Source organism: Chenopodium quinoa, unplaced genomic scaffold (genome assembly GCF_001683475.1).
Source record: "Chenopodium quinoa cultivar QQ74 unplaced genomic scaffold, ASM168347v1, whole genome shotgun sequence".
Taxonomy (NCBI): Eukaryota; Viridiplantae; Streptophyta; class Magnoliopsida; order Caryophyllales; family Amaranthaceae; genus Chenopodium; species Chenopodium quinoa.
In genome coordinates, this window is record NW_018744895.1 from 1468185 (window position 1) to 1539634 (window position 71450).

Genomic DNA, 71450 nt, shown 5'->3' on the forward strand with positions numbered 1-71450 from the left:
ACTGTTGTGTCTTTTTGTGCGGGAAACAAGGTGATGGAGCTCTACAGAATGCAGTTGAAGAAAATACTCAGGAAGAGCTTTCTTCATGGGATGGCAATTGGTTTTGGTTTTGGCTTTTCTCAGTTTCTTCTATTTGCCTGTAATGCGCTTCTTCTGTGGTACACGGGGATATCTGTCAAGAACAAGTACATGGATCTTTCTACAGCTCTCAAAGAATACATGGTATTCTCCTTCGCCACCTTTGCTCTGGTAGAGCCATTTGGTTTAGCTCCCTACATTCTTAAACGCCGGAAATCTCTCATCTCTGTATTTGAAATAATTGATCGCGTGCCTAAGATTGAACCAGATGATGCCTCTGCCCTCAAACCGCCCAATGTTTATGGAAGCATAGAATTTAAGAATGTTGATTTTTGTTATCCAACACGTCCAGAAGTCCTAGTGCTGAGCAATTTCAATCTCAAAGTTGGGGGTGGTCAAACTGTTGCTGTAGTTGGAGTATCAGGTTCTGGGAAGAGCACTATAATCTCTCTGATAGAGAGATTTTATGATCCTGTTGCTGGTCAGGTTTTCCTAGATGGGAGAGATCTGAAGCAGTTCAACTTGAGATGGTTGAGGAGCCATCTAGGTGTAGTTCAGCAGGAACCAGTAATTTTCTCGACTACAGTAAGGGAAAATATCATCTATGCAAGGCATAATGCTAGTGAAGCTGAAGTAAAAGAAGCAGCAAGGATTGCAAATGCTCATCATTTCATTAGTAGTTTGCCCCATGGCTATGACACCCATGTCGGTATGAGAGGTGTAGATTTAACTCCTGGGCAGAAACAGCGAATAGCTATTGCTAGAGTGGTACTGAAAAATGCACCCATCTTGCTGTTAGACGAGGCAAGTTCTGCTATTGAGTCAGAATCTAGTAGAGTAGTGCAGGAAGCCCTGGATACGCTAATTATGGGAAATAAAACAACCATTCTCATCGCCCACAGGGCTGCAATGATGAGACATGTGGACAATATTGTTGTACTTAATGGTGGTCGGATAGTTGAGGAAGGGGCACATGATGCTTTGGTAGCAAAGAATGGGTTGTATGTTCGTTTGATGCAGCCTCATTTTGTAAAAGGACGTCGCCACAATCGACTAGTTTAGATTGGACTACGGTATTGATCTTTGTTTTTGGATCAGTCGAAGGTGATCTCAGTCAGCCCTAGTATATATTGTTGACTCTTTAAGTAAATGTTAATTATTATTTTAGTCACAATCTCACAAAGATTGGGAGAGGAAAGAGTTGGAGGCTTCATGGTTTGGCCATGGTAACAGTAATAGGTCTTTACACTTGGTGAATATAGGATCTAATTAGGCTGTGTGGAGTTCTATTAGCCTCTGGAACGGGCTGTCGGAGGTCAGTGCATTTTTTGGAGACAGCTTGTAAGTAGCCCTTGGGTTGCTTCGTCCGGATGAATCATTTATTAATATTTATCAATTCTATTGGGGAAAAGTGTATTATTTTTGGGTGATTTTTTTTCTTATTTTTTGTTGCTGTGCTAGGTTTCTTTTCACCTATTGTATTGATTTAAGAATTTATTTACCGGTGTAATATTTTTAACATAGAACCCTTGAGTAGTGAGGAGTGGAGAATTAGTTGTAATTTTCTGTAAATATACGAAGTATATACAGGATACTGCGTTTTGAATCATTTTTGATTGTTGAGCTTTGGAGTGTCAATTCATGTCTCAATTCTACTTTTATCTGCATAGCCTTTCATTCTGACTGCAATTTATCATCCCTGTGTATTGTTTGCGTTGATCGTATCACTTCTGATTGTTTGATGCAGCATTTTCTTTTTGAATCAAAATTTCATGTTCATTTCCAGTACTATATATACCAGTGGTACAGACGTGTACAGCAAATGGCATAGTGTAGCTGTATAGGTAACTGCTTTTGCTGCCAGTTATGCATGTACAACTGATTTAATGTCCATAATCTGTTTTTGATGAGAGTACGAGGAGTTCTGAATCTACGTCTCTACAGAAGTAGTTTTATATGAGTTATACTACTAGATTTCAAACACCTTAAAGGAGTCAGCCACGACTTTAAGCTTGTTTCGTACTCTTCTCCATCTTCGCTCGTTAGCACTAACAGTTAATGTGTAGTACCTCCCTGAGTACAAAGCAAATTCAAGTAAATTACAGTGAAGCAAGGTACATTAGGCTTGTAAAATCATAATGTGGCTCTAGAATGATGCATTGCATGCCATTATATTATTGTCTATATCAAAAGTTTCCCTAGGCCTTTTGACAAAAGTCAGAAGCTGTTAGCTGTTGCTGCTGAACTAATTGTTAGCATGATTAATTTGAGTAATAGTTGAATTGCTGATTATTAACATTGCTTACCATTTGCAATGGCAATAGTTGTGAAATGGGTAACGGAGAAATTTGGAGATGTGAGCTGGTACTCGAAAGTCCAGTAGTTCTTTCCATCCACTGAACGCTGCATTCAGCAATCAAAACCATTCAGCAATTTGAAATTTTACTGATATCTGAGGTTCATATGCTGGTGTTACTTACCTCCTGAATTTCTTTTATGAAAGTCAATTGGTTTGGAGCTGCAAGTATATTTGTCACCAAATTTTGAACAACCTGTTAACCATGGGAACAAGAAGAAAGAATTTACAACTCCTGAAATATCGATTAACTTATAATAGAAGGTGTATATGAATGGTGGAATTTACATCTTGCATAGGACCCAAATCATGGACGTCGTTCTTGTCAGTAGGTATGAAGCTCACCCTCACATTCTGAAGCTGTAAGTATCGGTCCTTGAACGCTGAATCATGCGCCCTGAAGTCAAATTCCTGAAAAAAAAAAAAAAAAAAAAAAAAAAAAAGAGTTCATTAAGAGATCCTGTCTGTTAAAGGAATTCAGCAAAGGACAATATGTCAATAAGTGGTAGATACCCTCCAGTCTGACGGGTAAACATAAGAATAGCCGTCTTCTTTGTCAACGAATGCTGTATAATCTTCTGAGGTTTCTGTGAGACTAAAAAGTTGAATCAGAAGAGTAGTTTATGGACTTCTTATTGATAAATGTTGAAGCAAATGAAACAACTTTCAGCGAAAAGTATAATTCAAAGTGATACCTTTACTCAGAGCAGAACTTGGAGGGATAGAACTTACAGCTAGCATGCCAGTTGCCATCAGTAGTGATCTTCTTTCATAACAACCTGATATGATCGGAACGAAGGGTTATGACTTGTGCTTGATATGAGGATTGCGCTCAATAATGTTGCTTACAATCCCTTACAAAGGAAAACTATTTTCCACCCTTTACAGATTAAACAATTGAAAACGAGAAAATCATTTTCCAGGAAAATGTTTTCCGTCAAAACATTTAGTGTTTGTTGGGTAATGTAATGGTTGAATTTTAGTCTTGTAATGAGTTGGGTAATGAGTAGAGAAATTTACAGGAAAAATTATACACTATGAAATTCTTTTTGTCAAGAATGTTTAAATTATGTTGATAGTGTAATTGGAATTAGAAACATGACAAATAATTCCGGACATGATAACTATATATACGTAGATAAATGAACATCCAAAGCAATTCATCACAAAATCAAATTGTGAAAGAAAATTGAATGGGTTACTTACTTTTGTCTAGAGAAGATGAATCCTGTAAACTTGATCTTATGTTACAGTGTGATGGTAATGATATAGTGGAATTTGTTGAATAAGTGCTCATAATCTGTTGCACATCAAAAAAAAAAAAAAAAAAAAAAAAAACAATGATTAATATTATTATTGTCTGTTTAAATTAATAAAAAGAGGGTAGCTACTAATAATAATACGAATAATATATCGAATACCTGTTTAGGGCGAATAGAAGGAGCCAAGCTCATTGAGATCGATGATGCTGCCATAGCTTTTGCCTAATCTTTAAGGTATTGGAGCAGTATTTGTTCTCATGTAAGAGTGTTCATATTTTTGCAATAATTACAAATTTTCTTGTGAGGGGCATTTTTCCTTCTCATATTTTTCTTTTGTTTTTGTGTTAAAATTTGGATAATATGTCCTGGTTTAAGACTGAAGAGTGTCCAACAACAAAAGATAAGGTGGATAAACAAGAGTCTGTAATAACATGTGAGATTCACGTGCCCAAGGAATTTGTTGAGTCAAAGGTCAATTTTTCACATTTATAAAAAAAAAAAAAAAAAAAAAAGAAGAAATATTGCTTGGTAATAAATTCTTCCATTAGTCTTGAAATCCTTGCTTTATTTGTTAGTCAAAACGCTTTATATACATATTTTTTTTTTTTTTTTTTTTTTTTGACTGGGTAAGAAGTAGAACAAAGACAGTCTACCCATACTTCCTACAATTTATTGCTAGAGTATGGGCCTTGTGAACTATGCTTCGCTGAACTTTAATGCAGGCTATGAAATCTCTGGTGGTTGCTGCATCTTTTATGTCTGTGATAATCTGCCTTAATTCATCTTCCGCTTGTGCTGGTTGTCTCAGTGCTTGTACCACTTTATCGGAGTCCGATTTGATAACCAGATTTCTGAACTCTTCAGGGACTTCTCTTGATGCTCTCAATATTGCCACCCCTTCTGCTTGATTCGACGTTAAAGCAAAAATTCTGGAGGCTCCTTGAAACTGTCTGGTTTGGCCATGTTCTGCTAAGGCTGCAGTTGCTTTCCATATCTTCTTCCCGTTATTCTCCTTCTGCTTCCAGGCTGCATCCACACATATTGAAAGAAAAGGTTTTTCCAGTTATTTTCCCTGTTTTCCAAATTGAAGGTGTTGCCTGAGGTCTTTGCTTTTGGCCATCTAATTTCTCTTGTGGATTACAGGTGTTATTTGCTGCTTCCCATCTGAAGACGTGTGACTGTACTAACTCCAATATGGTACTTGGGTTAACACTCACGCCCTTGAAAATGATGTCATTTCTATGGATCCAGATGGCCCACAATACAGCCAAAAACCATACCATGGGTGAATGCTGACGGTCTTTCTTCTTCATTAGATAGGTAATCCAATCAATTACCCATTCCCTGTAAGATAAAAATTGATGATTAGCAGAATTAATTCCAAGAGGGGGTGCTATCCATACTCTCCTCGTTATTTCACAGAATCTGAACAAATGGTTCATGTCTTCTTGCTCTTTTTCACAGAGAGGACACTGGTTAGAAGTGTAGATGCCTCTTTTCTCAAGGTTACTTTTCCACAGATCCTTCCAGAAATTCGATACTCTAGGTGACCACATTTGAGGCTTGTTCTTGTGCACTTGAAACCAGTAACTTGTCTTAAAGCAGTAAGTTCCTTTCTTAACTTTGATCCAGTTGAACACATCATTCTATTTCTTCACTGTGATATGTGTTTCGGGTGTTTTTGGTCCCTCAAGAGAGTTACAATACGGAGTATGCACGCCTGACTTCTGTACCTGCAAAACCACGAAACTCCGGTTGGGTGGAGTTCCGCCTCCGAAGATCAAGTTAGTATGATTCCGGATGAGAAAGCGTGCGAAAAGTAGAGTGGATGTTTCTCTCTGATTCAGGGAGATTCCGCAATTAAGATTGCTCGGGTTTTGTGTATGTATTTATGAATGGGTCATAAATGAGGATTTTTCCCCTATTTATAGTGGGGGAGGCATGTTCCCTGATTAGGGTTTTGATGCCACGTGTCAGCATCTGATTGGATCCCGTTGGGCCTCTGGTGGGCTGCCACGTGTCATCATACTACTGGCCACGTGGCATAGGGTAATTTTTACCCTAAACATTTGCCCCTCACAGGTGTGACGTAGCGTAGCCACGTGTCACCTGTGACAGGTGTCAAGCACAGGGGGGGCGACAATTGGGTTGCTTCTCGCCTCTCTCTCTTGGATTCAAATTTTGAAAATTTGAGGCAGAAGGTGGCGATCCGTCTTCTGGGCTTGTCTATAAATAGAGACATCGCCCCCTTCTCTCCTCACTTTATAAATTTTGCAAAAATTTCTTGAGAGCTCTGACACCGGCTTCTAATTTGTGCAACCAGCTTCTTCATTCGAACGCATACGGACACCGGTTGAGGGCTTCTTCAATTAACTCACTCAGGTACCGTCTGACTTGATTTTCTTCTTAGCTTGAGTAGAACCATAGACGGTCTTACACCGTCTGGGACTCCATAAGGACTTCATGTTTTGCATTTGGTAGACCCACAGACGGTAATAGACCGCCTGAGATGTCTTCATTCAATGGACTTCTGATAATATATTCCATAGGCCCACAAACCCTCAGACGGTAATAGACCGCCTGTGACATTTGTGAACAATTGTCTTCTAGGGATTGCATTCAAAAGACCCACAGACGGTAACATGTCGTCTGAGGCTTCTTCAAACCAGTATCATTTTGCATCCAATAAACCCTCACCCGGAGATATTCCGCCAGGGTCATCTTCCAACAATTGCCCATCATAACTTGCATCTCATAGACCCGCAGCCGGTGAGTGACCGTCTGGGGTACCTTGAAACAAGGATCACCAATTCTAGACCCTCAGACGGTTTTGGACCGTCTGGAGCATCTTCAGATAATTGCTTTTCAAAACTAAACCCACAGACGGTTATGTACTGTCTAGGTTATCTTCAAACTAATATTCAAGACTTGGATCCTTCGCACCCTCAGGCGGGCTCATACCGTCTGGGGGTTGGTCAAGGAATTGTCTTCATAGCTTGCTCATGACCTGTTTTTGTAACACCCTCAGCCGACTATCATCTCGGCTGGGGGGGTCTTTGAGCAACCCTCCTCAATTACCGCTTGAGGTATCCTTGGAGATTTTCAATAATCATTCCATGGACCCACATCCGGAAATGTTCCATCTGGGGCATTTTTGGATGATCTTCATTGATCCCACATGGACATCTTTGAATGAAACTTTGTGATACCGTTTGGGGTATCTTCGAGCAAGCTTCCTGGATACCGCCTGGAGCATCTTTGGTCAAGCCTTTAAGATACCGTCTGGGGTATCTTTGGGCAAGCCTTTAAGATACCGTCTGGGGTATCTTTGGGTGATTTTCTTCCAAAATGCCTGACTGTTTGTATTTTTGCTTTAGGTTTTTAAAACGCAAACGGACTTCACCACCTGTGGCATCTTCAAGCCACACCTTGGAATCTCAGCACTCAAGTCTTCTTCAATCGTTCTCACAAAATCAAGGTATCACCTTTGCCCCCTTGTAACCTCTTGAGTTTACCGGTTGTATAGGTTAGAGAATAATGGACTCTCCCAATACATACACGACACGGCCTAGGGCAGTTGTCAACCGGTCACCGGATACGGCTGAGTCTAAGACTGGGGATGCCGTCTGGGGGTGTATGGAACACCCTTACTTTTCTGCGAATCCGACCGTCTCTGTTCATGTGCAGGACAGAATGGCTCGGACAAGGAAAACGACTTTTGATCCCGAGTACAAGTCGGATGATTCAGCCGGAACTCCGGTTGAAGACGCTCCCTTTGATCAACCAGGCGTTCCAAGTACGCCTGATGATGAGATTCTGGAAGATTCTGGGAGCTCAGGCGGTATGGGAACCGATCAAGAATCCGGATCTACTGAATCAACTATGACGCCGGATGCCCCTCAAGATGATGAGGAGGCATATAGTTGGCCTGCAATAAATAATCCAATGGAGGCGCATATGAGCGCCCGGGATGTTGTGATGTTAAACGCAACACTCTCGGTATTTTTAGAAAAATGCCCGGTTGGGGAAGACTGGGAAGTTGGCGTTCCGCTGGCTGATGCATCAATCGTCTGGGAAGACGACCTTAAACATGGCGATAACTACTTCGGCTGCTATGAGGCGGCGTTCAAAGCCGGCCTCCGGTTCCCCCTTCACAGATGTATCAAAGCCATATTAAGAGGCTATGACTTGGGGATCTGGCAACTTACACCCAACTCATGGGTCAACATTTTGGGGTATATTGCCGCCTGCGAAATGCAGGAGGTGACGCCTAGCTGGGAGGCGTTTGCCCACATGCACTACTTAAGCAGGGCACCGGGTGGCTGGAATGCGCAGTACACACTAACAACGCACCCAGAGTATATGATGACCTTGGAGAAACCCTCCAATTGGACCAGTTGGAAGAGCAAGTTCTACTACGTCTCTTCCCCATCTACGACTGCTAATCACCGGATGCGCCGTTACAACAAGAACCCGGCTCTTCTGGGAAAAAAGTGTGCCCTTCCAAGGGTACCGGGTGAGGCTTGGGATGCCATAATGGAGCCGGGACTATTTAAGAAAACGACTGAGCCATTGGATGATGAGACACAAATCATTGTCCCTAAATTCTGGGTCCCTCATCCGGACTGGTTCAGAAACGAGGCGTTCCTCTCCGCCTGTGGTCTTAGCACCCTTTGGGAAAAACTTAGGTTTACTGCTTAACCGGCATGCTGTGCCGCTTGTATGATGTTTGAATGCTTCTCACATTTTCCTTTGTTATCTTGCAGAAAAAGGACTAGAAATGACTCCTCCTGAAATGACACCGGCTAAGTCTGCAGCCGAAGTAAGGAAGGAACAGTTGGAGGCTAAATGGCCCAACTAGCGGCCAGGGCTGGCGGGGTAATTACCGGCTGACTTCTATACCGCCTGCATATCTTGTTAATTATTTTAATATTAACTTTTGACTTCTTATCTTTTGCAGACGAGGAGCCAGAACGTGCCCCGCTCAATAAGACAAATGGTCAGGAGACCAGGAGAGGAACTCCCATAACCGGCCTCTCAAAGGCGAAGGACCTCAACCGGCCCCGCCCCAACCTTCTACGACTGCAGGCAAAAGTCAGCAAACCCCGGGTGGAAGCTCGGGGCCGGCTGGGGCAAGATCTAGGGAGCCTGCGGTTCCTTCAGGCCGGGTGCCTGCTATAGCATCCGGCTCCACTGCAGCTAGGGGTGGTGGCACCCTGCGGCCTGAAAATTAATGTATGGATTTCACTTTTGACCCCGCCTGTCCACTTGGGCCAGTTCGAGTCAAGTCTCATACTTCTCAATCAGGAGAGCCCTCCGGCGACCGGCTGAAAATAGGGGCCGCCTATGCCCAACACTTAACCAATGTCCCTCATGATGCGGATACTGCTTCCCGTTTTCCGGATATGCAGAATTATGCCCGGCGCATGCTGAGGACCCTTACCCGGTCTGAGAGGGAAGAAGTGTCAGGTATCAACCAGGTCAATCTTGACCGGATTAACCCTCTGCTTGCTGAGGTAAAAATACCGGTTGGGGTAGTTTCTGGTTATTTTGCCAAAAACCGGATGGGGTACTTTTGTGCAAAATTACTCTTTGCTTATGACTGACACTAACTCATTTTCCGGATGATCCTGCAGGCGTTGCTGAGGGTTGACGCCTTGAAAACCCCCTTGCGAAAGAAGCAAGAGGAGGTAAGGGATGCCCAGAAACGGGCAGCCGAATTACTTGATGTATGTCAATACAACTCCATAATGCTTGAAGTCAAAACTAAAGCAAGAGAGATGAAACAGGAGGAACTCATCCGGGAGCTTACGGATGCTGCTGACAATGCCAACAAAGCTGCCGAGGACCGCAAGGTCGAAATAGATCAGCTCAAAGCAGACATCAACACTTTGAAGGAGGCTGACAAGGAGAGGGCTGGTCTAAAGGACGATGTCACCCGGCTGGGAAATGTGTTGGAACAGGCGAAGGGAGAGCTGGTAAGAACCAAAAAACAGTACCTAGACCAGCTGTCGGCTGAGCAAAACCGGCTGGTGGCCGAGGATGAGCGTGAATGTGAAGCGCGCATGAAGATGGCATGGTCCATGATCCACCCGGATACCGACTTTGCTTACTTCAACTTGAGGTACAAATATTCTACAGAAGTATATGATGCTCAAGTTCTCGAGCAACCGCAGCCGGCTCCTTTCGATGAGTGGGCCAGCTTGGAGGAGGAGCAGGCGGCAGAGAATGTACCGGGTGAGACAGGAGAGGCCCAAACCTTGGAAACTCAAGGTGCCCCTGCAGCCGGCCAAGACCAGCCGTCCGAGTAACAGCAACCAGAACAGCAACAACAACAGCAGCAGCAACCATAGCTTTTTAGCTTCTTTTTTTTTTTTTTTTTTTTTTATAAAGAATTTCATCCGGCTTGTGAGCCGTGTATAACTTTTTCTCCGGACAGGGGTCCGGCTAACATTGAGATTTTAATATATATATGTATGAGTATGCCGACTGTGTCGGCTTTTTATCACTTTCAATTTTTCTTCTATTTTTGCAACTTTATTATCGCAATTTTGTTTTGCATGCACTCGTGATATGCCGGATGTATCAACTATGTATGCCCCTGGACGGTTGGTTGCTTAGCTGATAGGTCTAAGTAGGCAGCCGTTCATAGTAATCCGGATAAATGAACAACAAGTTTGCCCCGCTGCCATATGCTCTATAGACCCTTGTGAAGTATGAAGCAAAGTCTGGACTTTCTGACATCGTAGCCGGCTGTAATGCGTTCTTGCAAAAGTCGACTGCGCACTGAGGTACAATTTGCCGCATGGATCGTTAGGCCGGCTGGGGTGCTCTTGGGCAAAAGCCGGCAACTGAGCAAGGTCGATACTACCGTCTGTATTGCATTGGGGCAATAACCGGTTGCGACCTATGAAACCATTTTCCGGCTGTATTGCCTTGGGGCAATAGCCGGTTGTAGCGATGACAATATTTGCCGGTTGTATTGCTTTGAGGCAATTGCCGGTTAAGATTTATAAGATGATTTTGAAGTTAATTAGGATTGAACTTCAGGATAGAAGCGGGATCCGGCTATAGTGCTTTTGAGCAAAGCCGGCTGCTTAACAAGATTTAATAAACCGTCTGTATTGCCTTGGGGTAATAGCCGGTTGTATCTTGATGCCGTAATGGTTTTGACCTTGTTTTACAAAAATTGTGATCGGCTGTAGTGCTTTTTGGCAAGCGTCGGTTACAGTTCAAGATTTAATTCACCGTCTGTCCTACTTTTGGGCAGGAACCGGACATATCTTGAATTCAATAGGTTATTCGAACGACCATGAGTTAACCTAGATGGTTAAAGCCGTTTGAGTATATGACGTGCAGAACAATGTACCACCCGAAAGGGAGATGCTCTCTTCGACGAATTCACCCGGATGGGCGTCACCGGATGCCTGTTTACGGTTAATGCAGGCGGTTTAGATTATGTCGGCTTTGTGCCTCTAAATGGCTAAGTTAGTTACTTGGCCTTTTCCCGGCGAGTGATTGATATTTTGTTTTTCTGACGGGGGCCAATTGGTCCGCCTTTTGCTTTTTGCCGGCTGCGCCTTGGGGGCAGGCGCGACTTCTAAGTCCTCAAGGTCAACAGGCTCCTCATTATTACCGGCTGAAGAAACAGTCGGCCTGACATCTGAGAGATAGCACTCCTTAGCCGTCTTCTAGTCCCCGCTCAAGGCACCCACTGATCCGTCATCCCTCTCAAATTTGATCAGCATAAGGGAGGGGATGATGACTGCCTTGGACTCGTTGAGGGTAGGACGGCCCAAAATTAGGTTGTAGGCGGTCAATTCCTCGACTACCAAAAACTTGACGACCATGTGCCGTCCCTCCCCCTTGTCCCCTAGCTGGATAGGTAGGTCAATCCTTCCCACCGGATGCACTACTCCTCTCCCAAAGCCGACTAGGGGGTGAGGCGCCTTGTGCATACTTCTAGGCTTGTACTTGAGCTTTGTCAAGCACTGGTAGCTGATCAGGTCACACGAGCTCCTGGTATCGATTAAGATCCGGCCAACTCGTTGATTGGCAACTTTGCATTCGATGACTATGGGGTCATCGTGAGGCCGCCTGACCATGCCCCTATCTTTCTCAGAGATGAAGACCTCAGGGAAGGTATCTTGCAACGCCTGACCCTCATCTTCTGGGTTGGATAATTTCCGGATGTTATCCTTGGCACCCCGGATGGTGGGACCTCCGCTTGCGAAGCCGCCTGCTATGGTGAAGATGTGCTCTTCATCCGTTTCAGAGCTAGCAGCCGGTTTCTTGGATGGCTGTCCCCCACTTGGTTTGGGGTTGCCCTTGGACTTCACCAGATAGGACTCTAGAGCCCCCTCATCAGCCAGAAGGTCCAATAGCCGCCTGAGGCTATAGCAGCCATTGGTGTCATGGCCAACGTCCTCATGGAACTGGCAATACTTGCTTTTGTCTCTGTTCTTGACAGAGCTTTTCATTGCAGCCGGTTTTTCAATTGTCAACCGGTCCTTTATCTCCATGAGAATGGAGGAGCAGTCTTTTTTGAACTCGTACTTGGGGACGTACGGTTCGAACTTCCTCTGCTTCTTCTGGGACTGCTGACCTGGGCGGTCAGCTGCCCAGACCTCCTTTCTTTTCTTTTCTTCTTTTTTGGCCGGCTGTCTCTCCTGTCGGACCGTTTAGGCTCCGACGGATGCTTGATGGCGCAGAGCTCGGTTGCCTGTATGTAGGCCTCCACCTCCATCAGCGACTCTTGGAGGGTAGCTACCCTCTTGCGGACAAGGTCAAATTTGAAAGTTGACCCGTCCTTCAGACCCTTGAAGAAGTCTGTATATGCAACTTCATTAGACAACCCCTGAATCTGAATTCTCATCAGATTAAACCATCTGACATAGGACCAAAGGCCCTCCTTGTCACCCTACTGTATAGCCCCTAGGTCGAGACTTGTCTTTTTGGCAAGGATGTTCATGGAGAAGTTGGACGCAAACAGGTATGCAAGCGTTTTGAAATTATTGATGCACCCAGCAGGCAGGTTGCCAAACCATCGTTGGGGAATGCCCTTCAACGTAGCTTGGAAGCATCTGCACCAAGCGGCGTCATCTAACCCTTGTAGGTACATAAGGTTGGTATATGCCATTAGGTGGTCTTCCGGGTTGGTGGTACCGTCGTAGGCGCCAACCAACACATTTTTAACCTTGGCCGGCTGTGCCGCCTCGGTTATCTCCCGGGAGAAAGCCGAAGGCTGTTCCCCAAGGTTTAGCAGCCGGAGCTGCCAGTCCATAGGCTGGACCTGGTATGCCGCCTGACCCCCGAAAGGAGCCGAATGCATGAATGGAGATCCATACGGGGCGTATTGCTGTTGGGGCACATACGGAGCCTGCTGGATCACGTGAGGGCCAGTATGTGCGAACACGCCGCGTGACTGACTCCCTTGCTGTGTCTCCGAGTGCTTCATTGAAGCATTTCGGACACTGTTCGGGTAGGTCGACGTTGAAGCCGACTGAGACATACTCTGACTTCTCTTTTCCTGGATGAACAACCGGGCATCTGAGAAGGTCTTCTTTGACCGATCCGGCTGGGTATGCCGGATGGCCTTCCGTTGCCCTGATTCAGGGAAACGAAGTTTTGAGAGATCGATCAGGGGTCCATCTGTCCCCTTGGGTTTGGGGTGCGGAGCAGGCACCCGGTCTTTGATTTGCTTCTTCCTGGAGGGAGAAGGATTTTTTGCCGGCTGACCCTTACTGGAGCCAGCTGACTTCTTGATTATGTCCTTGCTTTCGCCTCGGTAGGTGTATTATTATACATTTTCAAAAAAGAACATTCATTAATATTTCCCCCCTGAAACTAGTCACGAGGTTCATGAGTTCGTCTCTGGTGACGGGAGCAGCGCCTTCCGCCGCCTGGGGTTTTCCAGGATGCTTGCCGCCTGGGTTGTTGGGGCAAGCTTTGTCTTGATCCTGTTCCTTCTTTTCTTTGGAACGGGTGCATCTAGAGCGGAATGACCCGTCTGGGGCCATATAGGTTTCGACATTGTAGTCGTCATCGCTTCCACTTTCATGGTCCGTATGAACCTTAGGGTCAGCCGTAGGCCGGCTGCCCTCTGCATTCGGTATAGCATCGGATGCCATCTCAGTAGTACTCTCCCCAGAGACGGCGCCAAATGTTTCGGGTGTTTTTGTTCTCTCGGGAGAGTTACAATACGGAGTATGCGCGCCTGACTTCTGTACCTGCAAAACCACGAAACTCCGTTTGGGTGGAGTTCCGCCTCCGAAGATCAAGTTAGTATGATTCCGGATGAGAAAGCATGCAGAAAGTAGAGTGGATGTTTCTCTCTAATTCAGGGAGATTCCGCAATTAAGATTGCTCGGGTTTTGTGTATGTATATATGAATGAGTCATAAATGAGGATTTTTCCCCTATTTATAGTGGGGGAGGCATGTTCCCTGATTAGGGTTTTGATGCCACGTGTCAGCATCTGATTGGATCCCGTTGGGCCTTTGGTGGGCTGCCACGTGTCATCATACTACTGGGCCACGTGGCATAGGGTAATTTTTACCCTGAACAATATGAGTTGCCAAGATATCCTTTGTTGTCTCTGCATTAATTATCTTCCATACTAGGCCTGTATTCCACTACCTAAAGTTTGTGATAAGGTATGAAACTCTGATGATATTCTGGAAGTCTGTTGCATTCTTTCTTTGTACCCTTGCCCTGTTCACCCAGATGTCTTGATCTATCATAGTGGATAGACCATTTCCTATTCGTCTTCCAATTCCTTCCTTATGTGCATTAATTGCTCTAATCAAGCTTCTGGCTGCCCATGAACAGTCCTAGGGTGACAAGGTCCTGTCCATATTTTGCCTTGAAGACTTTACTAGCAAGCAGGTTTGGATTTGAGTATAGTCTCCAATTTTGTTTGATAAGGAGGCTTTTATTTACGGCTGAAATTTCTTTCAGCCCTATGCCACCTTCATTTTTGTGAAGATACAGGACTTCCTTCCTTCTCAACAAATGGGCTTTGCCTCTGAAGATGAGCTCCACCAGAATCTGACAATGGTGGATTTTATCTTGTTTGCAACCACCTTGGGACACCAATAAAGTGAGAGAATGTGGTGAGCAAGCATTACTAGCACTCCACTTATGAATATGATCTTTCCAGGCTGAGAAAGAGTTGAGAATTTCCATGAGGAGATTTTTTGCTTGACTTTATCGATGAGGCTATTAAACTTCAAGCTTGTTCTACCATCCACGTCCATGGGGCAGCCTAGATGCGTGCCTAACTCCTTGCAACTCTTGACTTTGAGAGGTTGTCTGAGTAATCTTACAAATCTTGGAGGTGTGTTTGGACTGAACAAGGTTGAAGATTTATTCTCATTCACCACCTCTCCCGAAAATAGGCAGAATTCATCCAGTCTTTTTTTTGACTTGTCTGCATGAAGAGGGAGTGGCTTTGAAACAAAGTAGCGCATCGTCTGCAAAAAAAAAGTGGTTTATTTGCGGGGCTGTTCTAGCTAGCTTAATGCCTTTCAAATCCCCTGATTGCTGAAGGGCGTTCAATCTTCTTGACAGTACTTCCATCACAAATATGAACAAATATGGTGAAAGCGGATTACCTTGTCTTAGCCCTGTTTTTGGTGAGAAAGGCTCACTTGGTTCCCGATTCACCAGAATAGCATATGAAACTGTAGAAATGCATTGCATGACCCAGTTTATCATGTTGTTGGAAAATCCATTTTAACCAAAATTCTTCTGATTAATTCCCAGTTTACCCTGTCATATGCCTTACTAAGGTCAATTTTCAGAATACCCTCAAATCTCCCACCTTTCCTTTTGCCCTTAACCCTTGAGAGGATCTCATGAGCTACATAACAACTATCCACCATAAGCCTCCTTGGAACAAATGCATTCTGGAATTCTCCAATTAAGTCTGGAAGAATTGATTTAAGCCTATTCACCATGCATTTAGATATGACATTATACAATGAGTTGCATAGACTTATTGGCCTAAATTCATCCACCCTCTTTAGTTGCTTGGTTTTCGGAATGAAAGTGATATAAGTCATATTCGTTTCCTTCATCATTCTTCCAATTCTAAAGAAATGCTAGGCTCCCTTTATCACATCATTCTTGATGGTAGTCCAATTCTCTTGAAAAAACAAAGGGGGGATTCCATTTGGGCCGGGTGATTTTAACGGGTGTGGGGCAAATAGTGCTTGCTTGATTTCATCTTCTGAAAAAGGCCGATCCAACTAGCTCTTATGGGCCTCTTTTAGTTGCGACAAGCCCATTATCCAATCTTCCATCAAGAGTTCAGCTTCGTGGGCTTGGGCCTGATTTTGCTGCCCACCTTGATATAGATTTTTGAAGAAAGAGTGAAATTGGGCTTTTAGGACTTGATTATCTGTGATTTAAGACCCATTTTCTTCTTGTAACGCTCTTATTTCAGCTTTCAAATTTCTCTCTTTGACATTCTTATAAAAGAAAGCTATAGACTTATCTCCAAAAGCATCCCATCTTGATTTTGCTCTTTGTCTCCAATACCACCATCTTAAAGAGGCTTCCTTCTCTAGCTTTTTTCTTTTTTCAATTTCCATCCCCGAGTCTATATTATTGAGCAAGTTGTCACAGAACTGGTTTTCTTCTAGAGAATGTTTTAGATCTTGCTAATCAATACTAAACTGTAACTGATTTTTGCTTAGGCACCAATTTCTCACCTCTTTAAGACAATTCTTTAATTTCCTTTGGACTTTAAAAAGAGGGGATCCTTTTAGAGGGTTTGTCCAAGTTGAAACAATAAGATCATGAACTTCTCTCAATTTTAGACACCATGCTTCCATTTTATATGGACTCTTCTTTGGGCTTTTGGGAGGTGATGGCTCCAAGATCACTGGGGCATGATCCGAAAACATAATTGGGAGATTCCACACCCTTGCATTCGGGAAAGCTAACCGCCATGAATTATTTGCATATGCTCGATCAAGTTGTTCATAGATGGGGGATTCCACCCTATTATTACACCATGTAAATTTCGGGCCTATGACATGTATATTAGACAAATCATTATTAACTTTTCATTCAAAAAAATTATCAATCCCTGGAATGTGAGATCTCCCTCCCAACTTTAGATCAACAGATTCAAGTTGGTTAAAGTCTCCAATAAGGACATAGTGCCCTTTGTGTCTGTTCATTAGATCTTGCAACATTGACCATATCTCATCTCTATGTAACAAGTAAGGGGAGCCATAAACACAAGCAAGATAATAGTCAACATCTCTTACTATTGATATATTACACAAGATAACGTTCAATGAGACTGCTACAACTTCAACTCCCACCTTATCTGACCAACAAAGGAACATGCCTCCTTTGCTAGCTAAAGAATTAATACCCGTACTTCCTCTAAATTCCATCTTGCTAAAAATTGGGATTAGAGAGTTCACATTACACTTAGTTTCACTTAGGAAAATACAATCTACATTAAACCTAGCTGAAATAATTTTAATAATTGGGAAAATTGGGGAGCTATGATCACTCACTCCCCGACAGTTCCAGCTTAGACAGTTCATTTTCCGATCCTTCGGAAGGCTGTAGGCCAGCCGTGCCATCATTCACAAACATACTAGGCTCCCTGCTAGAAACTTCATCATCCGATCCTATCACATCCTCTCGAACAGAAATTCTTAGAACTTGAATGCTTACGAGCAGCTGTTCATCTACCCTCCACCTCTTCAAACTTTTCCCACAATTCATCATCTTTGCTCAACCCAAACTTAATTCTCTTGCTTCCCTCCTGATCCTCACCAAGCTTAGTCTCAGATTTTTTACAGCTATCCTCCAAGACTTCTGCAGTACTAGTTCTTTTTAGAGTTAGACCCTGCTTTTCCTTCCTTACACAGATCTTTCATCACTCCCGAGCTCCACTTTTTCTTTCTTGGGCCTTCTTCAGAAAACCTCCTTCCCTTCCTCCTTTTGTAAAGCATCTTTCTCTGCTCATAATAGTATTCAAGCTCAAAATCAGAAGATTCTTGGCTAGAATCTATGTCTATTTTTCCCAGCTTAAGAACTGGTTTCAAGGAGTCCGAGGAAATGGAAGAAGGCGCAATATTAAAGGACTTAACGGATGCAAGTGAGTTTGGTGGGCTTCTTGAAGGGGATACAGGCGAGATAGAGAATTTCGAAGAGCTAGATGATGAGCCTTCCATCGACCCTTTTAGTTTTTAGGGGAGATTTAGCTGAATATTTTGCACATTTGGCATATGAGTCAGCCATGATGGAGCTTAATGAAACATATGAGTGGGAAGCTTGCGACTTACGGTAGGTTTCCAGTTTTGAAGGGTTTGCCATTATTTTAGGGAAAGAGAATTCTATCTCCCTAATTATGGGGTCAACCAGGATGCTTTTTGGGCGAAAAGGGTCAAGGAGAGGATTGGGTGTGTAGACTCTATCTGTAGGGCATAAAGTAACTTGATAATCTTCTTCAATTTCCATACTTGTAGTTGACATTGCAAAAGGGAAAGAGACAGTTGGTGGTTGGACTTGAAAAAGAAATAGACAATGATGGGTGAGAGTGGTGGGGCTTTTAAGCGAATATGCCGGGGGATAAGCATTATAACTCAGGGAATAAAGGGTATAACAGAGGAGTTCAACAAATAGAAGTCATCAATACAGGTAGTTAGGTTTCTATAAATAGAAGAAGTCGAAAAGTTTAAACCCAACTGAAGTAAGTTAATGTTGGATGAAAGAGGTGAGCAGGAAATAACTTGTTTCCATTTTGAGGCTCGAGGAGTCTGACGTGGACTCTCCCCACCCACACTTTCAAAACACTTAGCTGACTTTCTACTAGAGTGGTCAAATATAAAAGAGAAGTTAGGCGTTGACAATAAATTCACATCTTGAGTAGAAGTAGGAAGTTGGGTACCTGGAGCTGTTGTAGAAGACTTAAACAGTACCTGCTGTTGACCCCGTTCTCCGTTACAATTTGAAACCACGTTCCCCACCGAGCGTGTAACCGAATATGCTTTTGGTGAAAGCGACGTCGCCTCTGTTCTGACTCTTTTTTGCTGATTCTCCGAACTGGTACCTGAATCCGATCTTCCACACCAAGTGGTAGCATACTTCCTTTTGATGCCTTGACTCCGTTGAGTGGGCTGCATAATTGATCGCCATAGCTGCATTCTATTCTCTTGGCTTTGTAAGCTTGGGATTATTACTGGTTATATGTCATTCAGACCCCTTCTCAATCGAATTGATAACTTCTGGGGAGTAAAAACATGAATAGGCTTTGTTTGAGTTGCAAGATTATTCGACTTGTTGCACTCTGCATTGTCTAATTTCCTGACCTTCTCCTTCGATGCTGTTTCTACATTAAGTTCTAGCTTCCAATCCACTTCGCTTGCTAGTCTTTTAGGAGCTCCGTTGCTCGGCCCTAAGTCTCCAGGATTAGATGAGCTATCTGAGGATGATGAGTCAGTGTCTTGATTTGGTTAATTCTGGTTGGAGTTATGACTTCCTGAGTTATCACTTCCAGCAGAATTTGGAGGAGTATGTTCAGAGGATTCTAAAGCTGGGTTTGGATGAGGATAGACTTTGAGGTTCACTATGGTCATCCTAAAGTGCTCAATATCTGCTAATCCCATAATTTTCTTCGAATAAAGAGGTGTTGGAGGTCTGGCCAAGAGCAGGTCATAGTTCATGCCACATAATCCCCTAATTCGATAACTCACTTCCCTGTGAGCTAAACTTGAAGGAGTTTTACAATGAGGTTGTCAATGACTAATCTTTCCACATCCATGATAGAAAATGAAGACTCCTTCATATCTTAAAGAAACCCACAGAGCTTTTGATGGAGTGACTTCATAGAAAAAACCAGGAACTAGTGGTTTGTTTACAGGGATAACCACTTTTGCTCTCATTAAACTATGAGGCCTATATCATCCAGGGACGGCTGATCATATCTTATTATCCTTCCCACTCTTTCTAAGATTCTTCTAGCCACTTGAGGCTGACACTCTTCAGTGGGAATACCTTCCACTTTCATCCATATGGAAGTTTCTGAGAATCCATATCGAGCAGATTTGAACCTATATGCCAACCTTTGAAGATGATAAAAGCTCCCTTGTATGCAGCTGATTCCATAGACATCAGGTTGTCCCATTTCATCCCATGTTGTACAAAAGAATAAGAACAGGGATGAATGAATTGGTCTTCTAGAAGTTATCCACCCAATTCTGTATTTGAATTTCACTGAACACCCTTTCATCTATAACCTTGGCTACAACAACAAGACTATACTTATCCACATCTTCTGGACTATCATAGGGTTTCTTGGGGATTCCAATTCCCATTCTATTTAGGACTGAATAGCTGCACTGATGAGACATTAAGAAAGCTAGGAATAATTAAGAAGAAGAGAAGTTTGGGGCTAAGAAAAGGGGATTAGGAGGTTTAGGAAAGAAAACTTAGCTTCTGTAGAGAAAATTCTAGAGAGAGAAAACACTCTCAATATTCTAGAGAGAAAAAACTTGAGTGCACATAGAGCTAGGTACACTTAACAATAGTTTTTTTGTTCATTTGATACTTCCTCCATTCATTTATTATTACACCATAGAGGTTGAGCACATTTATTTTGGCAGTGAAAAAAAGAAGAGGGGGTAAAAAGTAGTGAAGTATCATGTGATGTAAACATAAAGAATCAAGTATAAAAAAAAGGATATATTGAGTATTTGTAGTATGAACACAAATATTTTGTTTGCTAAAATAATTATGGTGCAATATTTGTGAAACTTTTTTAAAAGGTAAGTGGTGCAATAATTAACAAAAATAGAGGAATTATATATTTATATACTTTTTCTCATTTTACCATTTTAAAATAAAATTAGTAAAATATATTATATAATCAGAAAATAACTTGGATGCACCTTACACCCAGGTGTATATAATTTTTTTTATTTTTATTTTTTTATGTCAAATTTTTTTTTTTTTATTTGTTATTAAAGATTGATTATTTGCTTAGAATTTTGATAACGCGAAGTTTTATGTTTTGAGAAGCAAATCATTTTATTGATTGAGTATCTAATATTGATCATTTATTATTTTTTATGTGTAGTAGAGCTTGTAATTGGTCTAATTACTCAAAAGATGAATGAATCGTTAGGACTGGATTTTGAATTGCATTAAGGTTTATTTGAGCTTGATTTGAGAGGTTTGCAGGCATTTTATTTTCAGGTTCAAATGAAAACATATGAATCTTACCTTTTAGTTATATATATATATATATATATATATATATATATATATATATATATATATATATATATATATATATATATATATATATATATATATATATATATATATATATATATATATATATATATATATATATATATATATATATATATATAGAGTTAGGCTCATATAAGAACCCTCCTCTATATAAGAACCCATTATATATAAGAACTAATCTGGACCGTACAATTAGTTTGATCTGACCGCTGAAAATAAATGATTAGTAATGGCATTTTAGTAATTTTCGCTGTTCTTTTCCCTTTCTTTCTCCTCATTCACGTTTCTTCTTTCCTTTTTTTTTTGGGCTTGGAACATTACAGCTCTCTTTCCTCTCATACATTACAAATTTACAACTCTTTCTCTCTCCTCTCATACATTACAACTCTCTCTCCTCTCATACTTTTGGATGCAAATTCCTTCAAGAAATTAAGGTTTGTTATTCAATTTTTATAATTTTGATTATCCTTTTAGTTAATTTATTTATTGATATCTATTTTTTGCGAATTTTTGTTGAATTTTTTTTATTTTGGCGAATTTGTGTGAAATTTTATTTTTTCTAATTATTTGTGGATATGCAATTCATCAATTCGAAAATAAGCAAAAATCTGTTTTTTTTTTTTTTCTTTTTGCGATTTCATCATTCAGTTTATGTTGATTTTATCTTCTTTTTTTTTTTTTTTTTTTTTTTTTTTTTTTGCGAATTTTCTTGAGTTTTTTTCATTAATTTCATCAATTTCGATTTTTCATTTCCAGAATTTTTCGATGTTATATGTTTTTTTGTTTTTTTTTCCGACTTTCGAGCAATTATTTTCTGTTTTTTTCGATTTTATCTGTTTTTTTTTTTGCGAATTTTCTTCAGTTTTTTTTCATTAATTTTCTGTTTTTTTTTGTTTTTTTTTTTTTTGCGATTTTTCATTTCCAGATTTTCTGTTTTTTCCTTTGCTTGAGTTTTTTTCCAGATTTTTGATTTTTAATGGATTTTAATTTTTAGTTGCTTTTTTGCTACAATATGTGTTTTTTTAAATAGGTTTTTGCATATTGATGGATTTAGATGGTGTTCAACCTAATTATCCTTCTTCTTGTGTTACTCATTCAGGTAATTTTATTGTTTTTAATGTTTTAATTTCAATTTACTTACATGTTCTAAAGTTTCTTTACTATGTTCTAAAGTTTATCGGTGATGTTCTAAAGTTTTCTCTATATGTTCCCATCCGAATGATAAGCGCAAATGCCATGTTCCGTTGCCTGTTGAACTCCTTTTAGAATGCAGAATACATCGGAGTATGAAAGAGTGGTTGATGAAGGATTATAAAAAGTAGTACGTGTTAGATGCTTCATCCAAATATACCATAAATGTACCAATCGCAATTGAAATCTGCTACTGACACTTTATATATTTTCACATGGAATTGAATGTGTAGTAGTGAGTCCTAGTGATAAGGGTAAACGACAATACTAATTTAGAATTGTCATGAGTCACATCTTTATGAAATAGCAGAGATATTTTCACAAGCTATGTTAGAGTGTAGAGTCTATAATTTGCAACCCCACACATGCACTTGCAAATCACTGATTTAATATTTCTTCACTAGGCTTTTCAAACTTTTTTGAGATTGTTTGTTCTCTGTTGGAGCACTGTTTAGTACTACAAACTAAAATTAGATGGATTTTATCCACTATTTTTATTTCTTAACATGACTATATTGCTTGGCCAAAACCAAATACGGAGTATAATTCAAGTAGTGCAAAAAATAACATGAGCTAAAATAAAATATTATGGTACTAATCTGAGGAAGTTAAATAATTTGATAAATAAAAAATATCTAATCCATTTTAAATAATTTGTAATGATTCAAAGTAAACTGTGGGTAAACAATATCGATCATTATCGGATAATGCCACAACAACCTCAAGGCTCGTCTTGGAGCTAGGCATTGGGGGATTGGGAGTTGGGAATGCTACTTTATCCTAGCAATCTGACATAGGGATAGTTGATGCATGTCTCTGCTACTGGAATCACCGAACCATGGCCCCACCAATCTGACATAGGGAGTAGGGAATCCTACTTTATCTTTATATTCTAAAACTTTCATTCTATGTTCTAAAGTTTACCTTCTAGTTTTAAATTTTACTTTTTATGTTCTAATGTTTACTTTCATTGTATGTTCTAAAGTTGACCTTCTAGTGTAATTTTTTCACTTTATTCTAAATTTTATTATGTATGTTATAAAGTAATTCACTATGTTCTAAAGCAATATGTTATAAGTATGTCCCTAATTTACGATATTCTAAAATTTATCCTTGATGTTCTAAAGTTTTCTCTGTATGTTCTAAAGTTTTCTATGTATCTTTCTCTTTATATTATAAAGTTTTTTTTTATGTTCTAATGTTTTCTTCATATTCTATGACTTTCATTGTATGTTCTAATGTTTACTTTCATGTTCTAATGCAGTTGGTGATATTTATCGTACTCCAGTTGGATCATTTAGCCCTGGTGGTACCGCTAAGGAATGGATTCCAAGTGTTCCTGAGGAGTTAAAACCCAGTTTAGAGATGATATTTAAAGATCATGAAGAGGGTCTTAGTTTTTATAAAGCATATGCAAATGTCGCTGGGTTTACTTCTAGGAAATCTACTACTAAAAGGAAGAAGAATAACAAAGATATAATTGCTTTTCAATATGGAGTTTGCAATAAGGAAGGTTTTAGGGCAATAAGAAAACCTATTGCTCAACAAACAGTTTATGAAGAAGGAAAAGTTCGTATTACTAAGAAATGTTTAGTCACTCGTGTAGGATGCAATGCTCACATATGTATGAGATATGATGATGGAAAGTATGTTGTAACTCATTTCAAAGAAGAACATAATCATCCTTTATATACTCCAAGTTGTGCAAAATTTCAAAAGGATAATAGAAAAATGCATATTATGCATAAAAAGTTGATTGTTGATAATTCAAAGGTGATTTATTTTTATGTACTAAATAATGTTTTTTTTTTGTTTTGATTTACTATGTTCTAAAGTTAATTCTTAATCTTAGTAATATTTTTTTTTCTAACAGGTAAATGTTGGTCCTGTGAGGTCTTATACTATGATGAAAGAATTAGCTGGATCACATGATAATGTTGGTGCATCTAAACAAGATTTCAAAATTTTTTATAGAGATTTGAAGGCTTTTATTGATGGATCAGATGCCCAAATGTTTGTGGATAATTTTCAAAATAAGAAATTGCTCTGGAGTGCATTTTTTTTTCCTTTGATGTTGATGAAGAAGATAGACTTTGTAGAGCTTTATGGGCTGATCCTATCTGTCGAAAAAATTATGCACTTTTTGGTGATATGGTTTCTTTTGATACCACATTCAAAACAAACAGGTGAATCCTTTCCTTTGTCCACACCGAAATTAGTGGACATTTTCTTGGTTTTTCTAACCCTCCTCTTTGTAGACGATCAAAATAGAATACCTATTTAGTACATGTTAAGAATTAATTAGAATATTTTTCACACATTTTCAACATAACAAGAATAATATATATACATAATGGTAAGAACTTAAAACTTACCATTATAAAAGGTAAAGGACCTGTAAAGTAAGAATTTCCCTTCTTCCATACACTTACATAATCTTTCAAGTGCTCAATCACAAATGTGCACCAATCCAATTCAGCAATTTTCTTTACATCCATACAACTATACAAGAATTTAATGTATAGTTGTGTGTTGTTTGTTGATCGAATGCAACAATTGACAACACATACCACAAAGTTCCAAAGAAATTCATCAGAAACTGTTTTTTCCTTCTTCAATTCTTGAATTCTGTCAATCAATCTCTTGTTGGTTGGACTTCCCTTTTAGAGGTAAAAAAAAAAACATATAAATTAAAACCTATGGAGATAATAGATCTATTTTAAAGCAGAAAACACTTTAGAACATAAGTAAAGCAATTTAGAACATACAATTTATAACATAACCATCTTATACCAATATAATATCATAAAAATAGCTAAATATAATTTTGAACATTACAAGTCAAATAACTACATAAATGATCTACGTTTTAGAACATAAAATTCATACTTTAGAACATAAAATTTAAAACATAACCACATTATATCATCATACTTTTTTGAGGCCAAACTTGCTTCTCCAAGCTTTTAGAAACTTGCTCCATTTCAGATTTGACTCATCATTTGGTTGCTCAATCCTTTTGCCTCCCAATGGCAACCCATAAGCCAAATGAACATCAATTGCCTCCAAAAAGATTTCTTGTTTTCTCTTTGGTAACATCAAACAACATCTCTCCGTGTCAAAATTCGTAACCAAGTTTTCTGTCAACTTAGAATTATAATGAAAAATGTAAGATTTAAAGCACAATACAGCTATATTTAGAATATAATAGTCAATCTTTAGAACATAGAAGATTAAAACATTTAGTATAATATTTAATTTTTTGTACATAATTTAGAACATTATATAATAAAAAAAGTCTATTTTAGAACATAATAAACATACATTAGAACATAACAAAAAATTAATTTAGAACATTAGTGTATAGCAATTCAAACATGAGAGATCATAATTTTAGAATACAAGAAGTAACTTTAAAACATAAGTAATTTACAACATAATCATATTATTTAGAACATATGCACATAATTTAGAACATAATCATACAATTTAGAACATATGCACATAATTTAGAACATAGCTAATTTCGAACATAATCATATTATTTAGAACATATGCACAAAATTTAGAGCATAACTAATTTAGAACATAAACTTATAATTTAGAACATTAGTGTATAGCAATTCAAACATGACAAATCATAATTTTGAACATAACATTGATAATACTTATGATTTTAGAATATGATTTTAGAACATAACATTCTACTACTTACATAGAATTAATATGGATTGGTAAATCCAATTCCAAAAAGCCTCCAAAACCAATGTTCCGAATAGCTTGCTTTTGTTTTTCCGAAAGATTTATCAACACATCCTTCATGAATTGAGTAGGAGGTACTCTTTGATAAGGTTGCCTCTTAACTAGTTTATCTTGCTCATTAGCTTCTACTACTTGGACATCCTCACCATCTTCTTCTTTTTCAATCTTTCTTTTCTTCTTCTTCACATCCTCACCATGAATAGATAAACATAATTAGAACATAGATAAGCAAAATTAGAACATAAGCGTGCATTTTAGAACATAAAAATAAAGATTGTAAAGATTAAAGAGTATTATTACCTGAGTTTGATTTTTTTTATTGATTTTTTGTTCCTCCTCACTATCATCTTCCATCTCCTCTTTTTCATCTTTCTCTTTCATCTTTACATCACCCTTATTATCATCCGCACCATCATCTTCACTATCATTATTCTCGTCATCATCCTCAACATTATTACCCTCTTCTTCTTTTTGATCTTTTCCTTCTTCTTGATCTTTTTCTCTTCCTTCCTTTTTTTGCAATTTTCGAGGTGGTTGAAGCCTTGTTGGAAGTTTTCTATGTCTTATAGCAACACTTTTACTTTCAATATGCTTCTCAAATTCCGATCTATCGATTACTTCCGCTTCAACGTTTTCAACTTTCCTTTAAAAACAATAAAAAATAATTAGAATACAACTAACATTAAATAGAGTGCAAAAATAAAGGGATAAGATGAACATAAACTATAATGGATACATATTAGAACATAATACAAATCTTCAGAACATAAGAGAAAATTTTAGAACAAAATGGAAAACTTTAGAACATAATGGAAAACTTTAGAACATAATACAAATCTTTAGAACTTAAGGGAAAACTTTAGAACATATTGGAAAACTTTAGAACAAAATTTAAAACATAATAGGTAAAGTTTAGAACATAGTTTAGTTATCTTTTTCTTACATAAGTAATTTCTTCTTCTTGTATATTAGTAACTCCTCCTTCTGATTTTTCTTCATTTTGGCCTTGCATTTTGCTGCAATTTTAAGAAATCAAAAACATTAGTAACATTCCAACATTATTATTATATTTTTGAACATAGGAATAATTTAGAATATGCTAAAAAATAGTTTAGAGCATGCTAAAAAAGAGTTTAGAACATGCTGGAGAGTGAAAAACCCAAATAGAATGAGTAAACTAGAAATTTAAAAGACAAATGAAACAGAAACATGATAAGGTTTGATTGAGTTTATTTTTAGCCCATGTTCTAAATTATTTCAACCTATGTTCTAATTTTTTCCTATGTTCCAAATTTTTTCTACCTATGTTCTAAAGTTTATTTTCAGCCCTGCAATCACAAGTTCACTACCAACAACCCCTAACCAATTAGCTGCTGCTGCATAAATCAACCACCACACTACAACCCCTACAAACAGGGGCAATCGCACCAACATCACCAATTTTGAAAAAAAAGTTTGTGAATTGGGCATGACAGAATTTTATATTGTACACTATATCTGATTGTTCTGCAAAACCTTTCAGAACTAATTAATCTTCAGTCTGACATCTGACAAATGTTTTACATTCTTAAATCAAATCCCATGTAAATGTAATTTCATCTTCTCAGGCTTCTCTGTTATTTTGTCCATTTTATAGCTAAAAACCAAATCCTAATAAATTAATAGATTATGTAATACTAAGTACTGTAAGGACTTAGAGGGTCAGAGCCCACATTTTTGGCGTAGTGGGAGAGGGTTTTATACTTTTACAGTTTTTATTTACTCTACGAAGTACTATATGCATTGTTCTTTTAGGTTAGCCAGGCTAGCCGCTATCGAAAAAATCAGCAAAAATCGAACACTAAATTCGAACTATAGATCCAGAAAAATAAGAAAAAATAGAACATAGAGAATAAGCCAGATTTGTTTTTAGACATGACTAATTGATGCAAGCAGAATAAGTAATGCCAAGTTGTTCAAGCTATGCTTGCTCATTAATCTTCATACCACCATATGACAACAATAGCCAACAATAGCCACCATCCATACCACCATATGCAACAAAATCTTCATACAAACATGGCTTCTCCTCTCAATGACAACAATAGCCACCAAATAAAGGCAACATGTACAGCAATCCCGGTCACTCGTATTGTGTCCATTGGTAATCCAAAAGATGACTCAGACTCACTACTCATCAAACTCAAAGTCGATTTCAAGCCATTAAATAACATTGACGGAAGAGTGTTATCACACATATCCATCAACAACAAATACCAGATACATATCCATCAACAAGAAAAAAAAACAGTGATTTTAAGAAATACTGGACATTCATATTCATAGCTATAATTTCGCTTACTAACGAAATCGAGCATTTAGCAGACATTTTAAAAAAAACGCAAATATCAACTCACGAAATATCAAAAACAAATCAAAAAAACCATAAAAATCGAAAATAGAAAAACCATTAAAATCGAAAAAATCATCGAAAAATCGAACTAAAAAAGCATAAAAACGCAAATATCAAATCACGAAATCGCAAAATCAAATCAAATAGTCGGAAAACATAAAATCGCAAAAATCAAAACAATAAATCGCAAAATGTACTTGAACAACATGCTAAGTTCATGGAAATTTGAACAAAATCGAAAAAAAAAACGCAAAATCAAATCAAAAAATCGGAAAACATAAAATTGCAAAAAGCAAACCAAAAAATCGCAAAATCTACTTGAACAACATGCTAAGTTCATGGAAATTTGAACAAAATCGAAAAAAAAAAACATACCTGAGTCGAAAATCCTTCAAATTGCAATTTCTATGGAGATTTTTGGGGGTTTGCAGAGAGAGAATGAGATGAGCACGAAGAGGGAGAAAGTTAGAGGAGAGAGAAAATTTTGATCGGGTGGTAGGTCCGTAGGGGGTATGAGGAAAAATACGTGTTTTAATCTTAACCGTCTAAATTACCTTAATCCTACGGCTGAGATTTGTTCTGATATAACTAGGGTTCTTATATAAGGAGGGGTTCTTACCGGATCCCTCCCCTATATATATATATATATATATTTGGTGTGCAGTTATAGAATATTTTTAATTGGGCAGACACGTTTTGATGATGTGTACACGAAGGCATGAAAATAACCATGGACCAAATCATCAAAGCTATTAGGTAAAAATGACTTCAAAAAGTAATTTAGGGAATGATATTAGCTTTGGTTAATACAATTGAATAAGGGTAATTAAAGTCAAATAGAAGAAAATAAAGATGAAAGGGCTTTCATCGGTTTTTACCGGTGGAAAGCCCGATGAAAGCCCCAATTGTTATTCTGTGTTCTTTTTTTCTTGGTTTAGGTTTATAATAACTCTTCCTCTTCTAGGAGGAACATTTCTCCCTCGAAAGACAGGGTTTTTTTTTTCTTCTTTAGGAGGATTTGGCTCCTTCGAAAGACAGGGTTTTTCTTCTCTCTTTTGAGGGAGGATTTGCTTTTTTATTTCATGAATTGTTGTAGAACTGTTTCATGGGTAAAACTTTGTGCGGGATTGAAAAAGAGGTTAATCTTTCGATTATAATCTAACGAGTCAGACGAAAATTTTCTTCACAGCTACAACAGATCGATAGACCCCCTCGCCGAGAAAGGATGTAAATCACGACAATATGAAAGAGGGTATATATGAAGAATGTACGATTTGCAACAACGATCGTAGCTTTGCTAACAAGATGTTTTTATTTCATTCAATTATCATGTATATGTTAGATCTAAATCTCTTTGTAGATGTCGTATGACTTTTATTTATGAATCAATTTTATTTCAAAAAAAAAAGAAGAAGAAAATAAAGATGAGGATAGGTGGTTCTGTAAGGGGCTAGATCAATGGAAGTGTGATGAGGAGGAAGGGGAAAATTAAAATTTAAAGGGATTTTTTATTTGGTGTCATTGTAATTTTGGTTTTTCCATTTGATACCCAATTTTTAGTTTTACTCCACATGATACCATTGTAATTTTGACTTATTTTTACTATAGCACCTCGTTAAATGTAACATTAGTTTGGGGCGATTGTAGTCCCTTATTTCTAATTTTAATTGCAAATTTTGATCCTTTAAGGTCATAATGACTTCCAAAACTTTAACCGAACAATTTTTTTTGCATGAAACAAATCGAAATATACAAATTGAGATATTTTTCTTGCACATAAATCGCGACATTTTTGAGTTTTTTATTTTATTTTTTATTTTTTTAATCTAATTTCGACCTCAAACTTGAACCTTAGCGCCGCTAAGGGCTAGAACATCCTCTTAAAACTTTAACCGATCAATTTTAATGACACTCAAATCGAAGAATACATAATATATTTGATGAAATGCTACAATAGAGAATAATTTGAAATTATAATGGTACCATTTAAAATAAAACTAAAAATTGGGTACCAAGTGGAAAAGCCCAAACTATAATAGTACCAAATGAAAAAATCCCAAATTTAAAATATGGGTGTTTCTACATAAGGTAATATTTTCTGTGTTCCTAAGCTAGATGATAAAAGTTTTACCAGTATATGCCTTTTGCAAACATTTTTGGAAGGCGAATAAAATAATAAGATTTTTCAAAGATTAAGCTACTTGCCCGAGGAAGATCTAGCTACTAATGTATGGTTAGTGTTAATAAGTAGCTTCAACACTTTTCTAAAGTCAACTCTTGTCATGTATGTTGTGAAGCTAACCGTTCAGCAGATTGTGTTGTCATATGCAGACTCATAAAGATATCAAACCTCTGTTAATATAGAGTAGTAAATTTTCTTTTTATATCTTTATAATGAAGGTAGGATTTAATATTGAGAGAAGACTATCATGACCTTAATGTGTTTTATTACCTTTCAAATTATGCATTTAATGTCATTATATAGTATTTGTATATTACCTTCGTTTTATAATATTCTTATTATGTTTTTGGCCTGGTAAACCTCTTTTACTACTTTACCCCTTTGATTTATTACTTTATTATTTTCTATTTTTTTTACACTCGACTCATACACCTCTATACACCAATTGGGCCTTATTTGGTAATAAAGAGCTTATTGAAGAGTTTTTAGCTTGTTGATTGAGCCTATCAAAAGGTTGATCAGACCATTAATTATGAAAAGGCTAATTTGAGTGTGGTAAATAACTTATTGAAAGAAGCTTTTTAGGCTCAAAAAATTGTTTTTATAAAAGCTCTGAGCCTTTTGACACTAACTTATTGAACATTAAGTTGTTTGGTTATCTTATTATTGAAACAACAATTTACCAAACACTTTTATGCAACTAAATAGTCAAATTAGCTAATACAACTAGCTAGTGAAGTCAGTTAATACAACAAGTTATGGCAATCAGCTACTATCTAATTACCAAATAGCGCATGTATCGAACTCTTTTACCTTAATAACCTTTTTATTTTACCCTACCACCCACATTTTACTCTTTCTTTCTCCTTTACTTAATTATTGGAAAAGTGCTATAGTGCTATGAACATTTTCTAATGAGTAGAATAAAAGATCATTTAATATAGGCAATATAAAATTTGAAGTAATATTTAATACTCTATCTATTTCACAACGATATTATTTCCATTTAGAATATTGTGATTATTAAAAATGAAAGAAAATCTTTTAAAATATTCTTTATGTATAAGAAAAACCTTAGTCGTCCAACAAGGTCTAGTATGATTCATTTTTGTTAGAACATTATTAATATCAATATTAATAATTTTTACTAATGTGAAATTACAGATATTTTTACGATCAAAGATTTGTATTGATAAATATAAATAGGAAAATCATCGTAAAACAGATGGTCAATTTACATTCTGAATATTCGATCATAATTGTTACAAAAAATGAGCTAAATATTTAATATGTGTAAAAAATGTCAGCATGAAGCAAATAAATTCTCTGATTTCAGTTTTATCTGCCAGCCTAATTAGATTAGAGGAACTTTCCCTTAATAGTATTCCAAAATTAAAGCTTTCTTTCAGGGCTTGTTGATTATTATTGAACATTTTATCAATTTTTGAGCCATATGAAAATTGCCACAAATAGTAGTGGTTATCCCTAATCTTTTGGATTATTTACCATTCTCATGGTTTAACTAATTAATCACATCCATACAAATGGTAGAGCAACAATTAAATAGGGCCCTAGTCTTAAGCCAAATTTTTAGCATTCTTCATGTAATGTTACTAGTTAAAAAGACTTGTGTTTAATTGTAATGTTATAACAAAAGAAGAGAAAGAAAAACATAAGTCCAATAATTAGCAATTAAGTGAAAGAAGAAAGAAAAAAAAATGCCGATATACAGAATAGCAGTGGGAAATCCAGGGGAGGCTAGCCATCCAGATGCAATTAGAGCAGCCCTTGCTGAATTCTTCTCTATGATTATTTTTGTCTTCGCTGGACAAGGTTCCGGCATGGCCTTCAGTAAGTAATAATGTACTATTGATTATTTGCATCTATAGATGGCCTTCCGCTAGTCTATTATACACTTGGATAAAACACACATTTCATTTGTGACAGGTGGCAAATAGGAGCTCGTGTTGTACATGTGCCACATTGCTGGTACATGTATTTACACTTGATTTGTCACCAGTAGATGTATCACCGTTTAAGTGGACCTTTTATTATGATAGAATCCCAATAAATTGTGATATGGTTATACTCAATACTTGTGCCTTCTCAACTATGTTCCTACGTGTTTGATATAGTCCAATTTTTCAAAATTATAAGCTAAAATTGTGACAAAAACTAGAAGAAAAAGCTTCATATGATTAGGATATCGTCGGTTTTTCAATTAGGCTTGTAAGATATGGAGTAGTAGTAAGAGTGACAAAACTCGTGCATTTATATAAGTACAAGCATATGTTAGGCACTTAGAAATTAGGTGCATGGGCCATCTATAAACATTTTTTTTTACAAGAAATCATATCTTATTTATGATAAAACTCATAAGCATGATATTAAGTAAAATTTTTACAAATAGAAAACTAAAGAGATTAATCATCAAAGTTAAAGATGTTGGTATATACGATAATTAATCAAACTGTTGCAATATTAAGAAAACGAAGGAAGTAATTTTGATCTTTAAAAGCTTATTAACGTTACATTCATGTGACTTTCTATTTACTCTTTGGCCAATATATTCAACCTTTCCTTTCCTTGTTGATTGAAAACAAAAAAAAAAAAAAAAAAAAAAAAAAATCATCATATATTCCTATGGTTTGTATTTGTAACAAGAATGTTGGGATATCAGGCAAACTGAACGACAACGGGACAACACCGTCGACAGGGGTAATAGCAGCATCATTAGCGCATGCATTCGGACTGATAGTAGCAGTCGCAGTTGGTGCAAACATTTCAGGAGGACATGTTAATCCTGCTGTTACCTTTGGTGCTTTTATTGCTGGTCACATTACTTTGTTACGCGCCATTTTGTACTGGATTGGTCAATTGCTTGGCTCTGTTGTTGCTTGCTTCCTTATCCAATACGCCACCGGCGGCATGGTAATTCCTTCCTTACCATTTGATTTGTGTTTATACGATGAATTTACTTGTGAAATGGTCTTGTACTAACATATTCAGGACTAAAGTAGTCCATAAAAGTTAGTTTTTTTTAAAGAGATTTTAATGTCTCACAAATTAAATCACAATAAGTTAGTGTGAAACCATCTCATTAGATTGTTAAGCCTTTTATTAAGTTTATACTCCGCAGTTTATATAATGTGATTGGAATAAAATGCCATTGGCATAGACAAGGTTATCAGGATCGGGATCCTACTTTGGATCGGTGAGAGGAGTAGGATCGAATCGGCAAAATCGGATCGTAGAATCATAAGATTCTACAAAATTGATAAAAATAGTAATAAAAGGATTGTTACATTATTAGATAACATTTTTTAAGCCATAAGAATGGTAAAATTTATAGTTTTAGTAGTTGGATAGTAATTTTTTTAGCTTAGAGAAAAGTTTGATTACATTAGGCTCATTTTAATAAGTAAAAAGTAAGATCGTACGATCTTGACCGATCCTACTCGATTCTGACCGATCCCGCACGATTCTGTCCGATCCTGATCGATCCTGTACAAACTAATAATAGTTTAAATGAAAAACAGGATCGTCCGATCCCACCCGATCCTACAACGATCCTGCTTACTCTGCGATTCTGCATCCGATCCGAATCGTTTGGCTAAAATGGGATCGTAGGATCGCACGACAACGATGGGCATAAAAACAATGCATACTTTTTGGGTGAGGACATGACCCATTATATAAGGGGCAGAGAGGGAAATTTAAATAAACCGATCGAATTTGTGTAAGGACACACCCCATTTATATGAGGGGGGATCCCGATCCTACGATCCGGATCGCGATTTTGACAACGATGGGCATAAAAACAATGCATACTTTTTGGGTGAGGACATGACCCATTATATAAGGGGCAGAGAGGGAAATTTAAATAAACCGAAGCAATTTGTGTAAGGACACACCCCATTTATATGAGGGGGGATTTTAAATAAATTATTCCTAAAATGAGTTTGATGAGATTAAACCTCTTTAAGTTTGGTAGTTGGAAAGCTAACTAACAACTCTAACCTCGTATATCTTGCCGATCTTGGTAGTATGACTAGCATCTTATCATTTATTTCATTTAACCTCTTTAATAATCAAAGCATGTAATTATTTGTGATGCAGGCAGTATCAGCATTTGCACTATCATCAGGGGTAACCTCATGGAATGCACTAGTTTTCGAGATTGTGATGACATTTGGGCTGGTCTACACAGTCTATGCCACAGCTATTGACCCAAAGAAAGGCAATTCGGGCATAATCGCCCCAATTGCAATTGGGCTCATCGTTGGGGCCAATATCTTGGCTGGTGGACCTTTTGATGGGGCAGCAATGAACCCAGCAGTCACATTCGGACCTGCCGTTGTTAGCTGGACCTGGACTCACCATTGGGTCTACTGGCTCGGCCCATTTATTGGGGCAGCACTTGCTGCTATTATCTATGATCACATTTTCATTGGTGATGATGAGTACTCACACCAGCCACTCCCTACTGATTATTAAGTGAAATATAGGGCTCGTTCGGAATCACAATAAGGTTCTCGAACATGCATGCCCTTAGTTTCTAAATGGGTATAAATTTAGCATTGAAGTTCCAAAATTTATTATGAACTCAAGCTAATGGCCCTGGGAAGGCAAAGATTGTTGATTTTTTATTTTTTTATTTTTTTTGGGTTTGTGTGTCAGGGTGTGAGATTATATTGATTTAATTTGTGGTCTTTAGAAGAAATTGTAATGATTGGTATCAACAAGTGGGTGAATTTCATTGGTGTCTACATACAATCTACTAATGTTTGTACTTAATTACTACCTCCGTTTCATAAAATCTGCAACAATTTCCTAAGACGGAAATTACACATTATGTGCAACAAAAAAACCTTTCCTAATATAGTAAATTTTTTTGTGTGAATTTAGAGTTATACCCTTACTAAATCTTTTTAATCACCACTTAAATTTCTTAATCAGATTTGATTAAATTACTAACGTAATTGAATTATTGTAATCTTTCCCACCAAAATTAAATCAACTCCCAACTACTCTCCTTTAATTCTTGCATCCCCAATTAAATAATCAACCACCTTCATCATTCATCAAACATAAACCCTAACCCTTGTTCTTCCCTATTTCACGCCCCTCTTTCTCTCTCTTCACTCCATCTCCTTCATCTACTCCTTCAATTTCTCAAATTCGCACCTCTTGGATCCTTCAGATCTACTTTATTTTCCTTTTATTTTTGTTCAGATCTAAACGATCAAACAGTGGAGTCCCGATAAATCGCTGATCTGACCCCCTTAGAAAAGGTTTTCTATGCAACCATCGACGAGAAGGAGCTTGATGTTCTTTCTGATCTTATCATTTCCCTTGAGAAGGATTCTTCTTCGCCTCGTTGGTTTTACGAATCCGGTGAAGCTCGCAAGGTTTTGTCTGATGGTGCCTTTGAATCTCTTGAAAGGGTCCTCAATTACAGTGAGGAAGTAAAGGAGATGTTCCTCCATTAAAATTTGCTCCATGCTGAAATAATCATCACCAGACCATTCTTCCATTATATATATATATATATATATATATATATATATATATATATATACATATATATATATATATATATATATATATTTTGGTTTCAGATTGTGCTGTGAGAGAGGAGGCGGCCCACCACTAACTAATGCTGATACTATAATTTTTTGGAAGCTGATGGATGTAGATGATGATGCTTGAAGCCTTAACTTTTTGGAAGCTTGAAGTGCTGACTTAATTAATTTAGGATTTTACATGTTTCATTAGGAGGGTTGTATTTAATGGTGGTCTGTAATTTTTTGAACATGAATGGTGGTGTCGTAAATGCTGTATTTATAACTTAGGTTGAACCAAAAAAACAGGGAGCCAAATTTGAATTTTGGGGGAAGTTGAAAATTTTAAATTTGGAGGCCAAATTTACATTTTCCAAGAAAAAATTTCCCTCCTTTTGCTGTAAAAAGGCTTGCAACAGCATGTCGGGTTAAATATTTGGTCCCCACTTTCTCTCTCATTAAATAATAATCACTTACCCTTACCTTTGCTAATATGCTTTTACCAAATTTTGTATTGGGGAATGTGAATCCAAGTTTGTTGCAGATTTTATGAAACGGAGGTAGTACTTAAAGTATTTCCATGACTATGGACTATGGTGATTTCAATAGAATTATTGTTAGTTCAAGTTATATAGATCAAGTTGTTGCAATCTAATCATGTTGCACTAGTTTAAAAGGATAACATTTATATGAAAATAATGAATATTCCCCTACAATATAGGAATTGATTCAAACTCTATACTCAAAGAAACATGATACACTTGTAAAAAAAAAACAAAAAAAAAGGAAAAAGAAAATATTTATGGTATTTTAAATAATCTAAAAGATTTATTTTAATTAAAAATCCATTTTTATTTATTTTGGAAATATTTTACTTCATTATTTAGAAGCTTTGGGGCATATTTAATATATAAAAGGAATTTAAAGTCAATGTAGTTTTACAGAAAGTCAAATGCCAATAAGAATGGGAGTAGGAATCATTAAGGGTAAAAAGGAAAATTAAGTTAGGAGAGTTTTGAGAGAGAGTATAAATACCCATCTTATGAGCAAATTAAACTTTGCCAAGGTGGAGAATACCTAAAGGTAAACTCTCTTTCTTTCTACTTTTTTTTCCACTTAATTTTTCTCCTCCCCTTTACTCACCTCACACGCACGCACACCACCACCACCACAGCCGGCCGCCACCAGCACGGAGCGGCATCAGCAGCAGCCGTGGGAGGTGGCGCACCGGCCACTCTCCCTTTTCTCTTTGCAGGTTGCGGTTTTACCAAAAAAAAAACCTTCTTCTTTTTGTTTTAATTCAATCTAGCTTTGATTAATTATTGAATTTGGGTGTGTAAGACGATTTTATGATGTTTTAATAATGATTAATATGTAAATAATTTTCAGATTTGGTTTTGAATTAAAAAGCCCCAAATTGATAAGGTTTCTAAATTGATGTTTATTGATGGAATTTGATTGTAGTTCATTGAAACTATTGAAATTAATGTTTTTGAACTAAATTACAGCAAGTTTTAGAGTTTTAATAATGCTGAAATTTTTATGTAGAGGCCAGAATTAAGTTTCCTACAAGGATTTTTAATTACCCATTAATTGAAAATAAAAGTAAATGGTTTTAATTAATTTTCAGCATGTTTTAGAAGATTTAAAAGTGTTTTAAAGAGTGCATATAGTGTTGAAAATTTATTATGAATAGGTATTAATGTCTCTTTGTAATTTTGGGTTGTAGGAGACTTCCAAGTGAGTGATTTCGTGTAGTCGTGGTGATTTTGAGATCATATTCGAGGTACGTTCGCGTACTCGATAATTATTTAAGTGTGTAGAACCATGCTAGGACTTGTTTGATTAATTTCAAGTTAGTATCATGATAGGCATTGGTTGGAATTATTGGTTGGATTGATTATGGTGATTGATTTGCGAAGCATGAATTATTTGAGGTGAATTATTGATTGGAATTAATTATGATGGCATGTTGAATATGGACCACACTTTTATTATTGGCATGAATAAGAGCATGTTTGATTAAACTAAATGTTTAATTTGGTTTGGTTTATGAAAAGGGAATTTTATTATGGTTCATATAATTTTTACAGATGCTATAAGCATGAGAAAGGAGCTATTTCAGTGTCTATGTACACGAGGATTAAATTATATTTTGGTGCCTAAGTACACTTAAGGTGTTCTAAACACCGAGGGATAGGATTTGTGGTGCATTATGCGCTTAAGGTGTTATTTAACGCCGAGATAGTTTAAAAAGGGTTTAACATTGAATTATATGCGGTCAATAATTATTCAAAAATTAAATTGGTATGTTTGATTGCTTGAATGATTTATGATAATTGATTGTGTGGATTGAGAGTCATCACCAAGTTTAAAATATGTAAGCAACGTAAAGTGAAAGAGATTACGCACCAAAACTCTTGGAACGTATATACCTCGAGTATTAACATATGGGGGGAATTATGGGGTTTTATATTTAACCATAGCTTCTACTGGGAGTACTGGATGCTGTATTTTCCTTTTTATTATTATGCGCAGGAATTCCGCCACTTACTAGTGTTTCTTTTATACTGGCATGGTTAGCTCCCGTGTTAGTACCCCTTTATTGGGGTAGGTTAGGGGGAAACTCGTTCGATGCGTAATCAAATTATATAAACAATGGAAATGTCTATTGAATGAAACGTGTGTTGGATGCTTGTAAACAGGTGTAACAAGGTAAGTTGTGTGATGCTAGGATGTATGCATGTTAGTGTGAATTGTTTACGCTTATGTACTCAACATTGTTGATTGTGTTTATTGTATGTTTGTTTGGCCTTGTCTTTATCTTGGCCCTACGATGACCCATTTCTAATGGCGAGTAGTGGGGATAAAGTAAAGAGAAGCTTTTTAGGTGATGGAGCATTTTCATAATGGGCATGAGTGGAGAGCGAAATCTTGTTTAGTTTCCATAAGAATATGATGTGTTTTGTTTGTCTTGATTATTGTATATATTTGCTTGTGAGACTAACTCAAAGATTTTTATTATTCTTTTGGGTTTGAAAAGGGCCTACAATGGTTCCAAGTTTTAGATTGACTTCGTTTAACTTTAGTTTCGTTTGGTTGACTTTTAAGTGTTGGTTTTATTTTTTTTGAATGGTTTTTAAACAAGTCTTCCGCTGTGTGTCTTTGATAATTGGCTTAGCCGTTTTCACGGTGGCGGTAATGTCTTACATTTTCCTATTTCGTATTTTAAAAAGAGAAAAACATGTATGTTAAGGAATATAATTTTTAGGATGTTACAAAGTGGTATTAGAGCCAGGTTGAGATTTTTATTACCACTAAAGCCAAAAACGTGTTTTGAAGTATTTTGTTTCAAACTTGGCCAAGTGTTTATTTAAATGAGTAATATTTTTTTTAAAGAAAAAGTGAGTTGTTTATTTTATTTTACTTTATTGTTTGAGGGGACCGAATTGTTTTTTTTTTAGTGAAAAGGTCCGATTTTGTTTTTTAATTTGGGTAATACGAAATTTTTTTTTATGTTGGGGTGTCTGAATTTTTTTTTCGGTTTGGCCGAAAATATTTTGCATTATTTAGGCTAATTTTCAAAATTTTTTCTTAAAATAAAAAGGGAGTCAAAATATTTTAATTTGTTCGTTTTGCAAGGAAGCGAAGGATTAAGGTATGAATTATGTGTTAAAAGTTTTTAATAGCATGATCGTGAGCTTGGGTAGGAAAGAATTTGGGGCATATAAGTTAGAATTATTCATGTTCTTGTATGCATTAATATTTAGGTGTGATGTTTGATCATGTGAATTGAATGAGGTGGAAGTATGTAATTATGTGATTAGAAATAAGTAAGATTGTTTTATTGAACCTAAATTCATGTAAGAACCATGTTATTTTATTTTTCTCTAAGAAGGGAATTCTTTTCTAAACTTTTTCCTTTACATGATGCTGATCTTTCCTAACAAAAAAACTCTCAAATTGGAACCCTAATTAAGAAAGACTATGAACATCTCTTTGACTATGTCAAGAAAATCCGCTTTTGTTGTTCACACATGAGTGATGTCTTAGGAGACAAGCAGTATGATCTTCCTGATCGTTTTCAGCCATAATAATTCACTATCTTCCTGACAAACCCCTATACCTTGCTGTCAAGACAAAGTTTTCTGATTTCTACTTGCTTGAGGACATTCCCAATTACTCCAAATACAAAGATTATTATGGACAGTGGTACCCTGACTACAGATACTTGATTTCTTACCTCGTTCGAGTTGAGAACATCACTATGAATGCTTACATATTACATATCCAAATAACTATTATGATAACCTAGTAGGGAATAATTCCCCTTCCACAAGCAACCAATCAGGAAACAATTCCCCCATCACAAGGCAATTAAGTGGGAGCAAATGGAGGGCAAGAGGAAGGAGAACTAATGGAGGAGAGTAACCATACTGTTGACAGTTCCATTTTTGAAATCTCAAATCCAGATCCACCCCCAAATCCAATTACCATTGACATTTCATCTGACGATGAGGAAGATGAGGAGTTTATTCAAGTATAGCAAAATCCAGAAACACCTGAACCAATGGAAGAGGAAGATGACCCTGAATTCGATCCTGGAAGCTACAAACAATCAAAGGACAAGAAGGACAATGTTCGAAAGGACTAGATTTTTGTAGTTTCATTTCTTTATAGGATTCCTAGTTTCATTTCCGCAGTTATAGTTATTTCATTTCCTGTAAAGTAATAAGTGGCATGGCCACAGTGAGTCAATAAACCTATTGATTTACGTAGGTTATTCGAACTCATTTCATTTTTATTTTCCAGTCATTTCCTTATTCAGCAATAAAATTTATATTCATTGTTAAATGATTTATTTTACTGCCAAATAATTCATTTCATTTCCAAATCATTCTTTTCTTACCACTACTCAATTGAGCCATTTCTTACTCAAATATTCCAATAATTTATTTCCAAACTCTGGGGAGCCATGGGAATTATTTTATTTATTATTGTGATGCTTTATTAAATGAATGGTTGGTTAGTAATCAATAATGTGTGGACCAAGCTGCAAAATTGGGCGTTGTAATTTTTCAACCTCAATTTAGTAGCTTAAATTAAATGTGTATGTATAATTGGTACAATTTAGGAGGATGGGTGTCTAACTTGAGAGCTAACCATGACCATAATCAATAAAGACCCTTGTTTAATTCAGGAGAAGATAGATGGTAGGAGGAAGTGGGACCAATAATGATGGAGGAGGTGAGCTGAGTGAGGTTGTAAGACAGCTGGCAATGATCGCTCAACAGTTAGCAAGGAACTCGACCAACAATGGGGATGCTTAGGGAGAGTTGTTCAAAAAGGTGGAACAAAGCAAGCCACCAACCTATCAAGGCGAGCCAGACCCAACTGTGTTAGAAAACTGGGTAAGGGAGTTTGAGAAGTTGTTTGGGGCAGTCGGATGCCCTGAAAATTCGAAGGTAAGTTGTGCTACCTATTACCTCAGGGGAGAAGCTGGCCTTTGGTGGCGACAAAATGAAGCTATCATTAAGGCACTACCTAGTTTCAACTGGACTATGTTTCAGGAAAAGGTTAGGGATAAGTTTTACCCTGTTTTCCTATGGAAACAGGAAGCTGAGGAATTTTCTAACCTAGTAATGGGAGAGATGTCAGTCACTGAGTATTATACAAAGTTTATTGAGCTGTTAAGGTTTGCCAAGGAATATGTTGCTATAGATAAGGCGAAGGCTAGGAAGTTCGAGAGTGGATTGACCACTGATCTTCAACTAAAGCTGTGTGGACAAGTGTTTGAAACTCTAGATGATGTTTATGGAAGGTCTGCACACCTTTATACTTTGGAGTTGAAGAAACATAAGGAGTTGGCTGAGGTGGAAGGCAAGGAAAAGAGAAAAGAGATGGGACAGAGTTTTGGAAACCACCAAGGTAACCAGAATAACTTCAAGAAGCAGAAATAGCACCACAACAACAACAATAACTTCAACAACATCAATAACTTCCACAATAACAATCGTTAGGGTGTATGAAACTTCAATGGAGGGGATAAGAGCTCTAACTAGGGAAATAATAAGGAAGCAAGGCATTAGTTCTGTAGAAGGTGTAAAAAATAATCACCCTGGTAAAGATTGCGAGGGTAATTTGGTTACTTATCGCGCTAGCAACAAGTTGGGACATAGGGAATATGAGTGCTTTGTTGGGTTTTGCATGTCCTACACCTCGTGGAAACAAAACCCGAAAACCGGATTGCATGCATAATAATTACAACATAAACACAATTCAAATTTCATAACCTTGAGATGATCACTTTTGGCTCAAGCAAACATCGCTCGATCTAATCTAGACGTTTTGATATCTTGCCAAGTCGATTTCATACTTCACTAAACTTTTGAGCTATTCAAGATCCAGTTTTCTCACATTGATGAATATAGCCATATTCTTTCAAATTCTTGTGAAAACGTTGAAGTAATGGAATTCTCTTTAGCTTCGGAGTTAATTGTCTATACTAAGCATAATAGTTCCTTTGTTTGTCGGTTTCAACAAGTAAGACTTCCTTACCTTAGAATGATTCCGAATCGATCAACTTTCAAGAGTCTATTTAATAGATCCTTGAGTATGTTCTTGTTGATGTGACATTGCTAAAGATAGACGGAACACATATTATGTCTATGACTTGAACCTTGTGAGTTTATGTTAAGGAAATGTTTGTTTATAATCAAGCATTCTTGACTCATGGCCTAAACAACCATGTCATTCAAATAAAACTAACAACTATTGTTCTTTTACTTTGAATGTGAGTCTTTCCGTGTGTAAACAAAATGATTGCTGATTATGAAACACAATAACCATATTTAATCCAGCCTTAGTTTTAAGAGGTCTGTAAAACAAAGTAGATGACCTTATAGCTGATGCAGCACCACTTGCTTCATTCCAAGCTCGTAAGTTAATAACTTAGCTTAACTTCATTTGTTTTGAGGTCACTTCGGAAGTGGAACTCTCAAGCAGTATCTGATACTTGTGAAGATAAGTTTCTAAGTTTAACTACGATAACATGAACTCTTAGGTAGAATTGGAATCTTGAATTCCTTTTCTTTGTTCCTTATTTCCTATATTTCTTATCATCTCATAACTTTAAGAACCCTTTCTTTAAGTATTTTGACTTTTAATCGCTATAAAATAAAGTTCCATCTTTTCCTTTAATTCGTACTTGAATTACTACATCAATGAGTCCTACTCATTAGTGTATAAAGCGAAAAGATATGTTGGTTGTCATTCTTTGACAAATTGAGTTTTCAACTCAATACTTCATTTTTATCAAAACTATCATGTATTGAATACATGATGTCCAACCGTCCTTTTAGACTTAGCCATAAAAGTCATTCATGAGAAGTTGTATTTTAGAAATGTCTCTTCTTTCCTTGAGAACCATTCTCAAAAGATTTCCTTTTACCAATCGTTGGTAACATTATAATTTGATTTAGAATTCTACAAATATAAGTGCAAAGTATAATCATTAATCAAGATATATACATAATAAGCATTAAAATACATGCAAACTAGCAATTTCAATTACTTATTAACGTTCTATTCACACATTTATAAATTTGTCCCAATTAAGCGAGAATAAAATGATTCAAGATCCCAAAAATCAATAAGTGATTAAGCATGCTTTGGTTTGTCTTAACACTTAATATTTTAAGGTAAGCAATCTAATTGCTAATAGCTCTAAGCTATTCTTGGTTTGATATAACGTCGCATCTAATGCTTTCTTGACGATTATCTCCTTTGTCACGACACTCCTTACTTATATCGTTGAGTTTAACCAAAACTAACGTGTACATGATGCCTTGCTTTAGCAAGCCCACCAACATATCTTACTTCCCTAGGAAATTAGTAATGCCTTGCTTTGGCATAGCCCATTACAATTCTCATTAGTTCCGTAAGTGTCATTTTGGAATGGCAATTTTGACTCAATATTCTTTGGGACTTAGGGTTTCTATGTTGGTTGATTTTAGTGAACTAAATTAATCATTCAACATTTGAAATCCTAAGCATGCATCTAATATCGCAATTATATATAAGCAAAATATATAAGGCATAAATAAAGATGCATTGGCAAACTAGCATGAGCCCCTTGAAACTTGAATCTTCAAATCTTCAAGGCCTTCATTGCATCTTCTTGGCTTTGTCTTCTTAGAAACACTGTCATTAAGAAATCACCACCAAATATGCAACTACTAGAAAATCTAGGACTAAACTAAATAATTTAAGTACCAAAAATACCTAACGGCACGCAGTCCGTATTTAGATTTACAAAAATACAAAACGGAACGCAATCCGTATTTACTATCCTAGTCGGGTCATACTAGTTGCCATTTTGTAAAGCTTGCATTAGAACATCTATTCCATTCATCCATTCACTTCTAAAGTGAATGGCCCATGCATTTTACAAATAATTCAAGCAATAATTCAAAACGAGTGCAAACTAGTTACTAACTTAGGTGGTTAATCCGATTAACGTGCCTAACTAAAACTAGTCAAAGTAATTATCCGATTATGTGAATTAATGTAATAATAGCACAAACAAGGCTAATTTAAGCTCAAATCGATTAATGAAGCTCCCACAAATTCCACATCCAACTTAATTAAAATTAATCCAATTAAAATTAATCAAGCCGGTTAATTTAAAATTTTGCCGAATAATTTTGCAAGTGCCGGGAAAAACCGAGGCCTAGCCTCGTTTTAATAAAAACACAAAAGCGTAAAATAAAACGAGAAAAATATGCCACGAGCTGCTCAAGCTTAGCAACCCCAGCCCTCGTACACACGCAAGTGCTGGGCACTGCCTAGCAGCTCGACCTTTGCTTGCTGAGCTGCTGCTGGGCGTTGCCTGGCAACCGGCACGCCCATGGCGTGCGCCTAGCTGCTGTTGCTATCTCGCACGCCCTCCTGCACCAAGCTGCTGCTCGCTCGCACATACTCATGCACCAGAACGCCCGCACTCCCTCGGCAGCAACATGCGGGCTGCGTATGCAGCCCTGCTAGCCGAGGGTGGTGCTCGAGGATTGGGGCCTCATTTCACATGCTCATGCCTCAGAATTTTATTTCGATTTTTTGTGTCTGACTTTAAAATTAATTCTAAATTGATTTTAGAATTAATATTGAGTAATATTGAAAATAAAACAAGTCCAACTTAAATAAATTCAATTTTAGTGTAAAATCCAAAATTATATCAAGAACCATTCTTTAAATTATTTTTGGCTCAACTTGATGCTACAAAAATTCAGGGCTATTCTCACAATTATTTAACCAACATAAATTATCAATGAGATTTGACATAATAGTTGAATAAATAACCAATCATCTAATGAAATAATTTATCCAACACTTACGCACATTTGAATATTGTAATCTTCCAATATGAAGAACAATAACATTTCAAGCACAAGTATGAACATTTAAAAATTTAATCAATTTAAAATGATTAAAACCAAAATTAGACATTATGGACTTTACCAAGTTAAGATCCAACCAAACAAACAATTAAAGATTGAATCTTTAACATTTTAGGGGCTTCAAAAATCATATTCACCATAAACTTTAACACTCGAAGCAATTAATATACAAAAATGTGAAATTTCAAGTTTATGTGAAATTAAGAGCTCACCAAATTAAGCAACCAATATGAGTTCATAAACATGCTTAACAAGGTGTAAAATTGCATAAGATTAATGGTATAATCGAACACATAATCCAAATGAAAAACCCTTCGAAAAACCACTTTCTGGGTGGATTTTGGCTTTTGGAAGGTCATTTTCAAACACTTTGTGGGTAAAGAATGGTTTATAACGTTGATTCCACCCAAAATTCACTATTTTTAGTCAAAATCCGGGTTTGTAGGTCAAAATTAACATAAATACGATTTTAATCTAATTAAAAATGAGGTCCTAATCTAATTAGGATGCTAAACCAGAAATTTAAATCCATTTAAATGACCTTAATTAATTTTTAGTTGTAAATATTAAATTCAAGAGGCTCTTATACCGTTGTTGGGTTTTGCGGTGTCCGACACCGCGTGGAAACAAAACCCGTAAACCGGATCGCATGCATAATAATTACAACATAAACAAAAGTATGCAAATAAATAAAACACAAACACATGAAGAGAAGAGGGAGAAAGAAGCTCACCCTTAACGCGTGCTTCGCTCACTAATTAAGCTCGGACTTGGAAAACTTCAAGCCCCGTAAATGTAAGACCTCCAACGTCCCACACCCTCGATTACCGAACTGGCCCCTACCCCGTAGCTTAGACGGGGCTAGACCAAAAATAACTTAGATTTTACGAACTAAGGTTTTCTCACACTTTGGGAGAACCCTTAGAGTTCACCAACTCAAGTGAAATTCCTAATACCCAATGATTGGTATTAATAGGGAATTGTTTCCAAGATTTCCCATCATCTTTCCATGTGGATAAATTGGTGAAATGTTAAAATCCATGAATTAATTTAGTTCTAAATTAAATTAAAAGCATAAGCATTAATCAAATGACAAGTGTCAACACACAAGAGAGATTAGGTGGGAGGACCACCTTGACCTTGGAGAACAAGGCAAGGGGCTGCCCCAACTATCCCGGTCAGCAAAAGGGTAGCTTCTTGGCCTTAGGCAGCAAGACCAACCTTGTTCCACATGGCTAGGCCTGCTAGCCTTTTCCGCAAGCCTATGCACTAGCTGCAGGCCATGAGCATACCGCAAGAAGCAGCAGCGTAGGCCAGGTAGCAGCATCTCAAGCGCCATATGCTTGCTGGCCTTGCTAGGTAAGCCTAGGTAGGGCTGCCATGGTGCGCAAGCCACTAGGCCGCCCTAGAGAGCCCGCAAGCAAATTCAGCCTAGCTAGGCCTTGCGATGGCTGCTATGGCACGGTGGCCTAGTGCTTGTAGTCCTAGTCTCTTGTCTTCGATTCGAGGCATGACTAGGCCTCGTGCTATTTTTAGCACGATATGTCATTTGGTTATTTTCTTGTCTTGTCGACTCTTAGAGTCGTCTCGACTTGCAACGTTCGGGTTCGACGCTCTAAGCTCAGAATCCGACGTTTGAGTTCGTAAAATCTGTATCGACTTATTTAATCCTCCGGATTAATTCGTCACCTTGGTTCGGTTACAAGATTGAGTGTGACCCGAAGGGTTCAGTTAAGAGCAAGCTGTAATATTAATTATACATCAATATTACTGATCGGAAGCGACCTCCAGCTAGGCTTTCCGATCACTTGACCTCACTGAATAATTAGCTTTCCTAATTAGTTCTGAACCCTCTATCAGAATAATACACTTGTTCGAAGGACACCATTCCTTTCATGCTTGTCAAAAGATCCTAACCAAAACAAGCAGGGCAATAATCAAGGAGGGGCTCAAAGGAATTTTCAAGGAAACAACAACTATACAGGGAACAAATGGCCACAGCAAAATGGGGTGAAAAGCAACAATAATGGGAATGGCCAGGTGAAAAGTGGAGCTCCAGGAAAATTTAATGTGATAAGTAGGCATGAAGTTGATACCACGAAGGATGTTATTATTGGTACCTTTTCTATTAACTCTATTCCTGTTAAAGTTTTGTTTGATTCTGGTGCAACTTTTTCTTTCATTTTAAAAGCCATTGTTTCAAAATTGTCGCACTGTTTGAAAACTGTAGATGATATAGATGTACCTATAGTTATTCCTACGGGAGGGGTAGTGCAATGTACCAAAACCTTTAAGGGTGTGCCATTAAAGACCAAAGAAAAGGTGTTTTTATCTGACTTCATCGAATTTGGGTTAAGAGACTTCGATATCATCTTGGGAATGGATTGGTTAAGCAAATATAGTGCGGAGATTTGTTGTCGATCATAGAAAGTACAGTTGAGTACAGCTGAGGGTGAATTGGTAACACATTGGAAGCATGGAGAAACAAAGTGTCCAAGGATCATCTCTATGATGAAGTTGGCTAAGTATATTAAGAAGGGACATCTAGTATATTTTTGTAGTGTAAGGATCTTGGACCACGAAGAGACAGCTAAGCCTGAGAACATAGAAGTGGATAATAAATTTTTGGATGTGTTTCTAGAGGAGATTCCAGGGATGCCACCTTAGAGAGCAATTAATTTCACAATAGAGTTAGCTCCAAGAACAACACCAATTTCCAAGGCACCATATCGAATGACACCTGTATAAATGAGTGAATTAAAGGAGCAACTGCAGGATTTGCTAGAAATGGGATACATTAGACCAAGTACATTGCCTTGGGGAGCTCCAATGCTGTTTGTTAAGAAGAAGGATGGAAGTATGAGATTGTGTATTGACTACAAAGAATTGAATAAGGCCACCATAAAGAACAAGTACCCACTACCAAGGATTAATGACCTATTTGACCAATTGAGGGGCGCATCTGTGTTTTCCAAGATTGATTTGAGGTTTGGATATCATCAGTTAAGGATCACAGACAAAGATATCCCTAAGATAGCATTTAGGACAAGGTATGGACTTTATGAGTTTATAGTAATGCCATTTGGATTGACGAATGCTCCAGCAATCTTTATAGACTTGATGAACAGGGTGTTCCATCCTTTTATGGACAAATTTGTCGTAGTGTTCATAGATGATATACTGGTGTATTCGAAGAATAAGGAGGAACAAGAGGAAAACTTGAGGGCGGTTCTATAAACTTTAAGGGAGAACAAGCTCTATGCGAAATTTTCCAAGTGTGAGTTTTGGTTAGAAAAGGTAGCATTTCTGGGTCACTTTGTATCCAAGGATGGGGTAGAAGTAAATCTAGCAAAGATTGAAGTAGTAAAAGGATGGACTATGCCAAAGACAGTGTCCGACGTTAGGAGTTTCTTAGGTTTAGCAGGGTAGTATAGGCGTTTTGTGAAGGACTTTTCTAATATTGCTAAGCCTATGACCTCTCTAATGAAGAAGGACAAGAAGTTTGTGTGGGATGAGAAGTGTGAGGAAGCGTTTCAACTGTTGAAGCAAATGTTGATTACGGCACCAATGTTAGCATTGCTAGATGATAGTGGAATCTACGATGTATATAGTGATGCATCCAAAATGGTTTGGGATGTGTACTTTTGCAAAATGGAAAGGTGATTTCATATGCATCGAGAGAATTGAAACCTCACGAGGTGAACTACCCTACTCATGACTTAGAATTACCTGCTATCATTTTTGCACTAAAGATTTGAAGACATTACTTGTATGGGGTGAAATGTAGGATCTATATAGACCACAAAAGTTTAAAGTACATCTTCACCCAAAGAGATCTAAACTCACGCCAAATCAACAGGCTACGACTTGGACATACAGTATCATGAAGTGAAAGGGAATGTAGTTGCAGACGGTCTAAGTCGTAAGATTAGCCATGGACTGAACACTTTGATAGTGGCTGATGAATTATGTAGAGAAATGAGCAAAATGAACTTAGAAGTAGTAGAATGGGGAGTGCCAGCAGGAATACTTGCAAGAATTCAACCAACAATATTTGATGAGATAAAGGAAAATTAGGCAGGTGATGTAAAGTTGGATAGGATTTGTGAGAAAATAAAGCAAGGACAAGCTACAGATTTCAAAATCCACGAAGATGGGAGTTTAAGGTACAAGGGTAAATGGTGTGTACCACAAAAATGTGAGGAACTAAAGAGGAAATTGATGGAGGAGGGGCACAATACACCATACTCAGTGCACCATGGGGGGGGGGGGGACAAGTTATATAAGGACTTGAAGAAAATATATTGGTGGCCTAAGATGAAGAATGAAGTTGCAGAATTTGTAACAAAGTGCCTAACCTGTCAAAAAGTGAAGATAGAGCATAAGAGACCACAATGAACCGTGCAATCATAAAGGTCCCTGGATGGAAGTGGGATTGAATTTCGATGGACTTTGTGACTTGCCTCCCAAAGTCTAAGAGTGGAAAATATACCATTTTGGTCGTAGTGGATAGACTTACCAAATCTGCGGTGCTCATTTCAATGAAGGAGACCTTGAAGATGGAGCAACTTGCAAAAGCTTACATCAAGAATGTTGTGAGGTTATATGGAGTTCCAAAAGATATTGTGTCTGACAGAGATTCTAGGTTTCTTTCAAAGTTTTGGAAGAGTGTTAACATTAAAGATGAGTACAACATTTCACCTTGCTACAGATGGACAAACTAAGAGAACTATTCAAACCTTGGAAGATATGCTGAGAGCTTGTGTTATAGACTTCCAAGGGGGATGGGAAGATAGCTTGGACTTAATTGAATTTTCTTATAATAATAGCTACCATGCAAGTATTGGTATGGCTCCATTTGAGGCATATTATGGAAGGATGTGTCATACCCCTGTGTGTTGGAACGACATAAGTGAAACAATGATCTTAGGGCCTCAAATGATTGAAGACCTAGTCAAGCAAGTGAAGGAGATTCAAGCTAAGATTCAAGCGGCACAGGCCTGTCAAAAGAGTTATGAAGATTTGAAGCGAAGAGAGGAAGAGTTTGAAGTTGGTGATAAAGTGTTGTTGAAAGTGTCACCAATGAAAAGTGTCATGAGATTTGAGAAGAAAGGGAAACTTAACCCAAAGTACATTGGCCCATATGGGATATTGCAGAGGATAGGCAAAGCAACTTATAGGTTGGCTTTACCTATGGAGCTAAGCAAGGTGCATGATATATTTCATGTGTTTCAGTTAAGAAGGTATATACCTGATAAGTCACATGTGCTACAACCTGAAACAATCGAGTTAGATCAAAGCTTAACTTATGAGGAGAGACATGTCAAGATTCTTGACAGTAAAGTGCATAGTACACGCAATAAGGAAGTTAAGATTGTTATGGTGTTATGGTCTAACCAATAATATGAGGAAGCAACTTGGGAAGCTGAGGATGTGATGAAAAAGAAATACCCTGAGATATTTGAGGTATGTTGAGTTACGGGGACGTAACTTGTTTTTTTTAAGAGGGGTAGAATTTCACGCTTTATCCTTGAATTTTCAGTTATTTTAGTGCTTTTTGCACAATTTTAACGGTTATCTCGAGTACTTTTGGTTTCAAGGAGACATTAAAGTTAAAAGTATGTCAAAAAGAGTACAACAGTATTTTACAAAGTGAGGAAAAAGGTTTTCAAAAGTTGGTATTTCTTTACTCATTTGAGTATGAATTTTGATTTTTCATTACCCAAGTTTTGGGACGAAACTTCTTTTAAGGGGGGTAGGCTGTAATACCCCATATTTTTATATGTATATTAATTTAAAACATTATTTTATGAAGTATTTAAATACTTCGAAATGAATTATTTATGGTATTTTTAAAAAATAACACCACAAATTTCTCAAAAACTGGATTATAACACCATATATTTTCAATCTTTTATTATAACACCACATAAAAATCCAAAAATTGGATTTCACCACCACTTAACAGATTCTTGGATGGAATTCGTTAAGTGGGGGCCACGCTGCCACGTGTCACCATACTATTAGTTTAAAAAAAATGCAAAAAAAAATTCAAAATAATAAAAATCCAAAAATACAACTAGCCACCCTATCCCCACCACCGGTACCCCCTTCCACGGCGGAACCTTCCCTCCGACACACCTGCAACCACCGAAAACTGCACCACTTCCAACACACCCATAGCCACTGTAACCCGGAGCACTTCCGACATGCCTCTAGCCACCGAAACCCCCCTCCTTCATCGACAACCACCACCATTTTTCTTACTCCCCAAAAATAAAACAGTAGCTAGTGGTCGGAATCGACCGATTTAGGGTCGAGTTCGACCATTCGAGCCCTAAACTGGTCGATTTCAACTGCTAGTGGCCGTTTTTGGTGGTGGAATGTGGGTTGTGTGCGATTTTGGTTGGTTAGGGTTTAGGGAATTGTGAGTTGGGTTTGAATTGGTTGTGATTTGCGGTGGTTTTGTGGTGTTTTGCAGTGGGTTTTTGATGAGTCTATTTTTTATATATATTTATTCCCTGTCCCACAATCATATTTATGCTTATTTGAACTCTACGGAGCTATTTTTATAATTAATATACGTTTTCTTGTGTTTTTGTAGAGTCGATATTATTTTGTAGGAATTTGCAGATTTATGATAATTCCCGAGCTTATTGAGCCACTACAAAGATATCGGACCTTATTTTATGATCGTATATTTAAAGCTCAAGACCAAGTTAAAGAAATTTAGTTCACTGATTAAGGGCTCGAATAAAAGAATAAATCAGGGAGTACCAATTGATCATGAGCTTTGAAGACAAGAGACTAAAATTGTTTTAAAGATCCAAAAGTAAACAAAAGGCCCAAGAAAGGAGTCCAATACTAGTGGTTGCTATAGGAGTCCGGGCCCAATCGGGCGAGGTCTAGCCCGGTCGGGCGGACATCTTCAGCATTTGGCTTGCTAATTGCTTTTGGGCCTGCAAATTTCTTGGGCCTACCCTAGTTATTTCGCTAATGTCGATTTCCGAACTCCAATTTCACACAACTTTGATTAATTTGTTTTAGTTATAGTTTGAGTGGGATTAGATATTAACTTGGACTAAAACTCCTTTTCCTTTCTTATAAAAGGAAAGAGTAGCTACGTAAGTTTTAGGCTTTGAGGTTGGTAGTAGTAGGTTTAGTCTTAGTTTAGTTTTGTTTATCATTAGTATTAGTTTTAGATTTTAGTTGTAGTTGACTTTTGTTTTGTTATTATGAGTTGATTATTACGGAGTATTGATTTCATTAAGTTCTTTTTATTATTGTTTCATATTTAGTTTATTACTATTGCTTTTAATCATGCTTTGTTTAATTGCTTTGATTAATTTAGATTTAAATATGTGTGATTAGTTAATTTCTAAGGATCTTGGGGGATCCATAATTAATATGAAGGGATAATTTGTTTTGGTTGATTATTGACATTGCATAATAATTTCTTATTGAATTGTTTTAATTCTTTGCAATTAGATTATGAATCGAGCATATGTGATTTGATTGTAAAAGTGTAGCAATATTGAATTGATGAATCAAGCAGATGTTAATTTGATATTAAAGGCTATTTTCAATAGGAACTTAGGTTTAGTAAATTGTGAGAGCTTGTTAAATCTATGTTGATTAATAAATTGCGAGAGCCTATTAATCATGTTTTATTTGCAATGTCAATCGTTGATTGTTATGTTTTATCCCGGAGTAATAATTATTGGTGAACCTGTGACCCTAGACTTTTAATTATTGATTATTCCCTTCGATTAATTTATACAAACCTTATTTGTTTCTTGATAATTTAGATTATAATAATTAATTAGGAATAGAATACCGTTGTTTCCCTGTGGATTCGACCCTACTTTCCTATCTATTTTAGTTAGTGGTGTTAGGAATTACTTTTGATTAGGTGATACGACTTTAGCCTGTCAAAATTTGGCGCTGTTGCCGAGGAAAGGATTTTATTTTTAATTCTAATTGTTTTTATGGTCTAGATTATTTTTCTTCGTCTCAGAGAACGTAAGTTATTTGGGATAGTTCTCATATTTGTTATTTAGTTCTTTGTTTATGCCCAGGTGTTCTAGATCAGGTTATATCCCATTAGATCTGAGATCGAACGCTCTTTTCATAGACAAAAGAATATTTACAAGCAAATACTGGTAGGTTCCGAAAGTGATATTCCTAGGAACCCTCCATCTGATTCTAGTGACTTAGAAGCTTCTTCAGAACCAGAATCAGAGATGACGACTCAACTACCTCGCAAGCTCAACGATTATTGGCAGCCATCCCTAAGTGATTTTCCACACCTTGCTCCTACACCAAATCTCGAGGGAGTACAATTCGAGATTAAACCCTAGTTTATTGAAAGGAAGCAATTTAGCGGAGCTAAGGGTGAACATCCAAATCTTCACATCTTGGATTTTTGCCAATATTGCAACACTATTAGACAAGTTGGGTCACTCAGGACCAAATCAGGGAGATTCTTTTTCCCTTTTCTTTATGTGGTAAAGCTAAATTGTGGTATAATGGATTGAATAGGACTGCCCTTGGTATTACTGACTGGAATATTCTTGCTTTGAATTTCTACAATAAATATTACCTTGCACAGAGGACAACTTTATTAAGTAGTTTGATCCAAAAGTTTTCCCAAGAAGTTGATGAAAGTTTATATGAAGCTTTGGAAAGATTTAAGGATTTGCAGGGAGAATCTCCCCATCATGGGATAGCACATTGGAAAATGATCCAAGCCTTCTACAACGGACTTGGAAATTCATCCAGATCAATCCTAGACTCAGCAGCTAAGGGAAGATTTATAAATCTTTAAGAGGATGTTGCAGGCACAGTTATTGGAAATTCGAATTGCATTATGAAGTAAGTTAGAACTCGTATTTGAGACCAAATTATCTTAGAGCCTCTTCTAACTACTAATTAGGCCTAAAATGTGCTCATACATGTTTAATCTTGATTGATAACGGATATAAATGAGTCAAATGCAATGATTGGATCAAATGGGTCTTACATTGTTGAAAACCGAGCCAATCAGAACAATTAACCACCAAATATCCATTCATGTCCTGTACAAATGTATAGCCCTTTCAAAGTTCTTTCCAACGGTATATTATAAGCCTAATTCTGAGTTAAAACGAAGAAGTTATGATAAAAATACTAAACCGGGCCCTAAAACCGACACCCTTGCACTTAAACGACCATATCTTTTAATCCATAAAAGATTATAACCTAATTATAACGGCATTGAAAAGTAGACATTCAGAGCTTTCCAATGATATCTTATTTTCCTTAATCCAACTTTGTAATCAAAATTTATGGAAGTTTTGAAAGCGTGCTTACGTATAAGGCAAACCGCACCATGCACAACTTCTAAAGTTGCGCGCACTAGTCGGGCGCAAGTCCCAGAGTTGCGCTGGAACTCCAGCGAGACTTTGAGAGTTGCGCGCGCCACCTGAATCCGTGTCTCTAAAACCCTAAACGTGGATTCCTACACCTATAAATAGGGGTCTTCGTTAGCCCTAATGACAGCAAAAAAATCAGAATTAAAACTTTAGAATATAATTCTAAATACCCTAATCTCTCAAGTTCTCTATTACTATCATACTACTTTTCCCCTCTCTTCCCAAATAACCTTCACCCCTAATCCATTCCATTGAATTCCTTGGAGGTACGAAGAAGGAGGGAAGTCCATAAACGCCCAAAATGGAGATCTAGCAAAAATGTAGAATAGTTAGTTTCCTGAGCACTTAGTTAAATCACTTTCCTTTCTTGTTTAAATAATTTTACACAATTAATTAGTGTTGTTTGATCACTTTAAACGGTTCTCTGATTAATTAATTAATTTCACATAGTATCTTACGTTAATTAAAGACTAGAATCGAATAATTAAATTGATGTTTCATCACCTAAGTCAAGGCGAATATTGTTTATTTCTTGTTCCTTTCATGAATTTAATAATAAAAAAAATAACGACATTCGTTATAATGTAGACTCTTTGTGATTAATTCTTGTAAATAAAATCATCTAACTTAGTTTATAGGAATCGCGTTGCATACATTATTTGGTAATGAAATTGTGAAAAAGGAAGAGCTAGTAGAGGCCGCACTAGGGCTAGGATTGCGATTCTCAAAGAGAACATTTTTCTAGTACCCTCGCTCCCGAACTTATTTCTGATTTAGTAGACCAATTTTAGCATGGGTAAACTTATAAATCATGATAATTATCCCTTGAACACTACTTGGGAGAAAGGTATGAACAAGGTTTATGAGTTTTCCTAAAACTCATTGGCGACTCTTTATTGGTTACTTATAAAAAAAAGTAATGGCGGACTCAATTCTAATTCAAGGCCTCCCAAACAGTTAGAAATTAAAACCCTAGCACACCTTAAAAAAGTGTAAAGTCCTAGGCTTTTAAAGGGACTTGGACACAGAAGAAGTTTGATCCCTAACGACGGGCTATATACCCTCCTTATAGTGGCGACTCCACTGAGGACTTAGAGGTTACAAGATTAGCTTTTGGTTATGGTTCAAGGTTGCCCACTTAGGTTACCTATGAGTTGTAATGAAAGGCTGACTAGGATAATTTCTAGTTAGAGAGCGAGACTCAAATGCATAATATCTTCCTTTTTCAAAAAAGTAAAAACCAAATTAGCAACATTACATCATGCATAATCATAGCACACTTAAAACAATGGGGATTGGCTCATTGACTAAGGGTCGCCAACACCAGGATTTTATCTTAAAATCAATAACAATCATCCCACCTGATTAGGGGATTTTTCCCTACCAATCACCATCTGATAAGTGGACCATTCAGGCTCTGCCAAGTGTTCCCTACATGGGCCAATAGAAGCCTGCCACGTGTCAGGAGTTGATCTGTCCACCATGGACCAGTTGTGTCACGCCACGTGGCCTCCGTATGCCAAATAGGCCGAACGTCCACCTAGGCCCAATTTCCAAGGGAAGCCCAGTTAGCCCTAGGTTAACCTTAACCTAGTGTTTGACACATTTCCCAAGGTTATAAATACTCTAATTAATCCTCATTAAGGGGGATTAAGCAATTAATTACTCTCACCTAGAGAACCTAAACACACTAATCACTCCTCCCCTAGAGGAACCCGATCTCTCAACCTTTATTATTTCCGCACTTACTACTCCTCAAACAAGTACTAACTTGACCGTCGGAGGCGGAGCTCCCACCACCCGGAGTCTCCGTTGTTTTGCAGGTACAGGCGCACGGATCCAGTCCCGGAATTGTAACTCTCCCGCAGTACATTAGAAAACCCCGAAACATTTTGGCGCCGTTTGTGGGGAGAGTACTTTCGAGATGGCATCAAAGTCTGTACCGAATCCAGAAGAGAGGCGTCCAGTGGACGACCCTCAAGTCTACTCAGACCAAGATACTGAAAATGAGGTCGAGGTTGAAACACACACGGCCTCAGATGGGACCCTAAGGGCCCGACGTACCCGTCACACCAAAAAGGAAAGAACGGGTAGATTGCCAAGCTGGACCCAGCAATCCAGTCGGCCCACCGCCTGAGCAACAACAGGGGGCTGAAGGATCTGCTCCCATTACAAGGAACGAACTCATGAATTTCATGAGGGGGTTCAAGGGAGAGATCCAAGAGTTGATTAAGAAGAGGACGCTTGTTCCTGCAAAGGAATAGTCGGCTAAAAAATCCTTCCACTCTGGTAGGATGAAGTCAGTCACTGGTCGTGCGGCAACCCCTCACCCAAAGCTTGGGCCTAGTTGGCCACCGGTGATTGATTGGACGAAGTTTCACTTCCCGTCAACTGAGAGGAGAAAGCCCATTCGTCATGTTCAAGCGGATGGGACGAAGAAAATGTACACCGAGGCTCGGTTGATGCTAGAGCAGAAGAAGAGTGACCGACTGTCAGAGTCGGCCTCTACTTCAGATTTTCAGGATAGTTTGCATAATACCTCCATGAGGTATACTCAATCAAATTATGAAAGTCAGAAAGGTGGTACCTCCCGTCGGTCTGGATTTCATAAGGATCAGTCGGTACCGAACGTACCATATGTACCACAACAACAATACTTCTTGCAGCTTCCTTTGTTTGGAGGGCAAGCGGCAAGAAACGTCCAACCTTTGGACTGGCAACTACGTTTCTAAGACTTAGAGAACAACCATCCGCCTTCTCCAAGGAAATTATAGAGGCCGCTCAGCCGGCCAAAGTGAAGAATGTGTTAGTAGGCGCCTATGATGGCACTACTAACCCAGAAGATCACCTAATGGCGTTCACCAACCTAATGTATCTCCAAGGGTTGGATGATCCCACTTGGTGCAAGTGTTTCCCAGCGACTCTCAAGGGAATCGCACAACAATGGTTCGGCAACCTGCCGACTGGTTGTGTGAATAATTTCAAGACACTTGCCTACTTGTTCACCTCCAATTTTGCTATGAACATCCCTGCTAAGAAGAGGACCCTTGACTTGGGGACCATTCAGCAGGGTGAGAAGGAGGGACTCCGTTCCTACATCAGGCGGTTTAACCTGATGAGAATTCAAATACAAGGGCTGCCGGATGAGGTAGCCTACACTGACTTTTTCAGAGGTCTTAAGGATGGGTCGACCTTCAAGTTCGACTTGGTCCGAAAGAGGGTTGCGACTCTCCAAGAAGCATTGATTGAAGTTGAAGCCTATATACAGGCGACTGATCTCTGTAACACTGGAAACCAGTCGGACGGAAGGAGGTCTGACAAAAAAAAAAGCCGACCAAAGTAGTCGGCAAATAAAGATGAGAAAAAGAGAAAAGAAGTCTGGGCGGCCGAATCCTCTCAACAGCCGTCCCAGAAAAAGAAGAAAGAATTCAAACCATACTCTCCCAAGTATGCGTTCAACAAGGATAGCCAGGCTATCCTCAAAGAAATCAAGAGCCGGATCTCAATCGAGAAGCCGGCCCCCATGAAGGGTTCTGCAAGAAATCGAAACCAAGATAAATTCTGTCATTTTCATGAGGATATTGGTCATGAAACCAATGAATGTATTAGCCTCATACGCTACCTGGATTGCCTAGCTGAAAAAGGCGACCTTGACTCCTATGTCAAGAAGTCCAAGGGGAATGCTCCCCCTAAGAACAAGCAGTAGGCCAAGAAGAATCATCGGTCGGCCGACAGTTCTGATACTGATGACGCAGTCGTCTACACTATAGCCGACGGCTTCTCAGGAGGCGGCCCCACTATTAGGGGCAACAAAGACAATATCAGGCGGTTAGATGTTAATTCCGTTCACCAAGGACGGACCGCCAAGAGTTCATTCCCAGAAATTGTCATCACAGAAGAAGATCTGGGAGGTGTTAAGGGGCCGCATGATGACCCCATTGTCATTGAATGTAAGGTGGCCAACCAAAGAGTTGGCCGGATCCTCATAGATACGGGTAATTCTTCTGATCTCATCAGCAACAAGTACTTGGCAAAGCTCAAGTACAAAACTAATTGCATACATCCGGTATCCCATCCTTTAGTGGGGTTTGGAGGAAGTGTTGTACACCCGGTGGGACGAGTGGATCTGCCCATCCGCCTGGGTGAGAAAGGGGAGGGTCGTCACATGGTTGTTTGGTTCTTAGTAGTTGAGGAACTCTTGGCCTACAACATGATCTTGGGACGACCCACCCTGAATAATTCTAAAGCTGTCATTATCCCCTCTCTTATGCTGCTCAAATTTGAGAGGGATGATGGAACAGTCGGCTCCCTAAGGGGAGATGAAAAGATGGCATGAGAGTGTACCTCTCGGATATCAGACCCACTGTGACGACTGTGACCCAAGTGGTGAAAAAATTGACCTTGAGCTCATCAAGGAGGATGCGCCTGCCCAAGTAGCAGGCGGCAAGAAAAGAAAGGCTATCCAACTGGGGGCCGAGAGAAAAGAAAAAAGATAGCAATCACTGGCAGAGGAGCGGTCGGACGAATTTTGCCCTCAGCCAGCTGGCGAGCACACGGATGTTGTCCTGGACGACTCACGTCCTGACTGAACAGTCAAGGTTGGGACTACTGCTCTTGAAGTTTTGGGTGATGATTTTCACCAACTTTTGAAGGAATTCAAAGATATCTTTGCATTCGAAGTTCATGAAATTCTAGGCATCAGTCCTGACCTGGCTGTACATAAATTGGCTGTGGATCCGAAAAAGAAGCCGGTCAGGCAAAAGAAGCGGAACCATGGTGAAGAAAGAAGTCAGGCGGCCGCCGCCGAGGTTAAAAAGTTGCTTGATGCAGGGTTCATTCGGGAATATTATTTCCCAGACTGGGTTGCAAATGTTGTGCTAGTAAAGAAGCCGAATGGTACCTGGCGAATGTGTGTGGACTACACAGATTTGAACAAGGCGTGCCCCTAAGATAGCTACCCATTGCCAAAAATCGACCATCTGGTCGACTCAACAGCCGGCCACGCTTTAATGAGCTTCATGGACGCCTACTCTGGCTTCCATCAAATTCCGTTGTGGAAGAAAGATCAGGAGAAGACGGCCTTCGTCACTGATCAAGGGCTGTATTGCTACACGGTCATGCCGTTTAGTTTGAAGAAAGCCCCGGCCACCTTCCAAAGAATGATAAACATGGTCTTCTTTGACCAAATTGGAAGGAATGTTGAGGCATACATAGATGATATGATTGTGAAGTCCAAGCTTCAGACGGACCATCTGGCTGACCTCCGAGAAACATTCGCCACACTCAGGCGGCACCATGTCATTCTTAATCCCAAGAAATGTGTTTTTGGGGTTGAGTCTGGGAAGTTTCTCGGATTCCTCATTAATCAGAGAGGTATAGAGGCGAACCCTGAGAAAGTGCAGGCGGTCATTGACATGAAGTCGCCTCGCACCGTCCGAGAGGTTCAGAAGTTAACTGGTTGTCTGGCGGCCTTGGGAAGATTTCTTAGCCGGTCAGGCGAAAAGTGCCTTTACTTTTTTCAGGCAATAAAGAAGAAAGCAAGGTTTGAATGGGGGCCAGATGCTGAAGCAGCCTTCCAAAAACTGAAAGTCCGCCTACATTTTTTACCAAGGCTGGTCAGTCCCTTGCCCAAAGAAGTGCTCTACATGTATCTTACAGTATCTGACCATGCTCTAAGCGCCGTCCTCCTTGCTGAAAGAGACGGCTGCCAGCTCCCGGTCTACTTTGTTAGCCATGTATTGAAAAATGCCGAGTTGAGGTACCCCCTAGTGGAAAAATTTGGTCTTGCTCTCTTCATGGCCGTTAGAAAATTGAAGCCTTATTTCTTGGCACATTCAGTCGTCGTATACACAGATCAGCCAATCAAGCGGCCACTCACAACCAGGGAGTCGTCAGGCCGAATGATCAAATGGGCAATAGAGATTCAGAGCCTTGAAATTACATTTGAGCCAAGAAAAGCAGTAAAGGGGCAAGCATTTGCTGATTTTATTGTAGAAATGACTCGGCCCTCTGATTCTCAAATTCCAGACCAAGTCTGGAAGGTCGTGGACGGGAGCTCCACCTCAAATGGTTGTGGAGCAAGCGTCATATGTAAGTCGCCAGAAGGCGACAGGTATGAGTATGCTCTACATTTTAGCTTCCAAGCCTCGAACAACGAGGCAGAATATGAAGCTTTATTGGCCGGTATCCGCATATGCAAGGCGGCTGGGGCAAGTAGAATAGACGCCTGCTCTAATTCACAATTGATAGTGAGTCAGTATAAGGGCGAATACGAAGCAACCCATCCGGCCATGATTAAATATTTGCAGGCGGTACGACAAGCGGTCGGGTCACTTGAAGAGTTTCATCTTACTCAGGTGCCCAGGTCTGAAAATAACCAGGCGGATGCTCTCTCAAAGTTGGCCTCCTCGGCCTCATGTGATACTCCAAGGACCGTCTTCTGGGAAATTATGGAGAAGAGAAGTATTGAAGAAGATCCTATTGGAATTCTAGATCGAAGTTCAACCTAGATGGACCCAATCAGGGCATACTTAACAGACGGCACCTTGCCGGATGATCATTACCAGGCGGCTTTACTGAAAAAGCGAGCGTCCAGTTTTGACATGAAAAAGGGGGAACTCTTCAAGAAAGGGTACCTTCAACCCCTCTTGAAATGTGTTACCCCAGAAAAAGGACGAGAGGTCTTAGAAGATCTACACTCTGGATACTGCGCCTCTCATGTAGGCGGCAGGTCGCTTGCTCAACAAGGAAGGCGGCAGGGTTACTTTTAGCCTACCTTAGAAGCAGACGTGATGGAGATGGTGAAAAAATGTGACAAGTGTCAAAGGTTTGGCAAGTTAATTCACCGTCCGGCTACTGATCTCACTGCCATCCATAGCCCACTATCGTATGCTAAGTGGGGCATGGATATCCTTGGTCCCTATACGCCTGCTACAGGCGGCAGGAAGTACATACTTGTTGCAGTCGATTACTTCACTAAATGGGTTGAGGCTGAGGCTGTTAAGGGAATCAAGACGAAGGATGTGATCTCATTCATCTGGAAAAATGTCATCACTCGGTTTGGGGTGCCCATGTCTATGGTTTTTGATAATGATATGGTCCCCAATTTGAGACGCCTGTTCTAAAAAATTGGCTGGGAGACCAAGGCATCTCACACTGCTTTGCATCAGTCGGCCATCCTCGAGCAAACGACCCAGTAGAAGCTCTCAATAAGATCATCTCAGACGGTCTTAAGAAGAAGATTGAACGAGTAGGCGGCCTATGAGCAGACGAACTACCACATGTTCTCTAGGCCATTAGGACGACTGAAAAAGGGTCGACTGGAGAAACTCCATTCCTCCTAACTTATGGTGCAGAAGCTGTTCTTCCAATTGAACACTACGAGCCGACTCTTTGAGTAATGTTGTATGATGAAGAGGCAAACTGGGAGTCCATGCGCCTGACATTGGACTCACTTCTAGAAAGAAGGGCTATGCAGCCCTGCGCCATGAAATCTACCGCCTGAGAATGACAAGGTCATATAACAAAAGAGTGCACAGGCATCCACTCAAAGTGGGGGACTTTGTACTAAGAAAAATGGAAGCAGTCGGCTGGGCTAATGACTCAGGCAAATTAACTCCCAACTGGCGCCTGGAAACACCAGACGGCCAACCGTTGCCTCGAACCTGGAATGTAGATAATCTAAAGAAGTATTACTTTTGAATGATGTTAACAGCCAAGAGCTGCTAATAAAAGTTTGCTACTTTGCTTCATCTATTTTGTATTATGAGGGGCATGCCACCTGCTCCATGAGCAGCCAGCTACTCTCTGTTTTTTTCTATCAATTGAGGGGCATGCCAACTGATAAAACAGTCGGCTACTCTCCATTTTACTCAAATGTGCATTCAATTAAGAGTGGCACGCTTCCTGTAGCTATACAGTCGGCTACTCTCCTATACTTAGTTCGCCATGAACTACTTAAGGCCTAAGGCCGAATGATCACACCAGGCGCCCAGCCAACTGATCCAATCTTTAAACTAATACGACCTATCCCAACATCATAAAAGGCGTCCGGCGGCATCCATTCGGATGAAATTCGTCGCAGAGAGCAGCTCCCTTTTGGGTGGAACATTGTTCTATAAACTAATTACACGGCAACCAAACGACCGCTTCTGAGCTGGACTTGGCCGCCTTGTCATCCTCAGCCGCCTGCCTCATGATCTGTTGGTTGTACGATTTAGTACAAGTATTGAATTTTTTCTCCCAGGCGGCATAATGAGCTTTTGGGAAGAGGGTCGTCCAAGTCATCTTCATGATCTGAGCCAAGTCGTCCATCATGGCTTGGACTAGTTCCATTTTATCTTTCTCGGCCTTGGCCGAGAGCTCGTCAATGAGGCTCTTCTCCTGCTTTTGCAGGCGGTCTTTGACAGCCGCCAAGGATTTTTCCATGGCCTCGAAGTGGGTCATCTTTTGCCTAAGCAGCTTCAGCTTATCTAGGAGACTCTTGACCGTCGCCTCCAGCTCATTATTCTTCTTTTTGGCCGCCTCCAACTCAGTCCGGATAGTGGAAGTGGCCTGCGCCTGATAATAAAGAATATCAGTTGTCAAAATTTCATTTTGGGCAATTTAAAACATTGCCTTATCAACGTCAGAGGCGGCCATAGCTTTAGCAGCCTTTACCACTTTGTTCTTGGCGCTGATCGGCCATCGAAGGCCGTGTACTCTCAGCATGGTCTGAAAAAAGAAAAATAGGCGTCTGATTTGAGAATAACAGGCGCACGCCAAGTCTACACTTTAAATATTCCAAGTCTACCTCAGAAAGGAGACCCATAATGCCATCTAGGTCAAGGGTGCTGACTCCCTTGACCGCATCCCTCTCCTCTTGAGGGACTCCCTTAATCATGGACTTGGCCATTTGGACCAAGTCCGGTTCTTGAGGGCCGCCTGCATCTAAAACAAAGAGAAACATTAGAATCGTGAAGAAAATGATGAACAAATAAGTTAAGTCTAGCAGAGCAGTTTATACTTCTTGGCGGCCGACTAAGAACTTGTGATGGGTTCCCCACACTTTGTGGGGTGATTGGCTGCTTGTCATCCGACTCTTTCCTAGCAGATCCAAGCGTACTCCCACCAGTCGTCTTCCGAACCTTCGAGTCCGGCTGTTAGGAGGAGGAGGGTTTGGAAGTGCCCGCCTGAGAAAAAGATGAATGTTCAATACTGATATAAGCAGTTTTTCAAGACAAGTTCTAAGGCTCGAAACTCAGTATGGGCGTCTCCTTGGCAGGAGAATCAGAAGAGGACCGCTTCTGTTGCATGATGGAGGCTAGCAGCAAGGCAGCCGCCTTCTTAGATGCGGAAATTTTGTCCATAGCTTCAACTACAACAAAGAACCACAAAGAGTTAGAAAAAGTTCGAAAACAAAGCAAAAGAGGTGTACATATATTCAAGAGGTCGGCTACCTTTGGAGGACCGACTACTAAGGCCGCAAGCGGCCAGAAAAAACTCGTCATAGAGCCATTGAAACTCTGGGACGCAGTTTAGGGGCACTTGCTCTCGTACCCCAGTAGTAGAGTTTGCCCTAATCTCTACTTTGAAGAGTCCTCGGTCAAGGATCTCTTCCCGAGCCTTGCGGGGGACAGGCGGCATGCTGCGACCGCCTGCTAGAAGAGGCAGATCCTTGTTTCACCTATTGTAGCGCTTGTTCAGCAACCGGTCAGGGCTGGAAATGATGAGGAAGGTGTTTCTCCAATCCTTCCAATTATTTTCTTTGCCCCTGGTCATTAGGTAGCCCTTGTGGCTCGTTATTTGGTACCAGCCAGTACCGCTTGTCTTGGGGGTCCGGCTGAGATAGTTCATATGGGTGAACACCTCAAAATTCGGCTTCACCCCGTGCATTTCACATCCGGCTACATAGCCAAGGATGTTGAACCAGGAATTCGGGGCTAACTGCCAAAGCCCCACCTCGTATCCATCGAGGATTTGTTGAACGACCGGGTGTAGGGGAAATTGCAGCCCAGCCTTAATGGCTGCCTCGTAGCAGCCAAAACAGGTGTCCCCATAGCTAGACCCTGCGGGCTAGACGACTGTATCCTCACCATCCGGCACAAATACTTGATAATCCGAACCCATCGTATGATCCGATAAAAAAGTGTCTATTCGTTCTTTCATGGCCTTGATCCGGCCCTTTGGGACATGACAGTAATCAGGTGTATTCAACTCCCTATGGGAGGCGGATGGTTCTGACAAGGCATCCCCCTTTTCAACTACATAAGAAATTCTCACCTCATGAAAGCGAGCATGCCTTTCCTCTGAGTTTATAGAGAGGTGGCTTGAAGAGCTAGAGTTAGACTCACTATCAGAAGAGTCCGACTCCTCCCTTCTCCCCGAGGGGGCCGACCCCTCTTCTTCTTCAGGGGCCGTTTGCTGACTGGCCAGGTCCACAAAGAAGTGGGAAGGAGCTACTGTAACTCCCTCCTTAGAGCTCTCGGAAGAAGGGCCGCCTTGGGTCCCTGCGGTATCAGGCGGCTGGTCTGACAGCTCGCTAATCTGAACCCGGAAGGAGGAACCATCACAGTTTTCAATTCTCTTGGTCTTTTTTGTTGTTGCCATACTGTCCTGCATAGATACAAAGACAGTTGGATTCCGGGACTTGCACAAAGTTTGAAGTACCGCAGGGTAGTCGGCACCCCTAGTCCTAGACTCAGTCGTCCCCGGTGACCGGCTGATTGCTAACCTAGGTCGTGCCGGATGCTTTTGAGGTCTCATTTTCAAAAAAGAAAGAAAAATTGCAAAAGCAAAAAGAATAAAGAAACAGACGGTTACCTGAAACTTAAGTTCTGAAGAAGAGCTTGATCGAGTAGGCGCCTAGTAAAACAGTCGTCCTGGCAGGTCAAAAGTTGCAAAGTGTCAGAGCTTAAGTTCAGGGGTCCGAGAGTTCTCTTGAAAAAGTTCGCAAATGTGAACAAAAGACTTGGTCAACATGGCTTTATATAGGGAAAAAGATAACGCGAAGAGTCGCCTCCAAATTCAAAAAACGAGCGGGAAAAATGCTCGGCCCGTCATAGGGCGACACCTGTAGCAGGCCGTCGCCTGTTACAGGCCGACACCTGTTACAGGTGACATATGAACAGTAACGTACCACCTGTTAGGGGAAAATGATTAGGGGATTTTCCCCTACCAATCACCATCTGACAAGTGGACCATTCAGGCTCTGCCAAGTGTCCGTCTATATAGGCCAATAGAAGCCTGCCACGTGTCAGGAGTTGATCTGTCAACCATGGACCAGTTGTGTCACGCCACGTGGCCTCCGTATGCCAAATAGGCCGAACGGCCACCTAGGCCCAATTTCCAAGGGAAGCCCAGTCAGCCCTAGGTTAACCTAAACCTAGTGTTTGACACATTTCCCAAGGTTATAAATACTCTATTTTAATCCTCAGTAAGGGGGATTCAGCAATTAATTACTCTCACCTATAGAACCTAAACACACCAATCACTCCTCCCCTAGAGGAACCCGATCTCTCAACCTTTACTATTTCCGCACTTACTACTCCTCAAACAAGTACTAGCTTGACCGTCGGAGGCGGAGCTCCCACCACCCGGAGTCTCCGTTGTTTTGCAGGTACAGGCGCACGGATCTTGTACCGGAATTGTAACTCTCCCGCAGGACATTAGAAAACCCCAAAACACCACCCATATCACCAACAAAATGTTGGGAGAATCATGCCATGGGTCAACACGTTGAGTGATTGATTCGTGCATCATTCTCAATATATGGTACCTTTGGACACCCAAGCGTTGACCATTGACCTTAGAATGACATTGTATGCTTTACAAGCTTTATTCCTCATGTTTATGTGCTTATGTGACTACATAACTATGTGCTTATTATATTCTTTGTGTTTTGTTTAATAAGACTCCAACTTGTTACCTAGAGATATTAAAAAAAATTCGCAAAAAAATATAGTGGTTTGACAAAAAAAAAATTAAAAATGTCGAACCGGCGAGGTGGCGCGGGCAACTATCACGGGCAACTATCAAAGTTGCGCGTCCCCTTTAAGCGCAAGTCTTGAAGCTGCACTGTTCAATGTTGCGCGTCCCCTTTCATGGTCATTAGAAGTTCTCATCCTCTTATAGGATGTCATCAATATTCGCACTCCTAAACGTGCATAATTTTCATGGTCATCATCTTTTAGTTGTAATTAATTAACCTTGATTTAAGAGTATAATTTATTGAACTCTTTTATGGTTTAAAAAGAAAATCCCAAGAACCTTACTTGGGATAATTGCCTCACAATGGTTCCGCGACACGGCAGCAGGCACTGCGACATGACAATTATAGCCGCACCACGGTAGCCACGCCGCGCCACGGCAGCCACTACCGGACCACGGCAGCTGCCTTTGCTGCTTTTCCGCTTCTGCGCGCCCTCTTCCTTGCTTTCTTCGATTTTTCTCTCGTGCTTCCTTGGCTTCTTCTTTGCAATTCTTGACTTTGAAATCCTAAGCACAAACACCAAGGGAAGCAATAAGGTAGGGCAACGGTATGAACATGCAATAAAGGCAAGCATTCAAGCACATACGCAATTTCATCTAAAATACATCGAGACATGAATGCACGAATTATTTAAACAAAACAACTCTAAAACAATCAAAGAAAAGCTAAAATAAAGCAAAAACACTACCATAAGAGTGACATAAATGTCACTCATCAAATTCCTCCAAGCTAAACCTTTGCTCGTCCTCGAGCAAAGCTAGAGCAAAAGAGAACAAGATGAAATCATTGGACGCAAAAGAAACAAAATAGAAAGAAAGAGAAAGAATGTACACTAACTCACTATCGTAGGAATCATGGTTGTTTTTGGCTACAACAAGCCCTTAAAACCCCAAAGTCGCCTATGAGGATGAGTGAGGTCCTAGTAAGGGTTTCCTAAGAGTTTGATCCATAACTCTAGCAACCAAAGCAAGACAAGGCAAATAAAATCAAAGAAAGAGAAAAGAAAACTTATGAACTTAATTGGACAAGGAGATAGGAACAAGCACTAAGGAATGTGAAACTTTCTAAACAGACACATGTATGCACATTCCAAGATGTCAATGGCTGATTGAAGCATAAAATATACTAAGCATAGAGAACAAACAAGACGCAATTCACCTTCGTCCCAAACAATCTTACCGCGTTCTCCCTACTAGCTTCAAATTCACCTCAAGTGAGCATCTCAATGATTCCTCAAAATAACCGAAAAAGTAGAGATTTTAAGGCTACTCAACATCTTGACTATGCAAACCCGCTCCATAGGCTTGACTCATATCTCCCTCCACCGACTTGTGACTCAACAATAAGGGTCAAAAGGTCTTTGAAGGGTTGTAACGTAACGGCTTAGGGTAAAGTTGGGGCAAAAATTTGAAAATTTGGTGGTATTTCCTAAGTGACGCAAAAGAGCGGCCGTTCTCAAAAACAAGCTTAAGAAGTCACCAAAGTATCAAACAAAAATGCTAAAATCATCTCCCCAAGCTTATTCAACAAACACTCTAAAAACAAAATTAAGAACCACTCCCCCAAGCTTGAACGGAGCATTGTCCTCAATGCTCAAGCTAAGGCAAAACGATCAAAACTAAAAATGGTTTAATTGCTTTTGCTTTTCAAAAAATTTCTTTTTTTTTTCATTTTTTTTTTACTTTTTTTGTTTATATGCACTTTTATCATCTTTCCTTTTTCTAGCTCCTCCTTTTTTCTTTCTTTTCTTGATGTATTTGCTAAATAACTATAAGCACAAGTCCCAATCTTGCCATACACTTTTGAACTTAAACCAACATGTATTCACTAGATCGTCAACACAAGCATCCAACCAAAAGTTATTTCGCAAAACTAAGGGTTAAGGTCGTAAGGCTTGTAATGAGGCTAGTAATCAACAAAGGAAATAAGCTCAAAGAGGTAGCAAGAGGGTAAATGCAAATGAAAATAAGAAAGTAACAAAATAAAAATAACATAAAAGAAAATGAAAAGTGTCTTTTTCCTCCCCTAAAGTGGCTTGGTCACGGTCTTGGGAAGCTAGAAATCAAACCAAAGATAGACATGCATAGCTAAGGATCCAAAGGTGCCACTCAATAAAGGTGATGAGGCTTGAACAAAAGTAACTCACAGGGGATTTATTTAACAAGTACCAACTTAAGGGCTTCAAATCCACTACGAAGAGCCTATCTTACCACATTCAATGAATTAAGGTTTCATGGACCCTAAAGTTCTTAAACCCGACTACCTTAGCATATGATATCCTAGAATCAACCAATAACATTCTCAAATTGTGCAAACATTTACCACATAGGAAGGTACATATTCAAAAACAATCCAGAAATGTCCAAAATAAGAACAAACAAAACTCATTTTTGCTAAACTTGCCTTGAAGTAAACAAAAATCTTTTTGGATTTTTCAAAATAAAGAACATGGAAATTTATATACAATTATGCATAGCCTAAATGAATTAACATCCCACCAAACATGATAGAATACCCTCCTCCAAGCTTGAATGAGACCAATGAGACCACATGCCCAAACATAAACCAAAGAATCCATGGGAGGGGAAAAGGAAGAAATCAATCCAACATTACCAACACATGTCCAATAAGTTTTCAACTAGGGATGTCAACGGGGCGAGGCGGGTTTTTCGCATTTTTCATCCCCATCCTCGCTTCACATTTCAATCCCATCCCCATCCCCATCCCCACCGCAGGTCTGAAACTTATCCCCATCCCCGCCCCACCCCCATACGGATATCCATCCCCGCCCCACCCCTACCTTCCCCGTCCTCACCCATCTACTAGTCTCCCATTATCTGCAAATACAAGTCTTAATAATTTAGCATACTCCATTTGTTCTTCAAATTCTTCCTCTAATTCTACTAGAACTACTAATTTAGCACATTCATCCTTTTTGAAATCTCCATAATCTGCAAATACAACAAGTCTAAATAAGAGAATATATATATATATATACATATATATATATATATATATATATATATATATATATATATATATATTTATGTGTGTGTGTGTGTGTGTGTGTGTTCATATGTATATATATATATATATATATGTATATATATATATATATATGTATATATATATATGTATATATATATATGTATATATATATATATATATGTATATATATATATATGTATATATTTATATATATATGTATATATATATACATACATATATTGTAGGGTTTCGTAGTGACCCACCAAGACCCGCCCCTTAATTAAAGCAATTAAACAAGAATAACAAACTTAATCAAACAAGATTAAGGATAAGAATTATACCTTTGACGCGTGCTTCGCTCCCAAAGAGCTCTTACTTCAAAATCCCGAAAAGACGAGATCTCTGACGGATCGTACCCTCGACCCGACCCGAGCGTCCTAAATCTTGAAGGTTAGTCAAGACCCGGACAAAATAACTATCAGTTTTACGAATCAAAGGTTTACTCTTTTCTTAGAGTTGCCTTTTTAATTCCACTCAAGGGTGTATCAAATCCCAATACCAAGCTTGATATTTATAGGGAAATGATCCCTTGGTTTTTCATCCTCCACCAATGTGGGAGAATGTATTTTTGCTAATTAATTTATTTCTAAAATAAATCAATAAACAAATGCAATCGCAATTCGACAAGTGTCAAGGAGGGAGAGAGTATTATGTGAGGACCATGGAGAGGTGGGGGACCAATGCCTTGCTCCCCAAGGCTTTCCCAAAGCCTTGGTCCCCACTCTCCTCACAAACCGCCTCACCCTAGCCTGCTGCCCAGCTGCCAGATAGCGTGCCAGCTGGTTGTGCCAGCTAGCCCAGCACGCTAGCACAAGCCCAACAGCATCGCTGATGCTCGCTGGTGCGTGCTGGCGCTGGTGCTGGCTGGTGCGTGCCGGCACTGGTGCTGGTGCGTGCTGGCGCTGGTGCCAGCATCCCTCGCATCGTCGCTGCTCGCATGGCCCAGCATGCGTGCTGCTAGCGAGCCACGCATGCTGGCCTTTTGCCACGCACCGCACTCCCACACCATGCGCACCACGCATCTCTCTCGCACACAGTGCCTAGCATCCGTGCTGCTAGCAAGCCACGCATGCTTGGCTTGACGTTGCTTGCTAGCCTGCCAACCCCTCGCACACACTCTCGCATAGCAACACGCATCAGCTCGGCACTGTGCATCATGCACACATATGCCTCGCCCAGGCACCACGCACCATGCATGCGCCAGTGCCTAGCACTAGCCGTGCTTGGTGCGTGTGGTCCTGCCATGCGCCTAGCACTATGCTAGGACTGCTATGGCATCAGGCCATCCTAGGGCACGCATGGTGCGCCTAGTGATGCTGCCTGGGCTGCGATGGCGCCCAGCCATCCTAGGCCACGCATGGTGCGCCTAGTGATGCGTATAGGCCTGCGATGGGGTTGCTGGCTTGCGATGGCGCCTAGCATCATGCTAGGGCTGCGACAGCGCCTAGGCATGATGCTAGGGCTGTGCTGGCGCGCCTGGTGCTAGCGATAGCC

General features: G+C 39.0%; 6 protein-coding genes and 1 long non-coding RNA gene across 7 annotated transcripts in view; 4 read left to right on the forward strand and 3 right to left on the reverse strand.

The window, feature by feature from the left end:
• LOC110706009 (ABC transporter B family member 6-like) overlaps positions 1-1716 on the forward strand; it is a 15871-nt gene extending 14155 nt beyond the window's left edge. Inside the window, exon 11 of the mRNA XM_021883925.1 lies at positions 1-1716. This exon is cut by the window's left edge and continues 90 nt beyond it. Coding sequence (XP_021739617.1) covers positions 1-1140 — 1140 coding nt within the window. The 3' untranslated portion in view covers positions 1141-1716.
• Positions 1717-1827: 111 nt separating this feature from the next.
• On the reverse strand, positions 1828-4073 carry LOC110706010 (photosynthetic NDH subunit of lumenal location 1, chloroplastic-like). Its single transcript, XM_021883926.1, has 8 exons — positions 3856-4073; positions 3641-3734; positions 3130-3213; positions 2948-3021; positions 2723-2845; positions 2559-2630; positions 2385-2481; positions 1828-2151 (listed from the first exon to the last, which is right to left on the reverse strand). The coding sequence occupies exons 1-8, from the start codon at positions 3907-3909 to the stop codon at positions 2048-2050; spliced, it is 702 nt and encodes a 233-aa protein (XP_021739618.1). The 5' UTR covers positions 3910-4073; the 3' UTR covers positions 1828-2047.
• Positions 4074-4298: 225 nt separating this feature from the next.
• On the forward strand, positions 4299-5294 carry LOC110706011. Its single transcript, XR_002508184.1, has 3 exons — positions 4299-4749; positions 4840-5016; positions 5161-5294. It is a non-coding gene; the product is annotated as an uncharacterized LOC110706011 (long non-coding RNA).
• Positions 5295-23341: 18047 nt separating this feature from the next.
• LOC110706097 (protein FAR1-RELATED SEQUENCE 5-like) lies at positions 23342-24456 on the forward strand. Its single transcript, XM_021884012.1, has 2 exons — positions 23342-23945; positions 24046-24456. Exons 1-2 carry the CDS (start codon positions 23538-23540, stop codon positions 24454-24456), a joined length of 819 nt encoding a protein of 272 aa, XP_021739704.1. The 5' UTR covers positions 23342-23537.
• Positions 24457-24469: 13 nt separating this feature from the next.
• On the reverse strand, positions 24470-25323 carry LOC110706098. The gene is made up of 2 exons (XM_021884013.1): positions 25107-25323; positions 24470-24832 (listed from the first exon to the last, which is right to left on the reverse strand). The coding sequence occupies exons 1-2, from the start codon at positions 25269-25271 to the stop codon at positions 24470-24472; spliced, it is 528 nt and encodes a 175-aa protein (XP_021739705.1). The 5' UTR covers positions 25272-25323.
• Positions 25324-25778: 455 nt separating this feature from the next.
• LOC110705981 lies at positions 25779-26638 on the reverse strand. The gene is made up of 2 exons (XM_021883903.1): positions 26235-26638; positions 25779-26114 (listed from the first exon to the last, which is right to left on the reverse strand). Exons 1-2 carry the CDS (start codon positions 26313-26315, stop codon positions 25884-25886), a joined length of 312 nt encoding a protein of 103 aa, XP_021739595.1. The 5' UTR covers positions 26316-26638; the 3' UTR covers positions 25779-25883.
• A 5507-nt stretch (positions 26639-32145) lies between these two features.
• LOC110705982 (aquaporin TIP1-3-like) lies at positions 32146-35975 on the forward strand. The gene is made up of 3 exons (XM_021883904.1): positions 32146-32359; positions 33189-33439; positions 34628-35975. Exons 1-3 carry the CDS (start codon positions 32227-32229, stop codon positions 35003-35005), a joined length of 762 nt encoding a protein of 253 aa, XP_021739596.1. The 5' UTR covers positions 32146-32226; the 3' UTR covers positions 35006-35975.
• Positions 35976-71450: the final 35475 nt, after the last annotated feature.

Coding starts and splice junctions, on each gene's coding strand:
- LOC110706010 (XM_021883926.1), bottom strand. CDS start 3,909: ATGGCAGCATCATCGATCTCAATGAGCTTGGCTCCTTCTATTCGCCCT. Junction 3,214..3,640: donor TTCATCTTCTCTAGACAAAA/GTAAGTAACCCA, acceptor CGATCATATCAG/GTTGTTATGAAAGAAGATCA. Junction 2,152..2,384: donor AACTATTGCCATTGCAAATG/GTAAGCAATGTT, acceptor CTTTGTACTCAG/GGAGGTACTACACATTAACT.
- LOC110706097 (XM_021884012.1), top strand. CDS start 23,538: ATGATATTTAAAGATCATGAAGAGGGTCTTAGTTTTTATAAAGCATAT. Junction 23,946..24,045: donor TGATTGTTGATAATTCAAAG/GTGATTTATTTT, acceptor TTTTTCTAACAG/GTAAATGTTGGTCCTGTGAG.
- LOC110706098 (XM_021884013.1), bottom strand. CDS start 25,271: ATGTTACCAAAGAGAAAACAAGAAATCTTTTTGGAGGCAATTGATGTT. Junction 24,833..25,106: donor GCAAGTTTGGCCTCAAAAAA/GTATGATGATAT, acceptor TACCTCTAAAAG/GGAAGTCCAACCAACAAGAG.
- LOC110705981 (XM_021883903.1), bottom strand. CDS start 26,315: ATGAAAGAGAAAGATGAAAAAGAGGAGATGGAAGATGATAGTGAGGAG. Junction 26,115..26,234: donor ATAAAAAAAATCAAACTCAG/GTAATAATACTC, acceptor GAGGATGTGAAG/AAGAAGAAAAGAAAGATTGA.
- LOC110705982 (XM_021883904.1), top strand. CDS start 32,227: ATGCCGATATACAGAATAGCAGTGGGAAATCCAGGGGAGGCTAGCCAT. Junction 32,360..33,188: donor AGGTTCCGGCATGGCCTTCA/GTAAGTAATAAT, acceptor TTGGGATATCAG/GCAAACTGAACGACAACGGG. Junction 33,440..34,627: donor AATACGCCACCGGCGGCATG/GTAATTCCTTCC, acceptor TTTGTGATGCAG/GCAGTATCAGCATTTGCACT.